Genomic DNA, 60,948 nt, shown 5'->3' with positions numbered 1-60,948 from the left:
CTCGCGGGTGTCACCTGAACCGTGACATGGTCACATGTCATGCAGCAACACTTTAGTCAATGCTGGTCAACAGATACAATGGTGGTCCCCTAGCATTACCCCACTGTAGCCACCTGAGTCTTGGTGAGAACACTGTTATGGTCACAGCACAGAGCTGCCTAACCTCCCGCGTCCTAGCCCTTGTCTCATCCGGGGCACACTGCAGTACTGCCTGTGCTGAGCACAAGTGAATATCAGCTGTTATTTCACCAATAAAACCATGTAGGCAACAGTTTACAAAAATACATTATTTATTGTGTTTCAATGTTGTGGCCTCATGCAGAGACCTAGTCCAATAAACTTAAGTCTTCAAGTTAAATATAAATTAAATGAACACAAAACATTATAAACAGATCAGGAAAACTGCCATAAAGTCCTTCCAACCTACGGATCCCCTGAAAACACTACGGTGGGACATGAAGCTGCCGTAGACTCCGGAAACCGTCACCTGCAGCCACGTGCACGAGTTGAAAGCAGTGACAAGGGAAAGTGACGCAGAATAAAGCCGAGGCGGGTCTCACCATCCCAGTGGGCTGAGCCAGTCGACTGCGATGAGACACTTCACAGAGCCTCACGTCTGGACAGTCATCCCCACAGGCGGCCGCAGGGGAAAACGAGCCCATAGAGGAGCAGGGACAACCCCAGAACACAAACCCCAGCGGATCAGAGATGAGGAAGGTGTCCTCCACTCCTAAAGCGCGTCCAGGGCTCTGGCTCAAACTGACCGCAGACTGTTCCCAAATGGAGCAGAACACGGCTCACACACAGGTCCCAGGGACGGCTGCCGCATGTCAAGATGGAAAGGTGCGCTGCTGACCCCAGGGAGGACACCTATGGCAGCTGATTGCCAGAGCTGGCCCGGCCCACCAAGTTCCTCCTGCCAGCCTGAGACCTCCGTCATCCAGAGGCACGAGGAGCGAGTCCTCCTGACAGCGTCCCTTGTGGGCGCACAGTATAGAAGGCCAGTGGTCCACACGTCTCCACTGCCTTCCTCAGGGGAGACGACAGCTGTGGGAGGGGCCCAGACAGAGGGCAGGGCCCCGCATTCCCCACGCTCCACCACAGCATCTAGAAACTCAGCGCAGTCCCTCCTCTCGAGAGCTGGAGGTCGATCCACGCACAGGCACCACCATATTCCAGAAGGAGCACATGGAGATCCACTCCCACGAGGTCAGTTACGGGACTCTGAGGCCGTGGGGCTGCGGACTGTGGACATGAGGTGTGACTTGTATGTCTTGCTCAAGCCTGTCATCCAGAACTTCAGCAGCTTGACGTTGTCTTCCTCGGAGGCACCAAGGACACTCAGGAGCTTCTGTGTGTCCTCCTTGGGGCGACTGTCCACCTTGGTGAATTTAAAGAGGACCTTAACTTTGCTGCAGAAAACAAAAAGCAGACACTCAGACTCACAGCTCAAGAATCGGTGCTCTGTTCGTGGGGCCTGAACGGCTGCAGGACCAACAAGAACCCTACGGCCCAGCTGGGCTCCCACGCTTGGAGGAGCCAACTTAGCAGGCAGCAGCAGGCACCTGTGCCCTGGGGTCCCAGACCCAGGGAGCAGCGAGGAAGCCAGGCAGTGGTGCGCTCCTGGAGCCACTCAGGAGACCAAGGCAGGAGGACTGCCACAGCCGGGATCTCAAGGCCAGCCTCAGCAGCGTGGCAATCACCAGCCTCGTCGGTGATCCCAGGGGCTTGGGAGGCTGGGGCAAGAGGACTGAGTAAGACCCTGTCTCTAAACAAAATACAATACAGCCCCTGAGTTCAATCTCTGGTAACCCCCCAAAAAGTCAAGGCAAGAGGAAACACAGTAACTTACTTACTTTCTTTCTTTTTTTAAAAGGGGAACAGGCTAGGTAGGGTAGATGTAGCTTAGTGGCAGAGCACCTGCCTAGCATGTAGGAGGCCCCAAGTTTCATCCCCAGCACTGCAAAAACACACACACACACACACACACACACACCTGACTGTCAGATTTTAAGAATTAAGTAGCAGAATAAGAGAACTTCAGTTATGAGTCTCTTCTGCATACTCGGCATCCCTCCTTAGGTCTCAACAGCTCTTGGGAGACAGGAGCCACCCCACTCCTACCTCACAGAGAAGTGGGCCCGGGGCAGGAGACACTGGGGCACTGCCTGCAAGGCCGCGGAGCTTGAGAGAGGCAGGGCTGAGTCTGGACGCTGCACTACCCTCTACTCTAGGCGGCTCCTCAGCGGCCACAGCCTGGCCTCCTTTTGGAAACAGCACCTACTTTTCCTCAGCAGAGTTCACCGCCCCCCCCACCCCCCGCCCGTGGTCAGGAGCCTTGAGGGCGATCGTGGCCACGGCCAGCGCTTACTTCATCCATTCCTCCTTGAGGCAGACGAGGCACTGGTCCACCACGTCCACAGAAAGGTTCTGGTTGGTCAGAGCTGCTTCAATCTTGTTCAGGATGGTGGGGCCGACTGTGGGCGGGGCACAGAGGGCATCAGCACTGCCATGAGAGGCAGGCTGCAGCCACCCCCGACGGAAGCAGCCCAGCAGCAGCACCCACCTCGGTCGGCAGCCACGGGGCTCCCACTGGTCACCACGAACTCGTACTTGCTGAGGGACTGGTCGTCCTCACACCCTACTGGGTGGAGCATGGAACGCGTGGCTGTGTGCACCTCCACGATGACCACGAACTCTGTGGCAATGCAAAACACACTTCCTGGGAAGCGCTGCAGTCTCTCCCTGGCAGGCCCACCCCTCCCGCCACTCCACATCAGCTCCACCCCAATGCAGGGCCAGGAGGAGAGTGCAGGCCAATAAAACCTCTTGTGAACAGAGTTAAGGTCAACTTCTGCCTTGTTTAAACTGATTATCGTTTTTACATTACATAATCATAAATTGCACTCATTGATTCACTTCATCCTGAGGAGTTCTATGAGGTGGCTCCAGTATTACTCCACTGCAAGGGAAACTGAATCAGAGGTTCAGACACTGGCCCAAGGTCACAGTTAATGGTTGTGGAGAATTTCAAGCTCATATCTGAAGGTGACTCCTGTACTGCCCCCTGGGACCTCAGGACTCGGGTTGGCTTGGGGCTATGGAGCAAATGCCAGGCATCCTCCATTCAGCCTGGGAGTACAGTAACTGCCTCTCAGACATGCTGAGAAGTCCCTGACTTGTCCACAAGGCCAAGATCTGCCCCAAGCTGACTCCTGCACATCCCCCAGCCAAGGACAAACAGTTTCCTGGCTCTCTGCTCATCAATGAGGGTGGGGAAACCAGGGAGCCCAGGTGCACTATGAAGGGCACAAAGGACTTCAGCAGGGGGGACACCACTGGCGAGGACAAGGAAGCATGGTGACAGAGAGGCAAGATTGAGCCCCCAGAAGGTCCCAGGATCCCGTGGGCACCAACTCTTCAGGATGACTACCCTGGATTCCTGGCTCTGCCGTCCTGGGTAGACACCAACCCTCCACCCCCAGGCCTGGGACCTGCTTCCAATGAGAACCATAACCTAGGAGAGCCGCCCCACCACTAGTCATCAGGCCCACCTTCAATCACTTTAAAGACAGAAAACAGAAGTTCATGGTCACTGGGAAAGCTGGTCTTACATATGGGTCCTCCTGCCTCTGAAGAAAGTAGGGGATATCCTCAAACACGTGTCTGAGATTCAGTTGTACCTCTAGACTGAGGTATGGGAGCAGCTGGGGGAAGGGCATACCCCCAGGTGGCCCCTGTACCTGAAGCCAGCACATGGGCAGGGATCTGGACATGTGGGCTGAGCCCCAGGAAGTTGCACCGGTAGGCTTCCTCGTATTGGCTGCTGTACGGGATGATGCGGACACAGCCCACGGGCAGCATGGTCTGTGGAGACAGCGTGACTCAGAACCCACAAGCCCAGAGTCCCCTTTGCCCTCCTGTCTTCACTATCCAAACCCCACAGGCCCTCTACAGCCAAAGCTCCACTCCCCAGAGTGTCCCTGAGGCCCTCAGGCCACAGGGTATCTCCCAAAGGCTCCTAACCCCTATCCTGGCCATCGCCACACTCTGACTTACGCAGCTCCTTGCTCTGTGGTGTGAATGCCTAGGACACTGTACTTTCTGGGGTGTGTGTCTCTCCCCACTCCTTTTTGAGACAGGGTCATATTCACTTCTGCACCCACAGCTCAGGTGGTCAGTAGGCATGCACACTGTCCAAGGATGCACCTGTGTGCACACCCAACCTGCTCAGCTCGTGAACACCTCTGCAGAGGTGGCATGGTGGCAGCACGGTGCTAACCCCCATTGCTTCTCCGAGGGGTCAGGGGTTGGGAGAGGTAGAGGAGATAACTATCACTCTGTCAGGATAGCCCAGACTCCTTCCACTGGAAATAAAAATGTCAATACCTGCCATCTTTAATAGTAAACAGAAAGCACTGGTCTTAGATTGAAGTATGAACAATTCCCAAGGCTTTACGCTGAGCAACGTTTATGGTGATGGTGACACCTGAAGTCACACCCAAGGCCAATACACCCATCATGTAAAAGAAAAAAAGATGTTCTTACCCGAAGTACTTCGAACGCTGACTGGACCAAGTCCACGTCTCTGCTTTTCCAGATCACCTGGTTCCCCATGAGGACGTGCCAGGCCAACATGCGGAAATAGGGGGCACCCAGGACCTGAAACACATCATGCAGTGCTCTCCCCACATGAACAGAAGGAACTTCTCTCTCCTTCTGATGAGAATTACTTTCTTCATTTGTTTACAAACTTTCTCTGTATAGCAAAAGAGGATGTGGGGGAGGGGAGAGACAGCCACTTCCCTTCTCAAGGAGGCTGGGTGACCTAAGGGATGAGGGATGGGGAAGTCCCACATTTGCACCTAAAAGCAAGATTCCAAAGCTCTTGCCCCTTAAGATATTTCTCTCAATTTTATTTTTAAACATTTGAAGCAAAAAGGTATGAACTTTTTACAACAGTTTCCTTCCCTCTATAAGCATACTTTGCTGAGCCACTTGGAAATAGGTCACAAGCACCACAACACATCGGCACCCAGGAAGACCCAGGGCTTCACCTCCACAAGCCAGATCACACTACAACCAGGAGCACCCAATGGTCAGCCACCACATGAGATCAGCCTCCTAACCATATTCTTTTTTTTTTTTTTTTTAATATTTATTTAGTTGTAGATGAACACACAGTATCTTTATTTATTTTTATGAGGTGCCGAGGATAGAACCCAGTGCCTCACATAGGCGAGACAAGCACTTTACCCTGAGCTACAGCCTCTGTCTGACCATATTCTTTACAGCTGCGATTCTTTTCATCTAGACGCCAACAGAGGATCAAGATTGCTTTTGGTTGTCCTGTCTTTATTTTTTAATCCAAAACAACCCCTCTCCCACCCCACTTTTATCAACTCCCATAATACGGACATTTTAGAGGAGATCAATTGTCTTATGGCTTCTGAGAAGACAAACACGACTTTGAAACAAAAAACAAAATAAAACAAAACAAAAAAAGCGTCTATGACACCACACTTTACCAACCCCTGTAGCCTCGAGTACTCCCACCTCCAGTGGGATCCAAGATTCCTTCCCTTATCCAAGTAAACAATCAACTCCTGCCAAACACAGGGTGGGGGTGGGGGAAAGAGACAGATGGGCATTTTTTAAACAGAAGCCCCAGGGGGCATCTGCCATTAAACCACTCTTTTTATTCCATTTTCCAAAACAGAAAGATTTCTCTTCTGATAAGATCAATGATCATTATAAAAATACAGAAAAACATAAAAAGGTGACAACCTACCCTCCTCACTAAACAATATTCTCCTCCCATCTGACCCAATTTAAGAGTTAATCTAGTATGTCACTGTTTTGTCTTAAGCGTGACATACAAGTTGCCTTCTGGACTTCACAACATGCTATTATTTGGACACACCATAAGTATCATAGCTGTATATTTATGTTAGTTCCAATTTTTTTCTAAGAATGACCATCATTTTCAAGCTACAAAGAGTCTAGGCTTCATGTAAACCAATAATCGTGCTAGTCATTTCTTTACAAGATTCTAGAATGACAAGATCAGAGAACCACAGGGAGCCAACCACCCGGAAAGGTGAGCACTGGTCCTGTGGCTAGTACATCCCAATGCCCACTGGGCCCTCAGTCACCCACCAAGAAGGCTCCTGGTCACCCCTGCTGAGCAGGAAAGCCAGGCCCAGAGGACAGAGTGTGCTGGACAGACAAGGCTGGGCTCTTCTCCTGAGTTTCCGACTGGAGCTCGAACATCTGCTGCTTACCTGTCTCATGTGCCGAAGAGACTTGAACACTGACAGCTTTCGGGACTGCCAGTTCCCGCAGTCTGAGAGTGAGGAGGCACCGGTGGGGCACTTGGCTAGCTCCCGGCCCTCGGTGCCCTCTGGCAGCACAGGGCCTTTCTCCTCCTCCTCGGCCCCAGAGTTGTCCCAGCCTTCCGACTCCTCTTCTAAGTCTGCACGACAGACGGCAAGGACACTCATGAGACACACTGCCTCGCTCTGTGACCACTGCAGTCCAAGCGTCTCCTGGCCACTCCACCAGCCGTCGTATGGCTACTGGACGGGAGGGCAGGAAGGACTCGGCCACAGCCCACCTGGCCCAGGGTCACACCGAGTTTCAGAAGCACTTACTGAAAGGCCCTGAGCTGCTCCCCACTGGTAGGAAAAATGCAACCAATGATGGAAGCGCTGAGGGCTGGTCCCTGAGCAGACCCTCCGCCAGCTCCGCACATTATGCTCAGTCTTCCCAACCACTCCCATCCCTGCCTCACAGATATGACAGAAATGGCCTTTCAGCCAATCTGCACGGAGCCCGCACAATCACATCTATGGGTCGATCACAGTGAGACTCAAAGGGAAGAGTGCACAGGAGGAGCAGAACCAGGATTTGAAGCCAGGGCTGACTCCTAAGTGTGCCCAGTTCCTGTGTGACCCTAACCATGACACAGAGCCCTGCATGGCTGTCAGGCTCTCCTAAGAGATTCAGTAGACCTGTTTTCTCTGTGCCTTCTGGTATGCACCAGCCTGCGAGTCTTTGATCCACAGCAGTAACAAACAGTTCTAGGACCAAGTGATCTACGGGGCTGTAAAGGCCACACTGCGAGGTTCCATCTTTTCTGAGCCTCTTCTGCTCTCGTGGAGACCTAACTCCTGAACCTTTCCACTTGGGAGAGTTATCGTGCAGGTCCAGTGCGTGACTACTGGGGAAACCTCCCAAGAGCTCCAGCAATTCACAAAGCGAAGCATCAACAGTAACAAACCACGTGCGACACACATCACAGTCCACTCTCCTGCCCATGGCTGTGAGAATGGTGGACCCAGACCACCAGAAATCAAACCAGTCCTGACAGGAAACTCAGCCAGGATCCAGACCTGTGATCCCAAGCTGGGGCACACACGGGTCCCCAGGAAGTCAGATACACAGGACCCTGAGCCCCACACGTGGAGGGTCCAATCATTAACCTGGGGAAGGCCAGGCACCTGGGAGGCTGGGGAAACATGGGTCCAACTGGAACAACACTTGGTTCTGAGCAGGGAATGAGACACTGTCTACCAGGCCAAGGACCTGGCTGTCATAAACAGCGGGAGGAGAGCAGCTAGTCAGTAGCTCTCTACAGGCAGCCCTCCCTGTGGACTTTTAACCTGCCTGGGAAACAGAGTCTTTCAAGACACCATCAAGGAAAAGGCGACAGAAAATCACAACCAAAACACCAAGATCAACATCTGGCCTCCTCAGAGCCAGGCCTCCTTTCACCAGCTCCTCCCACCAGACGGCCAGGAGCCAGCGGCCCCCACAGCCACCATCAGCAACGGGCCCACGCAGCAGCACCCAGCCTCACCAGCACCCAGCCTCACCAGCAAGCTTCTCCATCTGAACCAAGGTGTCCTCTGTTGGTGCACCCTCCAGGAGCTTCTCAGTCAGCCGGCTGCCACATGCTTTCAGGAGCCTGGAGAACACAGCGCCAGCTATGATGTACTCTTGTTGAAGGAAACACTGGGACCAAAGTTCATTGAGCCCCTTGATCCAACTACCTGTTCACAGAAAATATGGGACTAAAAGAAAGGCTAGCCTGGTGTGGTGGTTCACGCTATAGGCCCACACTCGAGACTCGGTGGAGGGTCACTTGAGCCCAGGACTGGAGTCTAGCCTGGGCAACAAAGGGAGACCCCTGGGTCCAAAAAAATGAGAAAAATCCTGCTGGACGCTACTGCAAGGACATGCCAGACCCTGTCCAGGATGCAGGCTATGCTCCTGGACACGACCGGCTGAGGTCCAAAGGGCATGGGAGCCAGGTGTCATGGGCGCCTAGGATCCCAGCAGCTTGGGAGGCTGAGGCAGGAGGATCGCAAGCCCAAAGCTAGCTTCAGCAACTTAGTGAGGACTAAGCAACTGAGACCTGTCTCTAGATAAAATATTCAAAAAAAAAAGGTGGGGGCTGGAGATGTGGCTCAGTGGTCATGCGTCCCTGGGTTCAATCCCTGGTACAAAAGAAAATTTTTTCCAGGCCAACCTCAACACCTTACCTAGACCCTGTCTCAAAATAAAGAGCCGGATAGAGCTCAGTGGTAGAGTGAGATTCAATCCCCACTACCTCAAATATAATTAATCAATTAAGGGCATGGGGAAAATGGGGGTGGGTACTGGTCAGAGGAACCCTTTGTTTAGATCCTGACTCAAAAGTCACCTCTGAGACACAAGGGAACACTGAACCTGGGTGATACACTGGATGATACCAAGAAACGAGTCAATGTTGTTGGACAGGGTATTGGTATTGTGGTTATATTTATAGTTGAAATGACATAACTTTTTTTGGTTTAAAAGATAATATGAGGGCTGGGGACATAGCTCAGTGGGTAAAGTGCTTGCCTCACATGCACAAGGGCCTGGGTTCAATCCCCAGCACCACCAAAAAAAAAAAAAAAAAAAGACAATATAAAAAAAAAAAAAATGAGGGGAGAGAAGGAAATGCTGATGACTGTCAAAGTCAATAGCCAAGGGGGCAGGTTCACTGCATTATTTCTTTTACTTTGCATCTGTATAAAATCTCTTTAATAAAAACTGATTTTTTAAAATATAAGAGGAAGCTAAAAGAATAGAGTCTAAGTGTTTGCACCACAAACAAAAAGGAAATACATGTCTCAAGTGTGATTTAGCCATCATACGACAGAGATTTATCACTTAACAACAGGGCAGTGTGCATCGCTCGGTGATCTCATCCTTATATGAACACCATAAAGTGTGCCTGTGCAAACTGAGACAGCTATGATGTCATCAGGCGACAATCTACAGGAGCACTATTTTATGTCCACTACTGACTGAAATGTCTTTATGTGACACATGACCCTATATCAAAACACAATGTAGGCCATAAATATATTAATTTTCACTTGCCAATTTTTTTCTTAAATACAAGAAGGACTGTATGTCAGGTGGGTGGACAGATACTTTTCCCCTTTAGTTTACAGGACCTTGGAAGCCGCACCCCAGAAGCCTTATCCACACCAGCACAAATTTACACAAGGATCCTTGATTCAGAGCTTCAAACTGACCCTGAACAGAAATAAGTACTGATGGGGTGTCTTTACAAGGAGTGAGTATATTCTGCAGTGGAAGGAACAGATACAACCTGTGGCCAGGGAACAGTCTGGTTCCACAAAACTATATGTCTACAAAACTCACTGACACGCCTCCATTCGAGAGCTAGACGTTAATCCCTCACCTTGCCTGGTCTGGGTTTAATGACAGGGCATACTTCTAACAGTGCCAGAAGGGGCAGTGTGTACCCGCCAAGCCCAGGCATACCCCACCATCCCGTTCCAGTCACTCTGGGGATGCCAGCGGCATATCCACATGGAGAGAATCCGAGGCCCCCTTCCCAGAGCCAGCACGCACTCACTGCCCCTTCAGGGACACTTTGGAAGTGGCCCCTCAGCTGACTGCAGCTCCAGCCAAGACGACCTGGGCCAGAAGCACCCAGCTAAGTTACTTCTAACTACTACTTTTTTTTAAAAATAAATATTTTTAGTTGTAGCCAGACACAATACCTTTGTTTATTTAGTTTTATGTAGTGCTTGGATGGAACCCAGGGCCTCACATGCTAGGCAAGTGCTCTACCACTGAGCCACAACCCCAGCAACTCCTAACTTCTTAACCCACAGGAGCTACGTAAGATAAAAGTTGCTTTAGGTTTTTGTTTTTACTCTTTGGTACTGAGGATTGAACCCAGGGGCTTTTACCACTGAACTACACCCCCAGTCTTTTATTTTGAGACAGGATCTGGCTAAATTGCTTAGGGCCTTGCTAAGTTGCCGAGGCTGGTCTAGTACCTGTGTCCTCCTGCCTCAGCCTCCTGAGTTGCTGGGATTGCAGGCATACACTTTTTTTTAAAGGGAGGGGATCACTAACTTTTTTATAGAAATATTTCTTTGTATTATTGGAAAGTGAGGTCCACCTAAATGTGTTTTCCACACACTAGTGGGGAGATGCCCAGAGAACAAGGGTTCCACAGTCCTACGCACACAGGACCCAACTCTACCTGAAGGCTGCTGTGCAACCCAGCCAGGATCACTCTCCCCAACCACAGATCATCTAAACATGGTAACTTCTCCTATTCTAAGAGCTGCCAAAACCCCTCGACTCTACATTACCAGGCAAAGGACGTGTGAAGACAGGCCCACAGGTTGTCATCGCTGGTCAAGGAAGTCAGCGAGCGGGCAGCATTGCCGTTCCGCTGATGCAGGAAGGGTGTAAATGCTGTGTTCATCCTCTGGGCTCGCTGCGGGCATCCAAACTGCTCCGCCTCAAACACCTGGGATGTGAAGGGACAGGGCAGCCTCTTTCATAACCAGTCAACAGCCAGAACCTGCTCATTCGCAACAGCCACCACAGGTGTTCCCCCCAGACTGTCCCACTCTGCTCTCCTGACACGGAGCCTAGGATACGTCAGCAGCCTGACATTCTGACACAGAATGGCTGCACCTCTAGAGGACAGGGGCCGGCACAGAATTCCTCCATCCTTTCTCCACTGGCTCCCGGGGGTACGTGATAGGACGAAGGCATAGTCTCTGATGTGTTGGGGAGAGGAGGCAGAGACAACAGGGAGGAAGCCAGAACCAAGGAGACGCAGGACAGCAGAGTAGGAGGGGCCAGAAAAGCAGGTGGGAGGGCCAGGAGGTACACACATGCCCGACTCAGAAGCCAAGAGACCACACTTGGGTATGCAGTGGAGCAGGCCAAGGGGCCTGCCTGGGCTCTCAGCGACCACAGCAGCGCAAAAAGACTCCAGCAGTGCCATCCCCTCCCCTTCCCTCTCAGACACACCTTGAGAGCCTTGCCCTGGAGCTCATCAATGATCCCACGGATCTTCCCCAGCAGGAAGGGCCAGGAGTTGATGAGGTAAATCCGGTCCATCATGATGGCGATGATGCTGTACCAGCGCTGGAAGCCCCTGGCCAGGCTGTCCTTAATGAAGAAGGTGTGGCTGAACACAAAACCATGCTGCTCGTCCCCAAAGAAAATGGGACCTTCTCGGCCAGGGCATACCTGGAAGAAACCACAGCAACTGGAGGGATGTCCCCTCCTTGCTCTAGGAACACCAGGTCAAAGCCGCCTCCTCAGATCTCTGCTTTTGTTCTGGTTTGTTTTCTGGTGCTACAGGTCGAACCCAGGCTGCCCACGTGCTAGACAAGTGCATTAAGCTACGCCCCCAGCCCCTCCTTAGACCTTTCTTTTGGCATAAGTTAGCCAGTAACAGCAAAGCGGGAGCAGACAGAGAATGGAAAGCCCAGCAGTCACCTACTCTTGTGTGCAAACTTACTTTTTCTTTTTTGGTGTGGGGGACTAAGCACATGCTCTATCACTGAGCCACACCCCAGGTCCCACAAACTTTCTGGAGGTAACACTGGTGACCATGGAGTGCCAAGGTGCCTAGGTTCATTACTGTTTTCCCCTTGAAATATGTAACTCCTGTACCAATATTCCTTCTACCCCTGCCACTGCTCATCAGGAGTAGACTGAAGAGTTGGCAGGTCAAAACTGCAGTCCATACAGTTAAATCTGCACCCTCAATTCTCCGAGTCCTCCAGTCCCTTCTGCATGACACACTTATTCTTACTTTACATATAATTCAAGCACACGACCTGTCTGCCTACTGACCGATGTGCAGCATGGAATTAAAAGAGGGGAACAGCTGCAGGCAGGTATACAAGAACAGTGAGAATCAACAGGGCTCAGAGGGTCTGACGGAGTGGACACAGCACCAGGAAAGGTTAGTATCTGGATCATGAGTTCTTTGTGACAGATAAAAACATAGAAGCTAAGACTCAAGCTAGACAGCAGGAGCCATACTTAGGACCCAAGAGGAGGTTTTAAGTAGCACTGGATGATCCCTGAAATGTAGAGTGTTAACTGAGATGGTAAAAAACGGTGACATCTGATACAGTGAAGTATAGGTCCTAGAAATCATTTGTATCTTAGGAATATGTCCCAATATGATTTTAGACCTTAAAGTAAAAAGCCAGCACACCCATTTAGAAACTGGAGTCCAAGGGGCTCAATGTAGCTCAGTGTTAAAGCACAGGCATGCATGAGGGCCTGGGTTCCAACCCCAGAATGGTGGGGTGGGGCTGGAGAGTCCACCAGGACATATTCTGGGTGTTCCAGGCAACCAACGTAGCTATACTTTCTATCAGCACAGAAAAGCAAAGAACACCACCTTCCATCTCCCAATCCCAAACTGGCAGTGATCCCATGTAGGTGTGAGTTTCTCCACAACCCCACGTCTGCTCGGAGCTTACCTCACAGCTCAGGCTCCGCACACAGGCCTGGCGGACAATGCTGAAGAGCTGGGGGTGGTTTGGGTGTTGGTGACTAACGTACTTAATGGAGGTCTCTTTATCATGGCTGATATAGCCTGGGTGCCCAACAGCAAGTGACCGGCAACCCTATCCAAAAAAAGAAAAAAAAAAACCTGTTAGAAGTGGGCAACAAACTGTCTTATTCATACGTAGATTTAGAAAGCATGATCTATTTTTGTAGAAAGATAACTGGCTCCAGCCAGGCATGGTGGAACACACCTGTAATCACAGCTACTCAGGAGGCTGAGGCAGGAGGATGGTGAGTTCAAGATCAGCCTCAGCCCTGTCTCAAAATAAAATAAATAAATAAATAAATAAAGGGGGGGGTGTGGTAGAATGCCCCTGGGTTCAATCCCCAATACAATACATACATGCATAAAATAACCAGTTCCTAGATCTATTCTTATCTGAACATTTAAAAGTATTCTGAGGAGGAAGGCCTGGATCCAGGGCTCCACGGGTTGCCAGGGGCTAGTAATAATGTATTTACTGATTATTCATGGAGCAGTTACTATGAAAAGAGCTTTGTATGCTTTATCTCATCCACAGAGCAACCCCATGAGGTGATTATAGTAAGAAGCCCCATTTTAAAGAAAAAAAAACTGAGGCTGAGATGCAAAGAAGCTGCTCCAAAGGTCCAGAGCCAGGGGTTTGAGCACTTGCGTAGCATGTGTGATGCCCAGCACCATGAGAAAAAAAAGAAACAAAGATACCAAGGGTCTGGAGCTATACCACTTTCTCAGGTGTTGCCACCAGTCCCTCTACCAGGCTTTTGTCCTTGGTCCTGAACAAATACTTGTCAGGGGCCTCAGCCACAGGCAAGGGGCCCAAAAGTGACGGGGCAGAGGCAGGACTTCAGAGTTAATGCAGCAGCTTGAAAAAATACCATTCAGATCACCTGCTGCAGGGAGTGGTTCTGAGGCTATGCACCCCAGCCCTGTGCACATGAGGACTCTGAGGCAAGCCCTTCTCAGAGATTCAGGGCTCCAAGGCCACAGTAACCAATGCTCAAGGTCTCTCCAATGACCTGGCAACCATCCGACACTCCTCTCAGAAGGTTCTCCCTAGTCTGCTCCCTTTTGGGTCCCTCACAGGTGTTTCCAGAAATTCCAGATCATCTGCTTCTCAGGAGAATCAAACAGGCTGGATCCCTGTTCCCACTGTAGTGCAGGTCCAACCCCCACCTAATTTCAGGGCTGGCCCAGCTCCTCCCATGTGGCCCATTGAGAGAACTTCAACTTCACTCCAGAGCTCATACAGTGACACAGTAAGGAGTGCCAGGAACCTGAGAGCGGGAAACCCCCACGGCTGCTGGGCTGAGGAGATCCAGACCTAGCACAAACCTAGCTGCAGTGTATGAACACAAAGGCAAAGGCTAAGCTGGGGGACAACTGCCTGCTGACAGTGTGGGTTAAAAAGCCAAAGCTGGTATGAAGGGAAAGAGCCTAGGGCCTCAGAGTGTTCATGCATCAGAGAGGTGATGAGAACACCCCTGAGGCTGGGCTGTCCCCTCCAGGCCTCACCGGTGCTCTCCAGATTCTGGGTCTCCTTTCCTTCCCGTACCTCCCTCCCATCTCCAGCAGAGAGCAAAACATCCCCTCAAAGACACTTGCCTCACACATGTCTGACTTTTTGGGCCCTGGGCTGCTGGACTCCGCGCTGGCCCCCTCAGCTGGGCTGTGGGCACGGACCCGGCTGCTCATCTGGATGCCGCCCTCTTCCTCCTCAGCTTGTTCCCCTTGGCCTGGGCTGTCCCCATTCGCAGCCCCCTGGGGTAGAGGGGCGTGTAGAACTTCCGTGCAAAACAGAGTGCGGGGGCCATGGAGCTCACAGAAGTGACAGAGGGCAACGATGGCATTCATGGTGCCTTAGAGATCAGCAGAAGCCTGTGGGAGCAGAGACACTGTCAGGTGGTTTCACCTGTTCATATCACAACCTCCCCAGTGCGTCCGGAACACCAGGACCACAAGGACAGAATTTCCACACAGCACAAGCAAGTCACCACCCAGCTGGCACGGGCTGAGCACCTGCTCTGTGCCACGCTGCTTCAGGAACAGAAGACAAGAGCACGACAGACAGACAGGGTCCCACCCTGGGGAGCTACGTCAAAGGAGGAAACCATGAGTAAACACTTGCACAGGAAAAACACATACTCCGGAGTGACATACAATGCAGCAACACCTGTGAAGTCACACCACTGGCGCGACACAAAGAAAGCACCCCAGGAACCCGGGGACAAGCTCTTGATCCAGCAGGCCAGGCAAGAGATGGGGGCTGTGAGACTGCCCCTGGGAAGCGCATGTCCAAGGGGGACACAGGGAACACTACTCACTCCCACACACACAAGGCTACAGAGGACACAGTGCAACCCCTAAATGTAGCAGGGTGCAGGGAGGGGCTAGCGCCACAAGGCACCAGGGAGAGATGGGGGGGCAGTGCCTGAGGGCTGAGCGACTCTGGAGAAGAGCAAGAGCTGAGGGCCAAGGCTACAGGAAGCAGACTTCAGGCTTCTAGGCCTCGAGGCCCTAGAAATAGGCCCCAGGATGTATTTTCAGACTGGAAGAGATCTGGTGGGCTCTGATGAGAGGCATGGGAAGATCTGAACTACAGCTGGAAAGGCTCCCTCTTAGGATGGTGTGTGGAGAAGAAAATGTAGGAGCAGGGAGGAAGCCAGTTGAGGGGCCCCACTGCCTTGAGGAAGAATCAATGGGGCTTTGGCCAAAGGCTGGACAGGGAGGAGGGCAGCAGACAGTAAATATTTCCAAGGCAGGGCCAGCAGACTGCTAGTGGGGAGACATGGGACTTGAAGAAAGTAATGTGGAAGACTAGAAGAGGAAGAGGGGCAGATGGAGGGAAGAGGCCCTCCCCATGTCCTCATTCCCTGGCCGACAGGGCGTGGTTATGACCAAGGCTTGGCAAGTCACATTAGCTTACCTGGTAAAGTAGGGAGATTCAGACTGTAGGTGGCTGGGTATGAACAGTCCTCTAGGGGAAGGGAGGGGAGGTAGCTGGTGACAGCATCCTCTACAACTGGTGACAGGGTCCCTGCTATGGCCTCTGAGCCAGCCTCCTGGCTGGCAGCCATGCCCATAGCCTTGTCTTTAGAATGCCTGCTAACTCTGTGACTTGCCTGATGTTCCTGTGGTCAACTCCCCAGCTGACAGGTTGCTACTGCATCCTCCTACACTGAAGGTGATGCTGGGAATGGTGGTGGCAGACACAAAACAGGCAGTAGGAGAGGAGCCACAGAGAGTCTGGGAGTCAACAGGACACTTGGCTAACAAGCCCGAGAGTTCTACAGAGATTCCAACTGCACTATCACAGAGGGTAGACCCCAACACCCCAGGATCTCTGCCTGGGTCACTCCTCACCATGGGGCCTCCACCTGCCTGTCCTCACCCAGGGGCCCCCTACCCAGCCCATGCAGCCACCCACCTTCATACCATCATTCCTCTTCCCCTGCATTAAGTCCTAGCACTTCTCATACCAGGAACCACAGTGTTTGAATATGCTCCCCCATAAAATGAAAGGTCCCTAAAAGTGGAGACTTGGTCTGGCTAACTGCTATATCCCCAGCATCTACACACAGGAAGCACCAAATTATTAAATTATTTATTTAGGAGTTGTCCATGGAGAGATGACAACTGTGAGCAGAGAAAATGGAGATATCCATAAACAGGAGAGGCTCCAGTGCACACTAGGGGAAGGCCACAGTCTACTGGCACAGGAACCAAGTGGTCTGAATTGAAACAAGGGGTCAACAGGACTCACAACAATGGGGCCAAGGACAACAATAGCTTAAGAATTCACTGTGGGGTCAGGTGTGGTGGCACACACCTGTAATCCCAGCAGCTCAGGAGGCTGAAGCAGGAGGACAGCAAATTCAAGTCCAGCCTCAGCAATTTAAGAGGCCCCAAGCAACTTAGTGAGACACTGTCTCAAAATAAAAAGGGCTGGTGATGTAGCTCAGTGGTCCCCAGCAGCATCACCAAAAAAAAAAAAAAAAAAAAAAAAATTCACTGTGGGACTAGGGGTATGGCTCAGTGGTAGAGTGTGTGCCTAACATGCATGCAGCCTTGGATTCCATTCCCAACGCTACAAAAAATAAAAATCCACTGTAGAAGAGACAAAGTGACCACAGTTACAATACATGGCTGGGAAGGAAAAGGGGAATCAGCACCAAAGTTAAGGTGGGGATATAACCCAAGAAAAGGAGTCCACATCTTTCTTTGAGGTATAAAGGGAAAAGAAATAAGGTTTCTTCCAGCATCAATACTAACCTTATACTTAGCAGAAACACAGAGAATGCCAAGTCTGTACACATGAGTCAGCCATGGCAATGTCAGTCATATCCCAAGACCTGATACTTTCTAGAAAAGGGGGGAAAAAAAAACAAAAAAACAGCATGAAAAAAACATTCAAGAAGCTTACAGTCAACCTCAAATCAGGACATTGCAAAAGACAATTTGGAAATTCACCTGTTGTTATGGTTTAGATCTTAATGTCTCCCATAGGCCATGTGTTCTGTGAGGAGGGGTAGAACCCTTGAGAGGTGGGGCCTACTAGAAAATTAGGTCTTTGAGGGCATGCCCTTAAAGAAGACATTGGGACCCCAGTCCCCCCCCTCTTTGCTTCCCAGCTGCCATGAAGTGAGAGCAGGTATACCCACCATGATGTGCTGCTTTGCCACAGGCTCAAAACAAAAGGACCAAGTGATAATAGGCTAAAACCTCTGAAACTATAAGCCAACATAAATTTTTCCTTGTTGATTTTCTCAGGTATTTTGTCACAGCAACAGAAAGCTAGTATGCCTGAGGTTCTGAATAGTTTGGCAGCCCTCTCGTTTTGGGGGGATTTTTAAATTTTGTTTTGTTTTGATACTGGGGGGGATTGAAACCAGGGGAGATTTATTTATTTATTATTGACAGAGTCTCCATAAGTTGCTGAGGGTCTAAGTTGCTAAAACTTGCCTTGAACTTGTAATCCTCTTGCCTCAGCCTCCTAAATCACTCAGATGACAGGAAGGTGCCACTGTACCCAGCTTGCCCTCTCATAATTTGAGCAGTGGCTGACAGCAAATGACATTGAAGGTAAAATTTTGGCTAAAGTTTTACACCTCTAATGCAATATTTGAAAAAGGATCTCCTTAGCTGGGCACAGTGGCACACACCTATAATCCCAGCAACTCGGGAGATTAAAGCAGAAGAATCATAAATTCAAGGCTAGCCTGGAAAATGTATTGAGACCCTGTCTCAGAATAAAGAATAAAAAGGGTTGGGGTGTGGCTCAGTGGTAGAGTGCTTGTCTAGCATGTGTGAGGCACTGGGTTCAAATCTCAGCACCGCATATAAATAATAAATGAATAAAATAAAGGCCCATTAACAACTAAAAAAATTATATATATATTAAAAAAAAAGGGCTGGGGAGTGTAGATCAGAAGTATAGCACCCCTGAATTCAATCTTCATTTCTACTAAAAATAATATGAAGTGAAATAAAAGAAAAAGGACTTCTTTAAACATAAATATTTATGATCTTTTTTTAAAAAAAATTTTTGTAGTTACAGATGGACAGAATGCCTTTATTTTATTTGTTTATTTTTATGTGGTGCTGAGGATCGAACCCAGTGCCTGACGCATGCTAGGCAAGCGCTCTGCCACTGAGCTACAGCCCCAGGCCTATTATAAATAATTCTATTTTAAAATAGAAAATATCTTTAAAATATAAAGTCCAGCCACTGATTTTTAAGGTCACTTTGGCAACATACACATGATGCCAATTGAGCCCTTCAGACCACAAACCTAGACATTTCTCTCACCCCCTTCCCAAATGGGAAGAGGAAACCAGAGGCAATATTGCTAAGCTACTACTGCCCAGCATTCAGGATCAACATGGACTACTCTTATTATTAGCTTTGTTTCGATGAAAATACATTCCTTCCACAAGAGCTCTGAACATACTGATCATGAATGCCACAGCCCCAGACAGCCACTGACTGCAAGGCAGTAAGGAACACTACATGATACTTTGCTCCGGAGTCACAAAGATCTACTACTTGGGACTCTAAACCTTAGCAGTCAGATCACATCAAATGTTACTTCTCTAAGCACCTTTACAGAGCTCCCTGACACATGACACTACAGAAGAGCAAACACAGTGTCATGTACCACTATTGCTCAATTACTTAATGACAATGGTGACAATCTAACACCTCCAGCACCAGTCTGACTGTGGCCTTTCCATGCTGTAACAGAAAGTTCCTCCTGCCAGCCTGGAGGAATTTCTCACCCTAGAGCTGAGAAACAGGGGCCTCTAGGGGTTGACATCATATGTGGCATCTGAATTCTGAGCAGCAGTAAATGGGTTCTTTAGTCATTTTCCAATTCTATATCTACCAGATGTTTGCTGAACAAGTCTTCCTTTCTAACAAGCTTTCTAGAACTCAAGGCACAGGCAGAAATCCTCTGCCACCTGACAAGTCTCTTCAATCATCATACTTACAGCAAGTATTCCAATTCCTCAAAGAGGAATGTGCCTGCCCACAAGCCTACCCGCAATGGCTGAGCCACCAGCCTGGGCCTGAACAATGATGCCCATACCATCTTTCCATTACATGGTGTGCTCTGGCCCTGGTCTACTGCATCCTTACTTCTTGAGATCTTAACCTAGGACTGTGGAGGGTTAAAGAGAACTAAGTAGATAAATAAGGTATTATAATGGATCTTAACATACAACTAACTCCTAGAACTAGTCGGCCATAGGGGAGTTTCATTAGGTCTGAACTGGGATCCCAAAAGTATACAGTGAAAAGATCCACAGGGCAATCCTTCCAGCTCAGACTCACTCCCAGCCCTACTACTTCTATTGGCTTCACCTGGATTTCCCTCTACAGAGCTCCCTGACATATGACACTACAGAAGAGCAAACACAGTGTCATGTACCACTATTGCTCAATTACTTAATGACAATGGTGACAATCTAACACCTCCAGCACCAGTCTGACTGTGGCCTTTCCATGCTGTAACAGAAAGTTCCTCCTGCCAGCGTGGGCACAGACATCGTGCCAGGTATCCAAAGGGCTGGTGGATCAGTACCTTCTGCCCTCTGCCTCCCAAGGCTGCCAGTGAGCACCCTGAACCTCCATCCACAAGCCAATCCCTGAGCTAAGAATGAGTCTGTCAATACCCACCAAACTGGGGATAACAGAAACCTTCAATTCTCAAAGGAAGACGCTGAGCTGATCCAGAAGACTCCGCTCTGTAGGAATGCCAGCCTGGGAGAAAGGGCCCAAGCCAGAGGGAAACCCAACCTGAGTGGGGGGCTGTCAGAGCGCAGTCTCACGGTAACACTCAATGAGAATAAATGAAGGGTCCTGACTTGGTGGTGGTGGGGGATTAACCCAGGTCACCTTCCTGGGGAACATGCCCATCATCCCCCCATATCTCAGGGTCTCGGCGATGCCTTCCACTCAGTCCTAAACCCCCAATCATTCGCCCACCTCGGACCAACACAGAGTCAGCCAAATCCCTGCTCCAGCCCAGGGCCCGGCCGCTCCTCCGGAGCTGACCCTAGCCTAGCACCTCAACGCCTGAGCCCCGCCCCCGACTAACAGGCTCAGGTCGTGGTCGCTGAGGGGCCGCGTCCCACAAGAGCGCCACAAGGGCCACTTCCGACCCGACCCCACAGGAGGTCTGTCAGCCTCAGCCCCGCCCTCGAGGGAGTCGGCTGAGTCCGGCGCCACCAAACTCACCCGCAGACCCCTCAGCTCCGGCAGCCCCGGCGCCGAACCCCGGGGCGCGTGACTTGGCCGGGCCATACCAACCACCGGCCCTGCAGTGGGGGAGCTGGAACCGCCCAAGCGCTCCCTGCGCCCCAAGATCTGAGGAGCCCTGCACAACTAGCCACATCCAGCAATACAGCCAGGGTTCTGCAACTCCGAAGTTCGGCGGGGAACCACGCGCATCTGCCTGACACCCCTACTTGGCCACCTTTAGTCGCCTCCCCCCGCCCAGAGGTAAAGAATGGTTCAAACCACCCCACGGGTGGAGGAAACCATCCCAAACGCGGGGGGATGCTTAAGTTTAAAAAAGATTTTAAGAGAGTTTAGGGAAGATATAGCCAGCCTAAGACTCTTCTACTACACAGAAAAAATAAAGAAGAATCTCCTAAAAGCGGTACAACTTCACTTAAGTCAGCTGTTTTTTTAAAAATTTGCCGCTGGAACCCGTCTGAACTCTAAGGAGAGTGGAAGGTGCGGGCAGGTACCTGGGAGGAAGCGGTCACGTGACACAGGGAAGCCCGCAACGCGGGTGAGACCGGTTGCGTAATTCCAGACGGGCGAGGCGGGTGTGCGCATGTGCGTGGTTCACTCCTGTCCTCCACTCCCCCAAGTTTTCAAAAAACATCCAACAATTGTGGAGTAAAATCTTTTGAAGCCTGTGGGTCTGTTATTGTTTGGCTACTTGAAATTAATTTTAAAAGTCGTTACCGCAGGAGGTAACGTGGTCCTTACGGGTGAAGAGGCGGAGAGGTGAGGATCAGGCCCAGTGCAGCCGGCTGTGGCCGGGTCCTGGGATCGCGCTGTCACCTGGTGTGTGGTGGGAGCCCAGACGTCTGTCCTCTGCTGTGCGAGCTTCCAGGCCGGACTCGGTGCTGTGATTCCAGCAGGATGTCCAGGAAGGCTCGGGGGAAGCCTCAGCCGGTCTGAGTGGAATTGGATAGTTGAAGTCATTTTTTCTCTCCCTTTGAAATTCCATGTTATGTTGAAATAGACTGGGGACCTGAGAAATTGCTACTTGTGTTTTCAGTTTTACTAGCCTGGTAAAGATTAAGGAGAACAGGGTGGGGTTACAAAGTTAAGCACAGGCTTTGTGTGTTTAATTACTCTTACTAATCCAATGGTTCCTGATATTGAACAGCACATGATTTCCGAAGCAAAAAGTACACAAGGGTATACCACTTTGGAATTCTACGTTAACCTTTGTGGCCAATTAGAGATACTTGAATTTTACTGAGTCTACAAAATGCTTTGAGAGCTTTAGTGAAAAGATGCAAGAAATGTGTGCAGTCAGTCACCTTACATCTCTCTTTTTCTATTCTCTACAAGGAAACATCAGCCAGGAGCATTGGCCCACTTCTAATCCCAGGACTCGGGAGGCCAAGGTAGGAGGATGGCAAGTTCAAGTCCTGCCTGAGAAACTTTGTTAGGCCCTATCTCAAAGTAAATTTGAAAAAGGGCTGGGGTTGTAGTTTTGTGACGCAGTAACACACACACACACACACACAAATAAATAAATAGTAAAAAGTAAAACAACATTTAAGCGTTCGTCAAAATGAACTGGATTCATGCTGAAATGGCCACATTAACTGATTTCCGCACTAATATGCAGACATCTTACAAAATGTCCCACAAACTTCAAATTAGTGGTCATGTCTGGTTTTAGCAAGGAGATTAATATATAATATTAATATGTATGTAATATATAATACTAATATATATATATCTGTATGGGAGTGTGTGTGTGTGTGTGTGTATGTATGTGTATATATATATATATATATATATATATACATATATATATATATACATCCTATAACATATATATTTTTTTTCAAGATGGGTACTGGGGATTGAAGCAGGGGCACTTAACCACTGAGCCACATTCCAGCCCTTTATGGTTTTTGAGATAGAGTTTCTCCTTAGGGCCTTGCAAAATTTCTGAGGCTGGCTTTGAACTTGCAATTTAAAGGAAATTTGTCTTATCTATCCAAGCTTTTGTTGTTGTTTGAGAGGCCAGCTTCAGGCTGGCCTTGACCTCCTGAAACTCAGGGATCCTTCCTGCTTCAGCCTCCCTAGTGTTGGGATTACAGGCCTGCACCACTGCACCCAGCGTTTTTTGTTTTTAATTGAAATTGGGCCAGGTATGGTGGTGCATTCGTGTAATCCCAGCTACTTGGGAGGCTAAGGCAGAAGGATTCCCAAATTCAAGGTCAGCCTGAGCAATTTAGCAAGACCCTCTCTCAAAATTAAAAAAAAAAAAAAAAAAAAAGGAGGAGGGTGGATGTAGCTGTGTGATAGAACACCCTAGGTTTAATCCCCAGTATCACACACACAAATACATACAACTGGGCTAGGGATATAGCTCAGTTGGTAGAGTGCTTGCCTCACACAAGGCCCTGAGTTCAATCCCCTGCACCCCCCCCCAAAAAAAAAAAATACATACAACCTAAATTGAACAACCGGTTTATCTGGATCTGAAATTCCCCTTAAAGTATGTTCAGGAACTCCCTAGTGGCTGCCATTGGTGACTGTCTCTTGGAGACTTCTAATGATGTATGTAGTTGATTTCAGTTAACTCTAAAGGATTGTGATATTTAGGGTTGGGGATGTGGCTCAAGTGGTAGCGCGCATGCGTGAGACGCTGGGTTCAATCCCTAGCACCACACAAGAATAAAGATATTGTGTCCACCTAAGAAAACTAAAAAAAATAAATATTAAAAAAAAAAAAAAAGGATTGTGATATTTAAGGCCTTGCAAACCAGTTACTGCCCCACCATCGCGGAGCCAATGTTGTAGGGGCAGTGCTAGTTATTATTGTCTCAGCTTTAACCCCCATAATGTGATTGAGACCAGTCCTGTAATGCAGCTGGAAAGGGACAGGTACCTCTCTGCTTCTGTTGAGCAGTACCACCCAGTGAGGATGATTCCATTTGCAGCAGTTCCAGTTCAAGATATTCCCCCTTGCTTCTAGAATTAGCCTCAACACTTCCCTGAGGGATATGGGCCCTAGGAGGCAGGCTCCCTATCTCCCTGCACAGAAGTTGGCTCAGTTCCACCAGAACCCTCTTTCAGATTTTCAAATTATATTAATCCCAATCTCTTTGTTTCTCAAGCCCTAAGGAGTGGTTCCTGCTTCCCACAGTTAACTAAGTTAACTACATTGGTGCAATTCCTCCTCCAATACCTGGTTGATGGCTCTGGTAAACTTTTTCTTTTTTTCCTTTCCTTTTTTTGGTTGTAAGTAGACACAGTGCCTTTATTTTTATTTATTTATTTTTATGTGGTGCTGAGGATTGAACCCAGTGCCTCACCCACACTTGGCGAGTGCTCTACCACCGAGCCACAACCCTAGCCCCCAAACTTTTTCTATTAAACTGGTAAGTGGTTTCTCTCCTGATGGGAATTACTTTTGAAAAATCTTATGGGTCAAGGAGATATATGCCTCTTTGGTTTCTAAGAAGAGACTGTTTAGGGCTTTACACTTGCTTTTTCTGAAATATATGTTGCCTAGGCTCTCTGCCTGTGTCTTGGATTTGCACACCTATAATTCCAGCAATTTCCTTTTGCCTGCCCTAATTGGAAAATTAGCTAATCCCGTAGATGGTCATTCGGAACTCCTCCCATCAGAGTGAAGGGCAGCGCTGCTGTTAGGTTCTAGATAAAAGCAGGTGGCCTGCCCACCCAAGCACACATGCTAACCAGGTTCTGTAGCTGCCCCCCTGCCAGAAGTAAAGGTCTGCTTTGCCCACCTCCTTTCGAGCACAGGTTTGATTTCTTTGTTTTTTCCAACATGAGGTATTCTGATGATGCTGAAAAATGGTGAGTTTGCACTTAGGTCTGTTTCTGAGGCCCAAGGGTGTAACTTTGGATTCATTTGGATCTGTCAGGTCTTAAGTGTTTTTCAAATTTGCCTTTTCAAAATGATCTCAGATGCGAATACTCTTGATTCTTGAAAATAATTCATTGCTGTCAGAATCCAGTACTTGCATTACATTTAGATTTCTCTTTGGATTGGTGCCAAGTAAACCAATCCACTTTAAACTGATTAAAAGTTATAAAGTGACAGTGTTTGACTTTTAATACATTCATACAAAAATTGTGGTGCAGTGAACCTGAAGGTGTTTCAAGAAGAAAAGTAAGTCTGCCATCCTCAGGATGACTACCGAAGGGAATGCACATCAGAGGTCAGAAAGTACTTCCACAACATTGCAAATACACGATTCATGTTATCACTAAAATGCCTGTGAAATCCACCTTATTTTATTTATTTGGGGAGGGGTACTGGGGATTGAACCCAGGGGCGCTGTACCACTGAGATACATCCCCGTCCCTTTTTATTTTTTGAGGCAGTGCATCACAAAATTGCTTGGGGCCTAAGTTGTTGAGGCTGGTCTCATGATCCTCCTACCTCAGCTTCCGGAGTTGCTGGGATTACAGACATGCCTAATTCTAACTTTAAAATTTAGATAAAATCTTATGGATTCTCCCAGCATTGGGTGGGGGAGGGGGCAGGGATGCTGACAAAAACTTTTAGATTCAAATCTTCTCCAAATTCCTAAAACCCAACTATTTCTATGCACTATGTACCTTTTCGGGGGGGGGGGGGGGAATTGATACAGAAGACACATCAATGTTGAAGGAATTAAAACAAAAAGGTAAATTTAATGCAATAACAATAATCTGAGGATAAATAAATCCACAACAGACTCTAAAGTTTGAAAATTTTTTTCCGTTCTTTGCAGAGAGAATGGTTTTCTGAAAGCACATAGGGCTGAAGATGTCAAAACAAAACTGAATTTCTTAATGTCCAGGTGGAACAGGCTTGTACTCCCTGCTACCCTCTTAACTTCACTGTGGCGAAGGTGACTCACTGCCAGGTTTTCTTGTTGTACTTGGGATGGGTGTTAGTTTCAGGAGTAACTGGAGGGTTTGTTTCCTGAATCATCTTCTTGTGAGCCCATACTCTGTGAAAGGGACAGCAAAGCGGTTTGTTTATGCTTGGCTTTGTCACAGGGTTCCCCGTCCCCAAACCAGCATACCAGCTGCTCATCCTGTCCCTCCCAGAGGAAAGTCACCCTGGAAACAATGAGAGCAGGCAGCTCAGGAGTCTCCGTAAGCACACTTCAGGCCGTCACTAAAAATGTCTGAGCAAATATTTCTCTGTAAGGTAAGCTTGATAATGGTTTTCAAGAGCAATGGGCAACCAAATATTTAATAATCTGAAACCCAGTTATCATGCTTGATATAGCGGTATCCCTGTCTCTACACAGTCTGCTTTTTTAATGAGAGAATCCCACTCACCTTTTGCACGAACTGGGGATTCACTGTGATCTCCTGGTCCATGGCTTTCAGTCTCTCATCCAGCTCTATGCACTTCAGCATCTACATGACACGCAAGTTGGAACACAATTAGCAGGTGGGCCTGAGTCAATTTCATCCTTTTTAATCTTTTGGCAGTTCTGTGGATCAAACCCAGGACTTCACACATAGCAGGCAAGTACTCTACCACTAAGTCACATCCCTAGCCCAATTCTATCCTTTTTTTTTTTAATATTTATTTTTTAGGTGTAATTGGACACAATATGTTTATTCACTTATATGTGGTGCTGAGGATGGAACCCAAGGCCTCATATGTGCTAAGCAAGCGCTCTACTGCTGAGCTACAACCCTCGTCAATCAAATTCCATCTTTGTAACCGCAGGTGTTAATGTGGGTGCCAAAGATTCACAATCCCTGATCTGAAAAGTCTAAAAGGTTTTAGAGTCAGAATGTTTTGGATTCAGAAAGTTAGCACAGTACAAGTACAATGTACCTAATACTCCAGAAAGGGTCAAAGCAGCACTTGTAGATAAACAAGTATTGCTTTTAGGTTTCTGTATTTCACAGAGGCTCAATCATTTCCCTACTCAGATGTTCAGAAACAGACTCTACCCTGGACTCTGCTTCTGACCAGTTGTTTGCTGACCATCCCATCATGGAAACAAAACTACCTTGTAAATGACAACTGGGTACAGACAAAATTGTACTGGATCCTTCAAGTGTTTTTTGAGTTCAATAAGCTTTGGTGAGCTAGTGGGGAAATCTAAACCCACTAAGCCCACTATTTGTTTACAGCCCAACAATCTTAAAAAATTTTTTCATTTTTGTTGTATTTTTTGGTACTGGGGATTAAACCCAGTGGTGCTTAACCATTGAGCCACATCCCCAGCCCCTTTTATGTTTTATTTTGAGACAGGGTCTAAGTTGCTTAGGGCCTTTTTAAATTGCTGAGCTGGTCTCTAACTTGAAATCCTCCTGCCTCAACTTCCCAAGTCACTGGGACTAAAGGTATATTTCGCCATGCCCATCTTAAAAAGAGTTTTAAGCAGCCCATTTTTTTTTAAAGAGAGAGAGAGAGAAATTTTTTAATATTTATTTTTCAGTTTTCGGTGGACACAACATCTTTATTTTATTTCATGTAGTGCTGAGGATCGAACCCAGCACCCAGCGCATGCCTGGCGAGTGCGCTAGCGCTTGAGCCACATCCCCAGCCCCTTAAGCAGCCCATTTTGAAATCAAACCTACTTTTTTATATCCCCAGCTCCTTTTATTTATATTTTTTATTTTTTTGTAGCACTAGGGATCAAACTCAGGACCTTGCAGATGGTAAGTGCTCTACTGCTGAGCTACACCCTCAGCCCTCCTTTTTATTTTTGAGTCAAAGTCTTGCTAAGTTGCTCAATCTGGTCTCAAATTTTCTTTTTTTCTTTTCTTTTTTTTTTTAGAGAGAGAGAGAGAATTTTAATATTTATTTTTTAGTTTTCGGCGGACACAACATCTTTGTTTGTATGTGGTGCTGAGGATTGAACCCGGGCCGCACGCATGCCAGGCGAGCGCGCTACCGCTTGAGCCACATCCCCAGCCCTGGTCTCAAATTTTCAATCCTCCTGTCTCATCCTCCCAAGTTCCTGGGATTACAGGTGTGTTCTACCATGCCCAGTTTGAAATGAACTTTCTAGGAAGTAAGTGTTTAGGCTGGGAACCATCAATACTTCCAGTATAGCACCTCAATCTCAAAAACCCCCAACCTAGTATATAATGTTTACCTCTTGATCGATGTTATGAAGCATGGCTGGGTTATTGTATTTTTCAGGATTATCATGGAAACTGACCATACCATCCTTCTGATTAATACTTGCAAAAATTTCACCATCTTCTATCTGTAGAAAAAGAAATCAGGAAGTAGTTTACACCTCAGCACTACATGAATATATAGTCATAGAATATAACCATGGCACAGAAAGCAATATGTAAGCAAACTTATGTGTGTTCTATAATTCTTTTCTTATTTTTTGAGATGTAAGTTGCCCAGACTGGCCTTGAACCTGCAATCCTCCTGCTTCAGCTTCCCAAGTAGCTGGGATTATAGGTGTGTGCCACTACACCTGGCTGTATATCTATTTAAAGTACCATCTGTTTAATAAGTGTTAACTGAATCCCTACTATATGCTAGGTACTATTACAGAAACTAAGGGTTGGAAAACGAATATATACAAATACAAAGTCCCACCCTTGCACTTTTAAAGAATTGAGGTAAAATGCACACATTCAATCATTTTTAAATGAACAATTCAGTGGCATTTAGTACATTCAAAATGTCATGTGCAACTACTATCTAGTTCTAAAACATTTGTATCATCCTGGAATGATATCCTGTACTTATGAGCAGCTCTTCCCATCCCCTTCTCCCTTCCAGTCCCTGTTGGTCACTAATTTGCTTTCTGTATCAGTGAACTTGCCTGTCCTGGACATTTCCTAGAACTGGTATTATGTGCTCTGTGATCTCTTCTATCTGGCTTCACTTGGGATAATGCTGTCAAAGTGCCCTTGCAATTTTTTCTTTTTTGTGGTGCTGGGCCTCACACATGCTAGACAAGTACTCTACCACTGAGATATATCCCTAGTCCTGTCCTTTTTTTTTTTTTTTTAAGGTACCTTGCTTTTATTTATTTTAATTAACTATTTTTATGTGGTGCTGAGGCTGGAATACAGTGCCTCACACATTCTAGGCAAGTGCTCTACCACTAAACTACAACCGCAGCCCCTTGCCCTTGCATTTTAAAACACCCATTTCATTAAGATATAACTTATATTATTGCTGCATTTTATTTATTTATTTTTAAGAGAAAGGTTTACTATGTCGCCTAGGTTGGCCTTGAACTTATGATTCCCCCACCTCATCTTCCCAAATAGCTGGAATTACAGGTGTACACCACTACACCTGGCTCACTGCTATATGTTAAGAAGTGAAGCTCTAACATTTTTGTTTCACCCAGTGGAAATTGTTTTCTAATTCTTCAGGAAAATTTTTCTACCATTTTTGAGTCAAAGACAGTTTCAAGGTCTATGCTCTTTATTTGCATCAGTGACTGGGAATTTGATTGAGCCACATCTTGACCATGAAGTTAAAAAGTCAGAAGAAAACAAAAATTCCTAACAGGTATTTTTATTCCTAACAAATTGCTCCACGGTGTCATGATGATTGGTTCATCTGAGAGTGGTGAAACTGAGCTGTCTACACTGGCCCTCTCCTTTTCTAGCCTTGGAGGGCACAGAGACTATATAATGAAATAGCAGTATTAAATAGAATGCAGAGAACCCTGTGGCCATGGAAAGCTGCTTCTTTAAAGAGTGGATGTATTCACAATAACCAGAATGGGAAACTACCCAAATATCCATGTAATTCCAATGGAAGATATATCCCAAAAGTGGAACGCTTCAGCTGAAAACACACCAACCACAACTACAGGCATCATGAATGACTCAGTGCTAAGCAAAACTAAACAAAACAAGGAAAGCCAGACCCCTAAAAACATACTATATGCTTCCTTTTATAAGAGTTCACACAAACATAACTAATAGGGTGTCATAAATCAGGACACTAAGCCAGGCCCTGTGGTGCACTCCAGTAATCCCAGTGACTCAGGAGGCCGAGGCAGAAGGATTGCTAACTCAAAGCCAGCCTCAGCAACTTAGTGAGGCCCTAAGCAACTTAGCAAGACCCCACCTCTAAATAAAATACAAGAAAGGGCTGGGGATGTGGCTCTGTGGTTAGCGCTCCTAGTTCCATCTATGACACAAAAATAAAAGCAAAAAAATCTCAGTATAACAATGGCCTTTCCAGCCAGGGGAAAGCTGGATGCAGGCGGGAGGGCTATTTCCAGGTGCTGGTCATGTGCTGCTCCTTCACTGTATTGTTGGCACAGTCTTCACTTTGTGGAAATGTGTTTGGCCACATATTTACTTAAGGGTACTTTTCTCTATGTGTGCTTTATTCCAATGAAATGTTTACTTAAAACAAAACAAAACAAACAAAAAAAAAAAACCCTGCCCTCACAGACCCCAGGGTACAATTTCCCAAGCCTGGTAAGATTGACATTTTCGTCAAGTAAGTCTTTGTTATCTGTGGAGATGTCCTTGCAGTATAGAGTGTTTAGCAACATCCCTGGCCTCCACCCACAAGATGCCAGTAATAACCACACTCAACCAAAAACATCTCCAAGGCTGGAGTCGGAGCTCAATGATAGAGCACTTGCCTAGCATGCATAAGGCCCTGGATTTGATCCCCAGCACACATGGCCAAATCTCTCCAGCAGATAAAATCAACCTTGGCAGAGAAGCACTGATGCAGTCTGTCAGGATGGCCCAGCAGTGTTCAAAACCCAGCCCCTCCTCTGCCCTCACAGTGTTTTACTAGCTGATGCCTCTTGGCTAGTATCACAATCATGCATCTATTTCTACCACCAAAGAGAGGCTTTTTTGGGGGAAATAGGCTATAAGCTAACTCATCCTGTGTAACCCTGTGGGTCGGTGAAGGGGCACCGAGAAGATACTCTAAGGCTGGCCATCAGACAGGCTTTGCTTTGTTTGAGGTGTATGCACATTTTGAGAAATTAGGTTGAACAAGAACAAAAACAAAACAACAACCCTGGAACACTTGTAAATTGAACTACTGAAATAAAATACTCCGTTACCACAAGGAAAAGTAGTTTAATATTTTGAATCCTGAAATCATAGAGATTATAGAAAGATTTGCCTGCTTTGGCCTGTGGACCCAGGTTTGTATTTAGTGAACCAAAATCAGATCAGAGCTATGTAATTATATAACGGGTAGGTTACTGTATTACCAACTTGGTATGTTAGTTAGCACAGACATTCATCCCTACCAGAAGTGGTTCTGTGGTTGAGGTGGGAGAAAGTGGGGGAAATGCAAGTGGGAAGTGCTAAGGAGAGGGTGTCAGTGTTTGTCCTAGCATCTTTATGTTAGTGGTACTCAAGGTGCAGTCACAGACCAGTACTGGCCCACAAGGTAAGGGACTTGAGTTAGGATGTAAGTCAACAATGTCACTATGCACCTTTTCTTGATGCTACAGGGGTGTCTTGACATACACACTGGTGCAAACTTGAGATCTCATTGTGGACCAGCAGAGAGAAACACTACTGTTTTCTTCTTTGTATATCTTGAATATTTCATGGGTATTTTAAATGAGGTTTACAGTCTGATAAAGAAAATATGTAAATATGACAAACAAGGAGCACAAGTAGGACACAGTCATTGTGCTCATTACACAAGCCACTAAAGCTATGGTTCTGAATGCTCTCCAAGGGTCCATCATGGTTAAAGCCTTGGTCTTTAGGGCAGTGCTACTGGGAGGTGACAGAACCCCTTAGCAGGTGGAGCCTAGTGGGAGGTTCTTGAGGTTGTGCCCCTGAAAAGAACTGAGGGATCCTGGTCTCTTTCTCTCTGCTTAGATTCTCTGGATCTTTGATCTTGGATCTGAAATGCCAAAACTGTGAGCTAAATAAACTTTCTCTCTCTTTTTTTTTTTTTTTTTTGGTGCTGGGGATTGAACCCAGGGCCTTATGAATGCAAAGCAAGCACTCTACCAACTAAGCTATATCCCCAGCCCCAAACCTTATCTCTTTATACAGTTACTTGCCTCAGGCAAAGCTGATTAATACTACTATCCTTGGAAAATCCTACAAACTGTAAGGAAATAGATCAAAGACCAGAGTGTCAACTGTGGTTAACTCTGGGTATTTCCCCCTTTCTCCTTTTTAATTTTTTTTTCCATGACGAACATCCATTACTTTTATAACAACAAAAGTCCCCTGATTGACTTTTTAAAAACTGAAAACACTTACCATGTGTAGAACATATTTTTCTGCCTCCTGAGGTCCAGATAACTGCACACGACTTGCCATATCTTGTAATGATAGTGTTAAAAATGTCTGAAAGTCAGAAGAAGAATCAATCACAGGTAGAAACCATAGAAGAAAGATATTTTACCAAATGTCTACACAGTTCTTTCCATTGCTGTACAAAGGGCTAATGTCCTACAGATACACACATGGCACTTTTACCAAACAGTAAGAAAAATGTCAAACTTTCAAAAGCCCATAAAAAGAAAAGACTGTGCAAAATAAAGAGGAAATGAAAGAGTTGTATGCAAGAACGCTCAGTCTTACTTACCTGTAGAAAAACTTAAAAGAAAACTACACCAAGATTCCATTTTCATCTCAGAAAGCTCTGAAGTCTGATAACACTGCACTGGTACAGGTATGAGGAACCAGGCCCGCCATGTGAGCCGGCAGGAATGTAAAGAAGTACAATTTGATAAAAGACGAGTCAGCAGAACCCTGTAGGTGACTGGTGCACAGATACTCTGACCTAGTAATTTCACTTTTAGAAATGCATCCTAGGCAAACTTTCCTATTTGCATGAAATAACATGTGGTCAAGACACATATATGTGTACTGTAATGGTGTTTACTATAGCAAAACACAGGAAACCACTTCAGTGTCCACAGAGGACAAGTTAAATAAAGAACAGCACAGCCATACAAATGGATTACTATGCAGTAGTGAAAAAGAAAAGTGAGGACACCTTTTATGAACTATAAAGGAATCCAGGATATACACATTGTTAAAAAGCAAAAAGGAAAATGTTCAACAGTGTATATGGCATGCCGACATCTGTGTAAATAAAGGCAAAGACTGTATACGTGTATGTGCATGTGTTTTCATGTACACACATAGATCATCTCCAGAAAGATGCCTAAGAGACTCACTGGTAAAACTGGGTTACTTCTGGGGAAAGAGTAAGGGTGTCTAGGGTACAGAAACAAAATGGAGATCTTTATATCTTCTGAATTTTGATAATCAATGTATTACTTATTAAATAAAATTGAAAAGCTCACATTCATCCTCCAAAATTCAAAGCTAAAACTATTAAAAAAGGGCTGGGGATGTGGCTCAAGCGGTAGCGCGCTCGCCTGGCATGCGTGCAGCCCAGGTTCGATCCTCAGCACCACATACAAAGAAAGATGTTGTGTCTGCCAAAAACTAAAAAATAAATATAAAAAATAAAAAAATAAAAAAAAAACTATTAAAAAAAAACAGAAGAGCCAAGCAAACAGAGGAAGGACCACACACTGGTGAAAAGCGAAGGACACCACTGTTTACTGCTGCTCTGCTTGGGACCTGATGAAAATGCTCCTTTTCAGGAAGAAACTAAAAGAGCTCCTTTTTTCAATGGCAGCTGGCAACATTTATAACAATGGCATTTTCAGAGCTGGGCATGTTAAAACTCTCATCACGAACTTTTACTTTTACTTTTTCTGGCAGTGCTGAGGATGGACTCCAGGGCCTCACACATGCTAGGCAAGTGCTCTGTCAGAGCCACACACCCCACATGAATACTCTTGATATGTCAATGATAAAAATATCTATTTAATTTGGAAAACAGCACACAAGAAAGTGAAATTATTGCTAATTTTAAGAAATACATATTTAGCTTAAAACAAACTAGGACTCAAAAAGTGAATATTTCTAAAATACATAAAGTCATTATTTTTTCCTATTTCAAAATAAATAGCAACTTCTATATGAATGCCCATCAACAGGGGACTGGCTAAATAAATTGTGAACCACTTACATAAGGAACTACTATATATGGACTACTGTGATACAGGCTTAGGTTACCATGGAAAAGGGTTTATGATATACTGAACAGAAAGAACAGGGTAGAAAACAGCACAGAGTATGATCCCAACTACACATAACTTAGAGTGTCTATACATACACACAGCGATGGAGAAGCAACAGGAATCCAGAAAAATATCCACAGATACATTAACATGGAGCAATCTCTTAGCATCAGAGTGGCAGATTAAACTTCCATTTGATAAACCTTTTGTCCCTAGCTGCCCTTCACCGGCAGTGCCATGAGACACATTTTCTATCACCAACAGTGACACACAGTCTACCTGTTGAGATGTCTCAGCTTTTGACTTTCTGATTTTGTAGTAAGAAGGAAGTTATACTGACTGAAAATCCTTTGCTGTTTCCCCTTCTATTATTCTGCCATGGACCTGATGCCCAAAGTGTAGCAGCACCACCAGAGATTCACCCCTTGCATTAGGACACCATTCCTGCCTACCACGTTTTGTGGTGGACACCCACTACATCCCCTGGCAGTGCTCACAAGCCCAGCATGCCACAATCCACTATGAGTCTGCACCGAAGACCCAGGACACAGTGGACTTCACAAGCCACTGCCCCAGCCCTGGACTGACCGGCTTGAGATCATTCCTATTTGTTTGGTTGAATTCTAGTTAAGGATTTTCCTATCTAGAACAGAAAACTGAATTCTACTACACTGACTTCTCAAAGTATAAGCTGCCAACTATTCTGAAAGGATGAACATTCAATTTCACGAGATGCTAACTGATGATTTCTGCAGCAATGCATGTATATCCCATCTCTTAAGACAGTCTTTTCAAGTCTGTGTGGATTGGAACAGTTTTTCTCTGGCTAACAGGTTACCTTGGGTTTTTATCTTTCTTGAGTTGTTTTCTCTTTCACATTTTTTATTTTCTTCTCACAAATTAACTTTTGACAAATTCTCTGCTGATTTCCATATGTCAGGACGCTATGGTTTCTCTACAATATTCAGAGGAAATTTCTCCTCTTGTTTGGTGGTCACCTAGCCAACTCCTTCCTTTTCACAGCAGGAGGCTTTGTCCTTGTGTAGCCTGCCCACCTCCACTACTACCCCACAGTGCCACTCTTCTTCACTAACTTTTTGGAGTAAGTCACCTTCCTCAGGTCCTCACATAGGCAAATCCATCATCCTTTCCCACTGCTGGGCATCCTGGCAACAAACAGCTCAGAGTCTTGCTCCTGTGCTTCCTCCCCACTATGACCACTGCTAACTCCATGAGAGAAGGGCACAAGAACAGGGTCACCATGTTCTCACCAGCTGTGATCTGCTGCAGTCCTGAACAGACCCTTCACCAGAAAAGCAAGATGCTATCTGCTTAAGCTAATCTTAGTGGGATTCTTATTATATGCTGCACATGCCTTTTTAACACAGAGGATTTTATTTTATACCTTTATGTATTGCTTGAACCCGTAATAATAAGCTTATTTTCTTTTATTTTTGAGACAATTCTCACTATGTTGCCCAGGTTGGCTTGGACTTCTGGGCTCAAGTGATCCTTCCAAGTAGCAGGGATTACAGGCATATACCTCTGTGCACAGTGCATAATTTTTATTATGATGAACCATATGGTCATTTTCATCTCAAAAATAAAAATTATTTAATTTCCTTAAATTCTAGAATTCAACTACACATACACAGCTCACTCAACTCTGGACTACATGATAATGTCAGAGATGCACTATGTAAACATAAAAGTTCAGCACAGATCAGGCTGGCCTGAGAGGTTCCAAGGCTAGCCATCACTAGCACCCCCAATCTGCCAATCTGGAACTGGCGACCCCACCAAGGCTACTTTCTCTGCCTCCCAATGTAGCCATATCGCCTACCTTTCTTCCTCTTCACCTGCTCCTCTTCTCAAATACCCTGCTCTAGCCCTGAAAAGACCAAAAGGTATCAATCAAACTCTAAGAACCCAGTCGCAACAGAGATCTCTTTTAGTGAAGATATCCTATCATACTTTATCCCTGAATCTGCATCCTCAGTGCTGAAAAGAAAAAGAGAAGAGAACAAGGCCCTGGGGAGTCAGGAGATGGCATCCAAGGGTGACACTCGCCTCACCTTTGTTAGCCTCTGAATGTTCTTCTTATAGAGAGAAGATAAACATTGCTTCACCAGTCCCATGTTGTTATCGCGGGTGAAAGTTTCACTGTGCTTGTTCACCAGGTTTCGGAGTTCTGAAGGGTTATTAGTTGAATAAACTTGTGCTAACTCATGGTATGCATTACTAAGAGGCTAAAGGTTTGAAGGTAAGGGAAAAAAAATCAGATTACAGCTTTAGAGAACTTAAAAGTTTTATAGGAGGCAAAAAACATACTAACCAACCTATGGCACCATGTTTTGAGCAAATATACTCCACATTGTTCCTAACAAACTACAATTTATCCAAAGCAAATGCCTGTTTTTTAAGACCAAGGATAGAAATTCGCTGTGAAGTAATTTATTAATAACACTTCATAGCACAGAGCAAGTAACTGCAAAGCAGGAGAAAGCCCACAGAATTTAATGAAGATACACATCTTTATTTCTTCACTGTTTCTTCCTATGGATAAGCTATGCTGGGAAGAAAGAAGGCAAAAATGCCATCATTCCCAGCCCTCTCTGCCACACACATCACCATGTACAATGGGACAATCTGCCACTCCTATTAAGAAGCTGGCGCAGAAGTCCAGAGAATGTGGAATGGTCCTGAAGAACACTTATTTGACAGGAAGAAAACTGGATTCAAATCCACCTCTCTGATCTGAAGTCTGTTTTTTTTCACCATTCATGATATCATCATCAGTAAGTTTTTAATTCTTGTGACTGATGCCCTTGAGCCATGAAGACATCATTTTATAAGGGCATTTCTTCTAAAACAGGCCTCCTCAGAGTTTCTCACAGTGATCTGAGCAGGGCTGTCATCAACCTATCTTGCATATCATTCTTCTGTGGGAGTCCAGGGAGCACCTTCAGCCACCCTCTCCTACTCTCTTGCCTGTAACCAGGCAGCTAGAGCCCTGAGAACCTCAACAGGGCTCTTAGGCAAAGGACACTTTGCTGGCTATCTTCAATAAACCAGCAAGAAAATCTCAGCAGGAAGATTTTCATTCAGATTGACTTCCTTAAAATTTTGAGTTTTATATGAGGACTGTAATCTCATAACCCTTTGGAACTGCTCAATTAAAAAATGCATTTTAACAAAAACCAATGGTCTATTTTTAAACATTGTCCTGAAGCGAGTTATCACAGAAAACCACAACAAGAGTGCAGTGGGCAGAGCTTATAACCTTCATCTAGGGGCTCTGGTAAGATATACAAACATGTAAGCAGGCAGAAGTTCAATCAAATCAGTACTGCCTGTTCAGTATTATGGCCAAAATGGAATAAAGAAATGGAACTAGCAAAACAATATACCCATAAGCAGCCAGAATGAAGGTTTGGGAACAGGTTTCTGAGAAACATTCTAAGCTAACCAGGCACACTATGTATAAGCATTGAAACAGTGATTCTGACTGAATTGAGCTCCTGGGCTCCCATGGACACTTAATAAATATCTGCTATTCTGAAGCTGCTAGGAGAACTAGATCACTATAAAAATCCCAGAACTGTATCCGTACTAATTCTTTATGTACTTATAAACATGTCACATAAGAAAATGTTTTATTTTAAAAACTCACCTTAATGAATCTACCCACAATCTGAGACGTGTATTTTGGTAGCTGCTGTACTTTGCCGAGTAATATCAAAGACACTAGAATATATTTTTTATATGATTCCAACATGATATGACTGACTGCCATGGCAGGAGTAGTTATAGCCTGAGCAAGAGAAAAATGTGAAAAGAGAGCACACCACAGTGGTAAATAGCACCTCACTACATTTATCACTTTTAAAACAAGACTTATATTAAATGTCCTATTAATGCTTTTTTTTTTTTTTTTTGGTACTGGAGATTAAACCCCGGGGCACTTAAACACTGAGCCACATCCCTAGCCCTTTTTTATATTTTTTAAATTTATAGACAGGGTCTTACTGAGTTGCTGAGGCTGACTTTGAAATCTCGATCTACTGCCTCAGCCTCCTACATCACTGGGATTACAGGCATGCGCCACGACATCTGGCCTATTATTGCTTTTCATAAAAGTTTTGTTGAGGTATAATTCGCATTGTATAAATTTTACCCCTGTAAAGCACACAATTCAGTGATTTCCAGTATATTCATTATGTTGCAAAATTATCACCGGTACCTAATTTCAGAATACTTTTACCACCTCAAAATGAAACCTCATACTCATTAGCAGTCATTTCCCATTCTCTCCTCCCCACAAGCCCAGGCAAACACTACTCTTCTTTCCATCTCTACAGATTTGCCTATTCTGGACACTCAGATAAATGGCATAATACAGTATATGGTCTATTGTGACTGGCTTAACAATGTTTTCACATTTCAAAGTTCATCCATCTTCTAGCACTGTAAGTACTTTATACCATAGTTGAATAACATTCTACTTTGTAGATACGCAGTACACTCAGTACACCTTTCCTCAGTTGATGAGCTTTTGGGTTGTTTCCAACCTTTTGGAATGAACAATGCTGCTATGACTATCAGTGGGCGTGTTTTGTGTGTACATGTCTTCTTTTCTCTTGGATATATTCTTAGGAGTGAAATTGCTGGGTCACATGATTAACTATGTTTAACGTTTTTAATTTTTTTGTGGTGCTGGAGAGATGGAACCCAGGGTTTCACACAAGGTATGCAAAGCACTCCAAAAGTAACTGCATACTCTGCAATCCTTTCAGCAGTTATGAGGGTTCAAGATTTTCCACCTCCTGTCAACACTTGTTATTGGCTGCCTTTTAAATATTAGCCATCCTAGTGGTATGAACTAGTATCAAAACTAGTTTGAATCTGCATTTCCTTCCTGACTAATGACAATGAGCATCTTTTCATGAGCTTATTGGCCATTTGTGTATTGAAATGTCTATTGAAATTCATTGTCCAGCAAGTGCAGTAATGCACACCTGTAATCCCAGTGACTTGGGATGCTGAGGCAAGAGGATTTCAAGTTTAAGGTCAGCCTCAGCAATTCAATGAGGTCCTAAGCAACTTAGTGAGACCATGTCTCAAAATAAAAAAATAAAAAGGGCTGGTTATGAAGCCCAGTGGTAAATAAAGTGCCCCGTCCCCGAGTTCAATCCCCAGTACCAAAAAAAAAAAAAAAAAAAACCAACGTCCTTTTAAATTTTAGTCTTTTAATTTTGAGTTGCAAGGTCTTTGGATACTCTGGATGTAAAACCCTTATCAGAAATGTAATTTGCAGGGCTGGGGTTGTGGCTCAGCAGTAGAGCTCTCGCCTAGCACATGTAAGGCCCTAGGTTTGATCCACAGCACCACATAAAAATAAAATAAAGATACTGTGTCCAACTACAACTAAAAAATTAAAAAAAAAAAGTGATTTGCAAAGGTTTGTCCCAATCTATGGCTGCCTTTTCATTTCAGTTGGTTTTATGAAGGCTAATAAGCTTTACAACTATCACAACCAAATCAGCCCCAATCTTCCAAATCAAAACTGGCACCTCTGAGCCAGACTGTAAGGTCCTCTCGAGTTTATTCCATAAAGAAACACTCATTTCAGTGCATGAAGACACATACAACAATTCCTACTGCAATACTGTTTTAGTTGTAAGATATTAGACTCCACTTAGATTTACATTGGTCGGGACAAGTAAGCTAGTCAGTCAAAGGTGCTATATGAGGAAGGGAAATAACTCTACTTTTTGCTTTGTATGATGCTATATGATCTGAATTTTTTGAAAAACAATTCTTCTTTTGGAATTTCTTAAAAATATAAAAAACTCTTTATAACTTTCTGAAATACCATCTATGGCTATATGCATATCATTAAAACAGGGTTGTATAAAGAATTCTAACACTAGACAATGGTTGTCATTAGGTCAAAATCAGGGAGTAAGTATATTTTTAGGTAAAAGGATTATATGTATATGCATCAAAATTTTAAAAGCATTTTATCTATTTGATCATTTTATTTATTTATTGAGGTACCAGGGATTGAATGCAGGGGGCACTCAACTACTGAGCCATATCCCCAGCCCTGTCTTGTATTTTATTTAGAGACAGGTCTGAGTTGCTTAGCACCTCGCTTTTGCTGAGGCTAGCTTTGAACTCACAATCCTCCTGCCTCAGCCTCCGGAGTCACTGGGATTACAGGTATTTGCCACCACACCGGGCCATTTTAGCTGAGACACAAATATTTTCTTAGTGCATTGCATGCATTCCTGTCTTTTTAAAGCTTACATTATCTTGACATTCATGTCTGCTTGTGAGGTACTATCTGGGATAGTAATATAAAAATGCATCCAGTGACTATGAAGTATGTTTGTTTTTTTTTGTTTTTGTAGTATTGGGGATGGAACTCAGGGCTTCATATATGCTAGGTAAGAACTCTTCCATTGAGCTACATCCCTAGTCCTGAAGTATGTTTTTGCCATTTTAAAAATTTTTAGCCTTAAAATGAACATACCACGATTATTTAACCCAACTAGATGTATCCTTTAGTAACATGTTCCTGACTACCACACCTCATGGTGGCTCTCCTCAGGCTCCTTCAGCAGGGCTCATTAACAACTCCCTACAGCACTGTCCAGAGACCCGGACATGTACACGAGTGCATTACAAGCCATCATTCCAACTAAACTGAGCTCTTTGAAGGCTTAAACTGTTCTTAATACATGCTATGCATTAAATAGATACTTACAAACATCTAATTTATCTTAGAACACTGGTATTAATCAATATTGTGTATCTTTATCAGACCTTGAGTAAACCTCCAAAATATTCTACCAAGCTTTGTATTGTCTCAATGGCACAGACCAGTGGCCATTACACAGACACATATAAGGGTGGAAAGGACTTTTCACCATGTACTCCTTAATGCTCTTTGAATTTGAACCATGACAAGAAACAACAAAATACCACATATGGTTTTAGACAAGAAGACATTTCAATTTCTTTCCTCTAAGTAAAGGAAGCTTTAAATGTAAGATATACTATTACTTGCCCCAAATCTGACAGATTCTAAGTGTTAAGGCCTAGATTAGTGTTTCTTCTGCACTGCCACGGCTCTTCATCTTACGCTTGGGCAAGTCACCACTGTTTACATGCCCAGAGGAACAGTCTTTGAAAGGACCTCCCCCTGAAACTCTGAGGCCCAACCACCAACCCACTCATTTTAGAAAACAAAGCGGGTACTTCTTTAATCACCCAAGTTCAAAACCACCTCAGGGACAAGGAGAGATGATTACCTGTTCATAAAAGTATAGTGCTCTTTCAAAGTTCTTCAGCCCAGTATAGATCATCCCTCCATAATAATAGTAACATAAAAAGTGTTTTGCATCATAGGCTCCATTCTCTTTACAGATATCCATCATGTCCACGTCAAGATATGGAAGGGCAGGTTTAAAGCACTTTGCCAGCAAACAAAGCTGTGAAAAAATTTATATTAAATCATCATTTTAACTTTACTTTGGCAGGCTATATAGCAGGAGGAAATTTACAGATTTCATAAATTTCAAGAAAATGTTATATATCACATTATTCCATTTTCCTAACCATTCAGAATAAAGTAACATTTCTTCATATTAAAAAAATAACCAGTAGGGCATGCCATAGATAAAATGATTATTGAGAACTCCATAATACAGCTCCGTTATCCTTTAACCCACCTACCACCCATCTGTTTACAGATGGGCAAACAAGTGTGTCCTTGTTAAATTCATTGAACTAGTAAAACAGATCATAAAAACACAAAAATCGAAGTCTTTTTTTTTTTTCAATTAATCCTTTAGGAAAGTATAGGAAATTGTGCAGGACAAGAAAGCAAGAAAATGGGGCTGGGGTTGTGGCTCAGTGGTAGAGCGCTCGCCTAACACAAGTGAGGTGCTGGGTTTGATCCTTAACACCACATAAAAATAAACAAATAAATAAAATAAAGGTATTGTGTCCAATACAACTAAAAAAAAAAAAAAAAAAGAAAGCAAGCACATAGGAAAATTCTATATCTAGACAACGGGGGCAAGGTATAGACATCTGTATACGCATTGAGCTGTACACTATTTTTTTTTTCCCAATACTGAGAATTAAACAAAGGGCCTTGGGCATGCTAGTCAAGTGCTACCATGGATCCACATCCCAGCCCTTTTTATTTTTTTAAAGCAGAGTCTCACTAAGATATCTAGACTAGCCTCAAGCCTGGAATCCTACTTCAGCTTTCTAAGTAGTTGGGATTACAAGGACGTGCCACCATGCCTGACTTTGTACACAAAATTTGTGCTTTATTATATACTATATCTCAATCACAAAAAATTCTTATTTTATATATATATATGTGTGTGTGTGTGTATGTGTGTGTGTGTGTGTGTGTATATATATATATACACACAAATTTTCCTTTTTTTGTATTTAAATATTACAACCACCAGATGTGGTGATGCATGCCTATAATCCTAGGGTTTGGGAGGCTGAGGCAGGAAGATCATGAGTTCAAAGCCAGCCTCAGCAAAAGCGAGGTGCTAAGCAACTCAGTGAAACCCTATCTCTAAACAGACTACAAAATGAATGAATGTATGAATAAATAAATATTACAATCACTGATTACCCTATCTGACCTACAAACTTACTAGCTAAGCTCCATGACTACGTTTAAACCTCTACAGCAGAACACAATCTCCATCAAATGACCTTCTACTCCAAGTTGAGCAAACCCATGCAGACTCATAGCACTGACTTGGTGTGAGTCACTCTTTCTAGCTGCTTACCTGGCAGAGATCAGCGTGTATTGAGGTCAGCTGGTTTGTATTCATCTGCATCTTGTCTATGGCTTGTTTAAGGATGCCAATTCCTCGAAGGGGCTGTCAGAAATGACATCTCTTTCAGATAAGTTCTCAAAGATGGCAGCACAATGGATCTTATGTTGTCACTTACAAATAAAAAATAACACTAATTGATAGGTTCCTTTAAATAACAATATGAGGTTTCCATACTCTGTCAGGAAATGTCTGTCCCTATTCAGCCAGAAAACATTTTCTGAAGCTTTAAGTCAAAAAGCTTCCCCCATCTCCAGTGAATATCAATAATAAAAAACAAAATTACTTTCTTAATAGTTGATTATCTTTACATCAACTAACCAAACAAAAAAATTTCCAAATCATTTATAACAGATGAGCATCTAAGCTTAGAAATGTATTTGTGTCTCACTCCACTCAGAATGGCTTGTATTGTATGAATACAAGCAATAATAAGTGTTGGCGAGGATGTGGGGGAAACGGTAGTCATACATTGCTGGTGGGACGGCAAACTGGTGCAACCTCTATGGAAAGCAGTGTGGAGATTCCTCAGAAAAGATGTAATGGAATCACCATTTGACCCAGCTATCCCACTCCTCGATTTATACACAAAGGACTTAAAATCAGCACACACTGATGTGACACAATAGCTAAACTATGGATCCAACCTAGATGCTCTTCAATAGATAAATGGATAAAGAAAATGTGGTACATATACACCATGCAATATTACTCAGCCTTAAAGAATTATGACATCTGTAGGTAAATGGATGGAACTAACGAATATCATGCTAAGTGAAATAAGCCAATTCCCAAAAAACCAAAGGCCAAATGTTTTCTCTGATAAGCAGATACTGATCCATAGTATGTGTGTTGGGCGGGGGGTGGGGGGTGGGTAGGGAAGAATGAAGGATCTTTGGATTGTGCAGAGGAAACTAATATCACAAGGTAACAAATGAACTGTTTCTTGCCCTCATTGTATATAAGAAGACCAAGATTTTTTTTTTAAAGGGTTATTTTTTTTTCATATTTTTTAGTTGCTGATCTTTATTTTAATACGTGGTGCTGAGAATCGAACCCAATGCCTCACACATACCAGGCACGGGCGCTACCACTGAGCCATAGCCCCAGCCCCAAGAAGACCAAGTTTTAAGTGAGGTACAATCAATCAGTTTCTACACAGATGATATTATAAAATATCTAAATAATTTATATGGCTTTTTCAATAAAGCCTTGGTGACTTTTTTAAACCATCTCTTTCAAACAGTTATTTGGTACTCCTACAGAACTAGTTCTTTCTGTATTCAGCTTCCTCTAAGCCATTAATCTTTTTTTTTTTTTTTTTTAATAATTTTAATATTTATTTTTTAGTTTTTTTGGCGGACACAACATCTTTGTTTTTATGTGGTGCTGAGGATCGAACCCGGGCCGCACGCATGCCAGGCGAGCGCGCTATCGCTTGAGCCACATCCCCAGCCCTAAGCCATTAATCTTAAAAGTTCACTTTCAAATAAAAAAGAAACACCCAAATTCTAACTTGTGTCAATACCATAAAAGGTAAAGATCAAAGAACTGTTTCAGGCTAAAGGAGACTAAAGAGATAAAAAAACACAACAACCCATTGGTTGTTATATATATAAAGGACATTGGCTGAAGAGTTGACCACATCTGAACAGGGTCCGTGGATTGTGAGAACATTATAAACATCCATTTTTCCAGATATTGATCATTTTATCATGGTCTATAAGAGAATGACCTAGTTTTTTAGGAAGCACCATTGAAGTAATTATGAGTAACAGCAGTAACAGTAAATCTGCAATTTACTTCCCAATGGTTCAGAAAAATAGAGGAAAAGACGGAAAATGCAAGTATAGTAAAATATTAATATTTGGAGGAGCTGGATGAAAAGTATATGAGAATTCTTTGGGTATTAATAGCTTTCTGTGCGGCAAAAATTATAATTGAAGGTTAAAAGAAAAAATATAACAAACAAAAAATAGCATATTACAACATAAATGCACTAGATTGGTCTTTTCTTTTGTGGTTCTGGGGCTTGAACCCTGGGCCTGACACATGCTGGGCAGGCTCTGCCACCGAACCACAACACTAGTCCAGACTGGTAGTTGTGAAAACAAGGACGACCAGTTGCCTCCCTTGAAGAAGAACATTTCCTGCACCTCTGGCTCATTCTCCACACATAGTGACTGCTGTCCTTACAAAAAAAGCTTGGGGAGCTCTCAAGTAACCACATGTACCTAAATGCTGAGTATTAACCTGGTATCTTAATATTACCTAGATCACTGTGAAAGTTAGATACACATTATAACAGAGCTATAAATACTTGAATAGCATTTCTTACCTGTTTTCTTTCCACAAGTGCATTTGTTAGCTGATGGCAAAGCCCAGCAACTAGATACAACAATAAAATATTGAAAATATAAATAACTAAAAAGGCAAAACACATTCAACAGAAGATAAAATATTGGTTAGCTTACAAGTGTCTGTTGCATATCGAATGTGCTCTCCATTACAAGTACTGATGAAAAGCTGAACCTGTGAGAATAATGTTTCAAAGTCAGGAACACTGGGCATAGAAAACTTCACAAACCTAGAATAAAAAAAAAAGAAAGTAATTACCATAATATTTCATAGGGTAAGTATAGAAGAAACTTATGCCTGAAGTCCATCTTACCTCTAATATTCTGTGAAATAAAATAAGGAACAGTATTTTTAAAACTTAAGAACTAGAGTCCACAAGATTCTCCTGGCTGGGTTCTTTTGCATAACCAAGATATAGAACCCCGGCACAAACTGGGGTTGAGAAAAATATGCTTAAAAAAGAAAAAATTTCAAAATGAAAAACTCCACTAATAAGATCAAATATCAGGTTTTCTAGTACTTGTAGATGAACCAAATATAAACTTTTAACCAAAAAAATAAAAACCTTGAAATAAAAATAAATAAAATAAAGATACTGTGTCCATCTATAATTAATAAGAATATTAATATGTGTGTGTATAAATGTATATATAAAAGATTTTCTAAAAAAAATTTGCCAGGGAACAATTTAATTTGGAGTTCACAATAGGTAAAGTTGTGATTTCTGTTTTATAAATAAAAATATAAAGCTCAGGATCCCACACTTACTTAATAATTGGAAGAATATAGACTCAAATCTAGAATATCAGCCACAAATTCATTGTTCTTTACATGCATCATTATAACTGATATATGGACTGGGGATATAGTTCAGTTAGTAGAGTGCTTGCCTCACATGCACAAGGCCCAGGGTTCAATCCCCAGCACCACAAATTAAAAAAACAAAAAACTGATATACAATAGTAAGGTACTAAACAGCTTCAAAATGCTTTCATATATATTATCTCACTTTATACATGTGAGTTTATGTGTGTATAAAACATGCATGCTATCTGCTCTTTCATGTCAATAAGAAAACAGACCAGCGTTGTCCAGAACATCTATACTAGTACAATGTTCATTAGTAGACTCTCCAGGGTAGAATGGTTGGACATCCAACACAGTGGCTACAGAATGCCTAAACTGTTGCAAAAGCAACTGAAAAACTTAATCTTCCCTTTATTTAACTTTAATTTAATTTAAATAGCCTGTTATTGCAGAGCAGAGCTCCAGACCCTTCTGTTCTCACAAGGTTTCTGTTCTAAATGCTGCTCCTGACACATACTTCTGTGCCGTGAATAGCAATGTGATGGAGCCAAACCCTCCCTTCAGGTCAATTTCTTCCCAGTTATTTCTACTTTTTCAAATTTTCATGACAACCATGATATCCCAATCTAGAATTCTACTATCAGGTCTAAAGAGTTACAAGAAACTCCAGCTGAAATAAGGTCTATTTAATTTGGTCTTAAATAGCTTAAGTTTGTTTGAAGATCTGTGCCAAGTCAAAAGAAATAAAAATTGATATTTTCATTCAGTGTATTCCACCATGACCCATTCTATCACTCTTCCTATTTCTTTCCAAGTTAGAAAGTGTGGACAATTCTACAGACTACATGAACAAAAGCATTCAGATAAATGCAAACAATAGTGCCTATAATTGGGATGGCCATTTGTTTTTTAAAATAAATTTCCATAATATGTATAAACATAAATGAGAGCCAAAAAATTATAAAACTGAACAAAATATAATAAGTAATGATTAGCTGGAGTAAGTAAAATAATTTTAGCTTTGTGAAAGAGCTCAATGCTGTTTACATAACTTACTTTCCAAATAGAAAATAAAAATAAATAAATAAAATAGAGCCAGAAAGTGCAGTGTTCAGTTTTAAAAAGCACAAAATTATAAAAAGAAGATGTCCCTTACAAAACAGCAAGGACACCCAAGGAGTGTTCTTGTACATCCAAAGCCCCTAGTACAGTGTCCAGATGGGATAAGTTCTTCGCAAGGAGTTCCCCGCTCTTGTTGATCAGTTCACAAAGCTGGGTCATTTGCCCTGCAAAACAGGAACAACACTAGCATTCAATCACAGCACCAACTAGACTAAAGGAATGCTAAGTGCAGACTTTGTACCTCAGAGCCCACAGTGCCCAAAGACGATTTCTTGTGTCTCCCTCCTTTTGGATAAGGACCAAAGGAGTGAAACAACCTGCATGTGACTCAGAACTAGTTAGAAGTTCTCCTATTTCTCTCTAACCTCCGTAAGTTTCTTATTTCCTCCAGTGCCTTTTCCAGTCCCCCAACCCAGAAATATACACATTACTGTCATCACCTCCCACATCTCTCTCTCTGCACCCAAAAGTTTCCTTGGTTCCAATCCTTTGTCTCTCCTCTCCCTGCCTTAATTTGGATCCTCATGATTTCTCGTCTGGATTACATCATACATCTTCTAAAGAGTATGTCTGCTTTGATCTTTCTTTCTCCAGTACTCCATACTGGTACTGTCTGATCTTTCTAAAATGAAAATTCAATCAAATTACTCCAATGGCATTAAGAAATCCAAATGACTGGAAAGAGTATGCTAGGCAGACATAAATATATGCTGGGGTTGTAGCTTGGTGGTACAGCACTTACCTAGCGTGTGAGACACTGGGTTTGATTCTCAGCACCACATATAAGTAAATAAAATAAAGGCCTACTGACAACTAAAAAATATATTTAAAAATAAAAAGAAATCCAAATGACTCAGCTTGGCTTATAAAGCTTCTTAAATAATGGGTGACTGCCACCTTTGCAACCTTGCCTCACATACCTACTCTTTGGTCACAAAAGCCCAGAAAATCATCATTACATGTCCTCTCATCTTTATGCTTCTGCACATGCTATTCTCCATCCCTCTTCGTATCCGCTACCTGACTCATATTCAACATTCAACTACTCAGGCCTTCTCTGGGCCTCCCCCTCCCCCAAGTTGGATGGATATACTACATTGGATATTTGCCCTCTCTGCCCTCTTTGTATCACATGGGATTATGGTGGTTAGGCAATTCAAAGTAAATTCAGGTGGAGGGACTGTTCATTTCTCCAGTTCAGAATACAGTGCCTGCTTAGTAGCCAATCAACAAGCAGCTGCTGAATTAGTTACTCTCCTAACTGATCATCACTCTTTCTCCTATATCATAATGATAAGTTTAAACAACTAAGGTACAGAACCTAATTAGGCCTGAATTGGTACTTTAAAGTAAATCTATCAATTTTGATGGTTATCCTGAAGAGAGACATCCTGGCACATTTTGTCTTTCCAGTGGTGGTAGCAGTAGGGATAAGTCCATGGACATTTTTTAAAAAATATTTATTTTTTTAGTTGTAGTCAGACACAATATCTTTATTTTATTTTATTTTTATGTGGTGCTGAGGCTCGAACCCAGGGCCTCGCATGTGCTAGGGAGCGCTCTACCGCTGAGCCACAATCCCAGCCCTCCATGGGCATTAACCTCAAGATTTGTCCTTCAATTATTTCTGTACAGTAGTGGGTGATTTTTTTCCCTTATTAAAAGAACATTTAAACAGTATAATACTTTAAATCCAAATGACTGTAGGTAGGTACTTTGATAACTTCTGGGGCTCCTAAACTAAAATACTTTCAAATTTAATTTTTCTTCGAAAACAAAAATAAACATCTGTTGAGATGGAAAAATACAGCTCACCATCGTTTTATTATGGAACAGGTAGATATGAAATAGCATCTTCTGGTTAAATAATTTGCCCTTTTAGGGGCTGGGATTGTGGCTCAGCAGTAGAGTACACACTTAGCATGTGCAAGGAGCTGGGTTCAAGCCTCAGCACCACCAATAAAGAGAGCGCTTGCCTAGCACATGTGAGGCACTGGGTTCGATAAATAAATATAAGGTATTGTGTCCAACTACAACTAAAATAAATAAATAAATAAAAATAATAATTTGCCCTTTTAAAAATTTACTGTTCAGCCAGGTATGGTGGCATATGCCTGTAATCCCAGCAACTTGGGAGGCTGAGGCAGAAGGATGGCAAGTTCAAGACAAGCCTCAGGAACATAGTGAGGCTATAAATATATAAAATAAAACATAAACACCCACTACTCTAAATACATTCACAATGATTTGAAATACCCAGAAATCAACATTTTAGTCCATTAGTTTTCCTCCAATTAAATAACCAAAGCTGAGGTGACACTTAAAATAAAAGCTAGGTCACTATGAAATCATCAGACAGTTTAACTAGTGCAGGGTCACTATGCCTGTCAAAAGTAAGTTTAAGTGTCAGAGTGCATGTGAAATGAATCCAACCAGAGATGCGCCCAGGGAAACTCCCACTAATCTGAGAGAACTGGAAATGACAACATTTCTTTCACTTAAGGTCCATGTTAGAAAATTCTGAATAAAAGCAGCTGAACAGAAACTTAAACATTTACTACAAAATGAATGTAAGGCACAGAAGCTGTTGGCAGTGAAAAGTTATATTTATCTCTGCCTAGCATACTCTTTCCAAAGCACTGTCTTGCACAGAGAAACTATCAAAGCTTACAGATAAGTGACCTTCCTTGGTTTTTCACAGTCCTCTTCCATTTTGTAAATGAGAAAATTGGCCGGAAAAAAATTAAATGTCTCACCAAGCGAATGAGACAGGATTCCAATATCAATCTTCTAACCACATTACATCCCAGGAAGTAAAAACTAAGTGTGTTGCAGAAATGAACGATTGGTTTCCTCATTCACAAAAATGGAAGTCTGTACCCGACCTGTGAACCTAATTTCTTTCTTTTTTCTTTTTTTTAAGTTGTACATGGACACAATGCCTTTGTTTATTTTTATGTGGTGCTGAGGATCGAACCCAGTGCCTCACACATGCTATCCAAGCGCTCTACCACTGAGCCCCAGCCCTAGCCCCTTAATTTCTTTTAATAATAACGAAAATGAGAGAACTATTATTTATTAAGCACGACTGCAAACCAGAACATTGAAGCCTTATAACAGCAGCAAAACAGCAACCCTGTATTTCCACAAATGGAGATAAAAAGAGATTCAAGGGATTAAAGGTGATTTGTCAGAGGTCACACAGCTTCTAGCACTTACAACTTACAGCTCTATTTACTGCACCCCATGACAAGCACTGTTCCAAGTGCTTTCACGGTGCTTCTCCCACTCGAGCCCATAACATTATTATGAAGTAGGGACATATTTTTATCTTTCAGATGAAGAATATGCAAGTACCGGGTAGTTAAAGTGTCCTTCATAGCTACTAACTACTCTAATCCTGAGTCAAGTATTCTGCATATTCAGATGATGAGATGCATGAGCCCGAGAGCATGAAAAACAAGGGCAAAAAAATCAAGACAACAACTCCACACCATAGAAATGGAGTCCCATCAGCGAGAGCTCCCTTGGCATTCTTTAGGACCAAAATAGGTGCGGAGGCTCCCCAGCTTGCGCCGGCTGGCTGCTGAGAGATCCGCCAAGGCAAGCCTCGGAGCCAAGGAGCCCAGAAAGGACTCGCCTTCTGCCCGCTCCCCGCGGCCTAGTCAAGGGGGCGGCCGGCTGGCGACAAGACGAACAAGGCGCTGCGCCAATCACTGAAAGCAAGGGAAGCCCAACGGGCCAATGGGCATTCGGGAAGGCGCCCGGCGGAAGTCACGCCCCCAAACTGTCAAGCGCAGCGCCCGGTGGCAGGGGCCCGGGCCGGGGGGAAGGAAAGGTTCCGGCGGCCCCAGGGAGGTGAGGCTGGCAGGAGGAGACAGCTGGGCTCAAGAACTCGAGAGGGCTGCTTACACTCAGCGGCGCTCGATCCCACTCTGGTCTAAGCGCCACAACCCCAAGCCCGGCCCCCGAGACGAAGCTCGGGACTAAGAGGGCGGTCCCAACCGGCCGCGCTGGCGCCTGAGGATGCAGGCCCATCCCCCGAGGCCCATCCAGGCCCAGCCCCTCTGCCTAAGGCCTCACCTTGAGCCGAGAGTTGTCGGACACTGTTCACGAACTGTTCCAGGGCGGACGCCATGTTTCCCCGCGGGCGGCCCGAGCACCAGAGGCAGCTCGCGCGGGAAAAGGCGGCCGCTCGGGGAGGAGGGGCCGCGGCGATCCACCAGAGGGCCTCCGGAGAGGCCTGACGTCACTTCCCCTGGCTCAAGCACCGCGAGATCTCACCTTGTCGGGAACACGTTACTGTTTCCGTGGAAACGGTTTCTCTCCTCGCGGTGTCCGGAAGTTTCCCTTGCGTCCTTCTGCATTTTTGTGCTGCCGTGGAATCGCTTCCCATATTAGATGGGAATGGTTGAGAAAGGAAGGAACCAAATTCATAACTAAGCCCGTATTTGTCGGCCCAGAGATGGCTAGGAATGGCTGTGCGTCTTTTTTCACTTGGCCAGCTCCTTTAAGCCAGGCTTAATTTCCACGTCTTCCATGACGAGGGGGTGGGGGCTGGGGCTCAGTGATGGAGCGCTTGCCTGGGAGGTGTGGGGCCCTGGGTTCGATCCTCAGCATCAACTTCAAAAGATTAAAAAAGAAAAAAGAAGTTATTACAACTAAAAATATTTATTTATTTTTAAAGCAGACTAGGTTCAAATCCTTTTTCTATCACAGTAGCTGTGTGACTGCGCACGTTCTGTGCCTCGATCTTCATTCAAGATATATGTTGAATGAACAGGCTTCCCACCTGGAATTGACCTCTCCCTCCTCCACTTGACTTCAAAAGCATGCTGTTCCTTTCACTTTAAGCAATGGCTTTTTTTTTTTTTTTTTTTTTTTTTTGGTTCTGGGGATTGAACTCAGGGTCACTCAACCACTGAGCCACATTCCATGCCCTATTTTGTATTTTATTTAGAGACAGGGTCTCACTGAATTGCTCAGGGCCTCACTTTTGCTAAGGCTGGCTTTGAACTCGTGGTCCTCCTGTCTCAGCCTCCCCAGCCTCTGGAATTACAGGCGTGTGCCACCGCGCCCTGCCACAATGGCTTTTAACTGGCATGGAGTTTTTTTTAGGTCAAACATCTGTCTCTTACTAATCTCAGTGCCCTCTTGAGACCCAGGATAGGATTTGGTGCATAATAGGAAGTGAGAAATGCACATTTTAAGACTCCATGCAACGTATGTTTAATTCAGTACCTATATGCTCAACATGTTGTGCTCGGACACTAGAAATGTAGTGGTGAACAAAAATGATCTTAGTCCTTCTCTCCTGCAGATGATGAATTCATAAAGACCCTAGAAAAAAAGGTAGTGTGCCCTGAAGGAATGGAACATGGCTCTATAAGATCGTGCAACAGAGGAAATGGACCAGATCTGGGAACCAAAGGGGAAATCTTTCTTAAGAAAAAATGGCGCAAATTGACCTCTGAAGAAAGAGGCTTTGGAGAGGATGTAAGACTGTAAGGCAGACAGGGACCAAGTCAAGTAAGCAGTGTTCAAGATAGGGGCTTTTACCTGGGATGATTAAAAAACTACTGGAGGATTTTATAGAAGCAAGTGGCACAATCAGATTACATCTTTAAAAGAATGGTCTGGCTTCATATAGATAAAACTTCAAGAGAGCCAGTTAGGAAGCTATTGCAGTTGTTGACATGAAATCTTGTGTGCCTTGAATGATTGTACCATGAATAACAATGATTGAAACTCTTTAAAGTAGAGATGGAAATAAATTGATGGACTTGAGACATGGTTAGATGAATGACTTTCACACTTGTTCTTCAAAATAGAGATGGCCCTGAATGGCAGCAATTGGTCCTCAATCTTTGTTTCTTGCAGCACACAGATATTTTGATGTATAGGATTCCCTTCCATGGATATACATGGGTTTTAGTGAAAGCCTAAAACATGGCAGAGAAAGAATTACAATAATTCAAAATAGCCATGACTGTTAATCAAACTTTTTTTTTTCAGTGCTGGGGATAGAACCCAGGGTCTCACACATGCTAGGCAAGTCTTCTACCGTTGAGTTACCTAACACCAGCCCCTGTATTATTTGTACTTTGAAGTGAGTTGCCTATTTAGATTGTGGCAGCTGCTTTCAAACCATATCTCCTGCCGGCAACAGCAGCAGCACCTGGACCTTTTTTGAAAATGCAAATTCTTGGAGTCACTGTAGACCTCTCATATTGAAAACTCTGAAGGTGGTGCCCAGGAATCTGAGCTGAATGGCCTTGCCATGATTCTGGAGCACACTGAAACGTGAGAGCCTCTGGATTGAGCCAGCATACAATTTACACTCCTTCCCAAACAGCAAAGAGTAATTCCACCCTTATCTTTTCCTTTCAAGAATAAAGTGAAAGATTTGTGGTTGGAGGGTTAACCTTGAATATATTCTAATTGTATTTTTGGCAAGCCAGTAATTTGCAAAATCTGACAATTCCTGGAAGCAGGAACTCACCACCCACAGTGGCACAGCAGTTGATGGAGATGATACATTTAATCATTTCTTTTATTCTTTGGATACACATTTATTTTGTGTCAAATATGCATCAAGGCCTTTGCCAAGATGCTGGGAGTGTATCTGTGAAGAAGACAGAAAGTCCTTGCTGACATGAAAGGTTTGGTTGGGGGAGGAGGCAATTAGCAAGAAAATAAACAAAATAGTTTCATATAGTAATAAATGTTGTGAAGAAAGCAAAATATGGGTCAGCTCACGCCCTCTTTCTCTTCCCTCTGGTTCAGGCGCCTTTCTTCTAGTTGCCTCCTTGGGGCTGTTCCTAGTGGTGGCAACTGCCTTCCCCACCTCAGAACTTCACAGAGAAGATGTAGAGGATGGTGTCACTCGAAATAAACCAACACGTGCCTCTTCAGAAAAAAAACGCAGGACAGATTTCCTACCTCATCAAGGAAATCTTTGAAATGAGAAAAGAGCTGTGCAAGAATGATGAGACCTGTATCAAGAGCCATGTGGCAGTGTCCGAAAACAATCTGAACCTTCCAAAGATGATTGAAAAAGATGGATGCTTCCAAACTGGATACAATCGAGACAACTGCCTTGTGTGAATCACCTCTGGGCTTCTGGAGTTTCAGATGTACCTGAAGTACATCCGGAAAAGTTTTAGGAAAACAAGAACAGGGACAGAGCCAAACGTGTGCAGTACAGTTCTAAAGCCCTGATTGAGATCCTGAAACAAGAGGTAAAGGACCCCAATAAAATAGTCCTCCCTAGCCCAACTGCAAATATCAACCTATTGGCAAAACTGGAGTCACAGAATGATTGACAGAAGGTCATGACCATGCAACTCGTCTTGAGCAACTTTGAGGATTTCCTGCAGTTCACCCTGAGAGCTGTTCGGAAAGCATAGTGTGGGCATCTAAGCTTATTGGTTCATGGACATTCCTTCCTATGGTCAGAAAACATGTCCTGTCCACTGGGTACCTACCTTATCTTGTTCTCTACGAAGAACTGACAGTTTGAGCATTAGGACACTATTTTAATTATTTTTAATTTATTGATAATTTAAATATCAATAAATTAAAAATAATTATTTTATTGAGGTAAACTTATACATAAAATTATAAATATCAATCACATATAAATTAACTCAAATTGAGATTGAGATCCTGAAACAAGAGGTAAAGGATCCCAATAAAATAGTCTTTATTGGGATCTGATTTAAGTTAGAGATTTGAGTTAATTTATATGTGATTGATATTTATAATTTTATGAAGTGCCACTTGAAATATTATTTTATATAATGGTTTTGAAATGATAATATAAAAGTCTAGGCAGTTTGAATATCCTGCTTCAGAGCCAGATCATTTCTTGGAATGTGTAAATTTACCTCAATAAAATTGCTATTTTATACGTTTTTTAAAGAAAAACAAAAGCAAAATATGGACACCAGGAATAGAAGATCAGGAGTTGCTTCTCTGAAATCTGAAGGATGGAAGCCAGTTAAGAAAGATCTGGGGGGTGCTGGGGTTGTGGCTCAGTGGTAGAGTGCTTGCCTAGCATGTGTGAGGCACTGGGTTCGATCCTCAGCACCACATATAAATAAATAAATGTCCATAACCAACTAAAAATAATAATAAATTAAAAAAAGAAAGATCTGGAGCGAGAGATTTCAAAACTGAGGCAAATGCATAGTGGGCAAATGGCAGTGTGGAGCATTTCAAGGAAAGAACAAAATGCCAGTGTGGCTAGAATACAGTGGGTAAGGGGGATCCTGGTATTGGTGGGAACTGCTTATCTCTAGTCGTAGCAACAATCTCTTAGATTTGTCCAGCTTTTAAAATGCAAAGCATATTCTGATACAGTCAAGTTTAGGAAGTCATCACAGAAATATCTTCACCAGGTGGTGATTTGAAAGAAAGGAGTGGTAAGTAATCCTGGGGGGTGGGGGACGCAGGAACACTCTCTGTACACTCCCTTTCTATCTGACTTGGAGAATCTGAGGTGAAACCATCCTCTTTTCCAGAACCATCTCCCTTAGGCATCAGTGAACATGTGAGTGACCCAGTCTGAGGGAAGCTCAGGACTTCTGTGAACAAGGCGGCACTGCCCGCTACCCTTCTTCTTCTTCTTCTTAATATTTTTTAGTTGTATTAACTTTATTTTATTTTTTTTTTTAAGGTGGCGCTGAGGATTGAACCCAGTGCCTCACACATGCTAGGCAAGCGCTCTACCACTGAGCCACAACCCCAGCACCCCTCCCCCTTCTTGATCAAGGAAGTATGTAACCCTCAGGGACTTCTAGTAACCACTATGGAATCCTGAGAGTAGCAAGTTTAGGATGAAGTTCATACAATTGACCCTTAGCCCACCATGTCTCTGGGGGATTGGTTCCAGAACCTCCCATGGATACCAAAATCAGAGGATGCTTGAGTACCTTATATAAAATGCTGTAGTATTTGCAAATAACCTGTGCACATCCTCCTTTATATTGTAAATCTTCCTAGAGTACTTATAATACTTTAATTGTAAGACTTATACTTTAATTATAAGTACTTATAATGCTTATGATTACTTACAATACTTTAATTATAAGTACTTATAAAACTTACACTTACTTACATACAATGTAAATGCTATGCAAATAATTGTTACAAAATATTTGGGGGGGGGAACAATGATAAGGAAAAAATCTGTACATATTCAATACAAAATTTTTTTTCTTGGTACTAGGGATTTGACCCAGGATATTCTACCACTGAACTACATTCCCAGCCCTTTTTGTTTTTTATTTTGAGACAGGTTCTTATTAAGTTGCTGAGGCTGAACTGAAACTTGTGAACCTCCTGACTTAGCCTCCTGAGTCGCTGGGATTACAAGGTATGTGCCACCATGCCTGGATGGGCATGTTTTTATTTTAATAATATTTTTGATCTGTGGTTAGTTGATTCTGAGGATTCAGAATCCAAGGATGCAGAATCTGAGAATACAGAGGACTGACTGTATGTTAAAGTACAGAAAAGAGAAACAAAAAGAAATTAGTCCTATCATACCATTGATTCAGTCTTAACTATCTTTGAAAATTTTAGCCAAAAAAATATGAGCCAACAGGTTCCCTTCATTGTTTAAGCTTTTATTATTTAAATTTTCATGTATTTCCTCTTACTTGTAGCCAAAAGTGTTCCAATATGGCAATAAAAGGCACTGTCCCCTTAACAATCCTGCCAGAAGGGGGTTAGTGTGGGAGTCATCCAGACGGTTGTGAATGTTATTTCATTTGATTGATAAAACACAGTCAAAGTTCCATGTTTCACTTTAGGGTGTGGTTTTTTTTTTTTTCTTTTGGTGATGCTGGGGATTTGAACCCAGAGGCTTGTGCATGTGAGGCAAGCACTCTACCAACTGAGCTATATCCCCAGCCCTAGGATGAGGGTTTTAAGAGTCAAGGTGTAATTTCTCCCCTGACAGGGTGCTGGCTGAAGTATTGAGATGGGGGCTCCATCAGCCTGAGTCCTTATGGAAGAAGGGCAGAGGCCACCTTCCCCAAACCACATTGGAAATGTAATTATGTAGCAAATTACCCTGAGGCTTAGAGCCTTAACATTTCTTATTTCACCAACACTTACTATCTCCCACTTTCTGCATATCAGGAATTCTCTCATGGTTCGCTGGGCACCTCTGCCTCAAGGTCTCCCTCAGAGCTGGTCAGGCTGTTGTCCAGGGCTGCAGCTTCATCAGAAGGCTCGACTGGGATGTAGTCTGTTTCCAAGCTCCTTCATGGGGTTGTTGGGAGGATTCAGCTATCATGGGCTGTCGAGCTATGTCAGTTACTCACTAGTGCTGGCCACAGCCCTCCTTGCCACATGGAGCTCAGAACATGGCAGATGGATCCCCCTCAGAGAGAGAAAGATCCCCCCTTGAGAGGCAGAAGCAGTGGAGGCAGGAGAGAGAGATAGAGGAGAAAAAAGATATTTACTATGTACCCTGGGTCAGTAGGAAATGTGGGGATGGGAAGGTATTTCACTTCAATCAGTGGGAAGGCAGTGATCTGCACAGTGGCTAGGGCCTACAGACCGTACCAGGTGAGACAGCAAGAAGAGAGCCCAGACAAAAACATACTCTACCATCTTTAACCTGCTTCCCCCAAATTCTTCATTTCTTAAAATAAAATGGTCTAAATCTCTCCTTTGGAAACACCTCATTAACTCAGCTCACACTTTGTTCTGTCAGCTCAGCAGATCCAAATTTCCACCCACAGCCACATGTATGATTTGCCTCTTGGAAGAAAGGACACATCCAAGTGATAATGCATCTGAGAACACCTTCTTAACTTCTTCCTATCACAGCTAATTCACTGAAAGTCAGAGGGAAGTGGGACTTACCCAAGGTCACTCAGCAACTAGTGGCAGAGGTAAGACCTCAACCCATAAGATCAAAACACGTATCCCTGAACTTTGTATGTCATCAGCACAAGCACACCCAGACAAGTTGTGCCAGTCAAGAGCCTTCTTATTTCTGGACCCTTCCTGCTATCCATATTTAAAATTCCTAGAAGTAGCCAGGCATAGTGGCAAATACCTGTAATCTCAGCTGCCTCAGAGGCTGAGGCAGGAGGATCGTAAGTTCAAGATCTGCCTGGGCAACTTAGCAATGCCCTGTCTCGAAAAATTTAAAAGAGTTGGGACATGGTAGTTCAGTGGTAGAGCACTTGCCTAGCATGTGAAAAGTCCAGGGTTCAATCTCTAGTACTGAAAAAAATCCTAGAAGCATTTGAAGCTTTGTATTCTGTACATCCATATTGCTACTTCTATTTTAGGCTCCCTCCCAACCTTTCAGAGGTGAGGATTGTGTCACCCAGAACTCTGCACTGCAGCTGAAAACACACTTTAAACTGCCTTACTTCATAAACGGAATTTATCAACTTCTGAAACTACCAGCTTCAAGAAATGAATGAACTGCAGATTGAGGGGAAGTTGGATTTGGCAACATAACAATCTTTATCTTTATTTCACTTATGTTTTCTTTCTTTCCATTTCTTGGATAAAACTTTTTTTTTGTAGTATTGGGGATTGAACCCAGAGCTTTGTGCATGCAAGGCAAGCACTCTACCACTGAGCTGAATCCCCAGTGCTTTGTAAATTTTTTAATTCTGAGACAGGGTCTTGATAAGTTGCCCAGGCTGGCCTCAAACTTATCATCTTTTTGCCTTGGCCTCCTGAGTTGCAAGGATTACTGCTATGCTTCACCAAAACTGGGCTAAAGCTTTTGTTTTTAAATAGGGGTATAACTGATACACAATTTATAACTGATACACAATTATAAAGATACACAATTTAAATTTATAAACTTTGATAGAAATTTGTTAATTATTTTAAAATAAAAATGTATACATATACACCCATGAAACCATTTCCTCAACCAAGACAGTGAATATATCCATCACCCCCAGAAGTTTCTTTGTGTCCTTTTGTAAGTCCTCTCCTCCCCATCCTCTAATCTCTTGGCAACCATTGATCCACTGAGTCACTATAGATTAGATTGTGTTATCTAGAAATGTACACAAATGGAATAATGGTGTTAGTCAATTTTCTGTTACTGTAACAAAATACCTGAAATAATCAACCCATAAAGAGAAAAGGTTTATTTTGACTCCTAGTCTTGAAGCTTTCAATCCATGATCAACTGGCCCTGTTCCTTTTACATGCCAAAGGAGGCGGCACCTGATGGTGCAAGCATGTGGCAGAGCAAAACCACTCATGGTAATGAAGCAAGAGAGGGGGGTGGTAGAGAGAGACTAGTGTTCTCTTATCTCTTTCCAGGGCACTCTCTCAATGACCTAACTTCTTCTAACTAGGTCTCACCTCTTAAAATTTTCCACAACTTGGCAATAGCACCATCCTTTACCACATTGGCCGTAGTGAACATCAATATTCAAATTATAGCATCTTTTTCTGGGAGGGGTGCAGGTTCTGGATTATTTCATTCGTTCACTATTATTACTTAAGGACTCATTCATGTTCTGCATTTGTCCTCATTTGTTCCTTTTTTTGTTGCTAATTAGTATTTTATTTTATGGCTATACTACAACTTGTTTCTCTAGTCACATGGTGATAGACATTTGGTTTGTTTCCACCTTTTGGTTATTTCAAAGAGGGTCTCTAAGAACATTAGTGTGTAAATTTCTATATGAGCATAAGCTTTCTTTCCTTTTAAGTACACAGCCAGGAGAGGAATAGTCAGATCATAGGTAGGTATGCATTTACTTTGTAAGAAACTGACAAAAATGTTTTCTAATGTGTTTCCACAATTATTTTTTTTTCTCCCCACCAGCAATCCATGAGAGTTTCAACTCCTCCAGATCTTTGCTAATGTGAGAAGTAGAAAGTTCAGTGGTCCATTTTCTTTTATTTATTTATTTATTTATTCATTTATTTATTTTGGTATCAGGGACTGAATTCAGGGACACTCGACCACTAAACTACATCCCCCAGCCCTATTTTGTATTTTATTTAGAAACAGGGTCTCACTGAGTTGCTAAGTGCCGTGCCTTTGCTGAGGCTGGCTTTGAACTCTCGATCCTCCTGCCTCAGCCTCCTGAACCACTAGGATTACAGGTGTGGGCCACTGTGCCTGGCTTCATTTTCAAAGTATAGATTTAGTCTTAATTGTGATATTAAGATCCAATTGTAACCATTTTAACTATAGCCTTTCCCTTTGTCCACCCCAATTTTAAAATTAGCTAATGGCATGGATTGTAACTCGGAGCCCTCCTACCAGAGCAAGGGTCAGTTACTGTGTTAGGAATAAAAGCAGGGAGACTACATGCCCTGGATTTTCTTTGGTAGCAGAAATAAAGTCTGCCTTGCTGAGCTGCTTCTGAGCAGGAGTTTGATTTCTTGTGGCACCCTGGTATTTCTGACACTATGGTTAATCATTTTAAGTTTTAACTATCCTAATGGATGTAAAATGGAATCTCCTGTGGTTTGAGTTTGCATGACCCTGATGAGCAGTGATGTTGAGCATCTTCTTATGTGCTTAATGGCCATCTGTATATCTTCTTTGGTGAAATGTCTGTTTAAAGAACTGCCACTATTTTTATGATACCTTATAACTTTTATTCAAGTCAAAATATTTTCTTTTTTTAAATATATTTTTTAATATCTTTATTTTATTTATTTATTTTTATGTGTTGCTGAGGATCGAACCCAGTGTCTCATGCATCCCAGGCGAGCACACTACCACTTGAGCCACATCCCGAGCCCATGTCAAAATATTTTCTAATTTTTCTTTTGGTTTTGTTTTTGGTCTGTGGGCAATCTAGAAGCATGGTTTTTGTTCACTAATTTGGGGGATGTTTCAGAGACTTTTCTATTATTGATTTCTAATTTAATTTCACTGTGATCGGAGAACATACTTTATATACTTCGAATTCTTTCAAATGTGTACAGATTGTTTTATGGCCCAGAATATGGCCGTTTTGGAGGGTAGGTACTGGGGATGGAGCCCAGGGCCTTGAACATGCTAGGCAAGTGCTCTACCATTGTGTGTTATGCTTCAGCCCCTATCTTTTTAAATGTTTTATGCGTGAAGGAGAAGAA

The 60,948-nt window shown here is 43.7% G+C and overlaps 2 protein-coding genes and 1 pseudogene across 4 annotated transcripts; 1 reads left to right on the top strand and 2 right to left on the bottom strand.

The window, feature by feature from the left end:
• Positions 1 to 272: 272 nt before the first annotated feature.
• Positions 273 to 20,704, bottom strand: Flcn (folliculin). Its single transcript, XM_046456746.2, has 13 exons — positions 20,628 to 20,704; positions 17,159 to 17,248; positions 14,492 to 14,764; positions 12,819 to 12,965; positions 11,344 to 11,565; positions 10,671 to 10,831; positions 7,878 to 7,969; positions 6,285 to 6,475; positions 4,549 to 4,662; positions 3,744 to 3,867; positions 2,567 to 2,698; positions 2,372 to 2,477; positions 273 to 1,412 (listed from the first exon to the last, which is right to left on the bottom strand). Exons 3-13 carry the CDS (start codon positions 14,738 to 14,740, stop codon positions 1,211 to 1,213), a joined length of 1,740 nt encoding a protein of 579 aa, XP_046312702.1. The 5' UTR covers positions 14,741 to 14,764; positions 17,159 to 17,248; positions 20,628 to 20,704; the 3' UTR covers positions 273 to 1,210.
• A 4,595-nt stretch (positions 20,705 to 25,299) lies between these two features.
• Cops3 (COP9 signalosome subunit 3) lies at positions 25,300 to 51,102 on the bottom strand. 3 transcript variants are annotated; one of them, XM_046456725.2, is made up of 12 exons: positions 50,935 to 51,102; positions 46,886 to 47,015; positions 45,039 to 45,151; positions 44,903 to 44,952; positions 42,517 to 42,609; positions 41,005 to 41,184; positions 37,359 to 37,499; positions 35,761 to 35,934; positions 31,842 to 31,928; positions 27,743 to 27,856; positions 25,959 to 26,039; positions 25,300 to 25,621 (listed from the first exon to the last, which is right to left on the bottom strand). In XM_046456725.2, the coding sequence occupies exons 1-12, from the start codon at positions 50,987 to 50,989 to the stop codon at positions 25,568 to 25,570; spliced, it is 1,272 nt and encodes a 423-aa protein (XP_046312681.1). In that variant the 5' UTR covers positions 50,990 to 51,102; the 3' UTR covers positions 25,300 to 25,567. The 3 variants fall into 3 exon arrangements, with proteins under 3 accessions (XP_046312681.1, XP_046312682.1, XP_046312683.1); XM_046456726.1 differs by lacking the exon at positions 42,517 to 42,609; XM_046456727.2 differs by lacking the exons at positions 46,886 to 47,015; positions 50,935 to 51,102 and having other exon boundaries at positions 42,517 to 42,677; positions 45,039 to 45,056.
• A 2,404-nt stretch (positions 51,103 to 53,506) lies between these two features.
• On the top strand, positions 53,507 to 54,359 carry LOC124101027 (interleukin-6-like; annotated as a pseudogene).
• The last annotated feature ends 6,589 nt before the right edge of the window (positions 54,360 to 60,948 follow it).

The sequence above is a fragment of the Marmota monax genome, unplaced genomic scaffold (assembly GCF_021218885.2).
Source record: "Marmota monax isolate L192 unplaced genomic scaffold, Marmota_monax_Labrador192_F-V1.1 WCK01_AAM20220418_F8-fsc00291, whole genome shotgun sequence".
NCBI classification, from domain to species: domain Eukaryota; kingdom Metazoa; phylum Chordata; class Mammalia; order Rodentia; family Sciuridae; genus Marmota; species Marmota monax.
This window is presented reverse-complemented; position numbering and strand designations above follow the sequence as displayed.

Coding starts and splice junctions, on each gene's coding strand:
- Cops3 (XM_046456725.2), bottom strand. CDS start 50,989: ATGGCGTCCGCCCTGGAACAGTTCGTGAACAGTGTCCGACAACTCTCG. Junction 42,610..44,902: donor CACTTGTGGAAAGAAAACAG/GTAAGAAATGCT, acceptor CATTTCTGACAG/CCCCTTCGAGGAATTGGCAT. Junction 25,622..25,958: donor ATCCCCAGTTCGTGCAAAAG/GTGAGTGGGATT, acceptor TCCCTTTCACAG/AGTATGGGCTCACAAGAAGA.
- Flcn (XM_046456746.2), bottom strand. CDS start 14,740: ATGAATGCCATCGTTGCCCTCTGTCACTTCTGTGAGCTCCATGGCCCC. Junction 10,832..11,343: donor TCCAGGGCAAGGCTCTCAAG/GTGTGTCTGAGA, acceptor TTCACATCCCAG/GTGTTTGAGGCGGAGCAGTT. Junction 3,868..4,548: donor CAGCGTTCGAAGTACTTCGG/GTAAGAACATCT, acceptor CTGTCTCCACAG/ACCATGCTGCCCGTGGGCTG.